This window comes from Lolium perenne, chromosome 3 (genome assembly GCF_019359855.2).
Source record: "Lolium perenne isolate Kyuss_39 chromosome 3, Kyuss_2.0, whole genome shotgun sequence".
Classification (NCBI taxonomy): domain Eukaryota; kingdom Viridiplantae; phylum Streptophyta; class Magnoliopsida; order Poales; family Poaceae; genus Lolium; species Lolium perenne.
Window position 1 is genome coordinate 134,671,997 of NC_067246.2, and position 71,216 is coordinate 134,743,212.

Below are 71,216 nucleotides of genomic sequence, written 5' to 3' on the forward strand. Positions count from 1 at the left end.
GTGGTCACGGGCTCCGACGATCAAATTGATGGGCTCTGGTGGCTAATCAAGGAGGGGAGGTGGTCGAGGAGGTTGAGCGAGATGAGGGGAAGGTGCTAGTGTGGAGAATGAAGCGAGGGGAGCTCGCTATTTATAGCGGCGGAGCGATGCCGAGGTGCTGCGGCAAAGTCGACCTCGACGGCATGGCTACAGCGGCGTAGAGAGGTAGGCGAGGGCGTGGCATTGTGCTGCGTGTCCAGGCGGTCCTCCTGGCGGTAATGGCGTGGCCGGGCGGTGCCTAACCTGGTCGGGAGCAAGCGAAGTGCTGCGCATCCGTGGCGGAAGGGTTTGTCTCCTCCGGCGACGGCGGGCGCGGGTCGGGGCAATGGAGGTGTCTGCGAGGTTCCGGGTGCAGTGGCGCGTCGCTGGGCGAGAGAGGGGGTCCAGGGGTGGTCGGCATCGTCGTGGCGACGCGTGCCCGTGGCATGTCCGTGGGCGGCGCCCACGCCAGCGTCGGCATGTCCTGGACGTCGTGGGCACGATCTGTTCGGGTCAAGGTGATGCGTTTCTCCGACAATGGCTAGCTCAAGTGTGTTCAGTAGAGTGAGGTGGAGGTGTTTGGCAAGGTGGCCAGGGTTGGAGAGGAGGAGAGTGAGAGAGGGCCGGTGCCATCGTGAGCATGGCCGCCATGGCAATGGCTAGGCCATGTCTTGCCATGGCTAGGGTTCCTATGCAGGGGTTTTGGTGAGAGGGGACCAGGGAACATGTGTGAAGCAAGTGGTAACTAGAAATTGGGCAAACACTATTTGAAATAGTGAAATTGGATTTGGTTGGATTTTGCTCACAAAGTGTTTGATGTAATGGCCGCATGAAATGTAATTTGAAAATTTTGAATGAAACTTGGTGGTGTTGAGTCATGTGATCAAGTGCACACCATGGTGGTGGTGGTTTTCAAAATTAACAAGTTTTGTGAAATTTGAATCTTGACACTAAATACAATCTGTTAAAAAGTTCCAACTTTGCTTGAGCATAACTTTTGATCTAGGATGAATTTGCAGGGGTGGTCTTTTCCAAAGTTGTTCACCTTGATGTGGTCTTGGATGAGGTGCAAAGAGTTAGATTGGTTTGGTTTGAGAATCTCTTAATACAGAGGCTCAAAGTAGGCATCAGGCTAAAATTGGCAGATTTGACCATTAGTGCATGTGAGCACAATTTGATTTCAAATTTGATTTGATTTGAGTTTCTTTGATTCCAAAAGTGTTTATAATTGTTTAGTAACATTATCCAACTAATGGCACAAGCCAAAATGGTCTAGGTTGAAGATTTTCAAAAATGGCCTAAACCATATGTGAGGGTTTTGTGAAATTTCTATTTTCTTTATTTTCTTCAAGGATCAAGTTAGGGTTTTAGGTGGTAAGCATAAGCACACAACAAGCATCATGGCATTCACACCATCAAACATGAGTACCATGCATAGCACATGTGTTAATAAAAGTTTTTGTTGGTTCCAAATTTTGAGTAATTGAAATTCTTCTTCTTCATTGATTTGAAATTTGGGATGTTACAAACCCTTCCCCCTTACAAAAGATCTCGTCCGAGATCTTAAAGAAAACTAGGTACTAAAGAGATCTGGGTATTCCTTCTTCATATAGTCTTCTCGCTCCCAAGTGGCTTCGTCTTCGGTATGGTTGCTCCATTGAATCTTCAGGAACTTGATACTCCTGGTACGGGTGGTTCTGAAAGCTTCTTCCAGGATGCGAATAGGAACTTCGCGATACGTCAAGTCCTTGTTGATATCCACCGATTTGTGATCGATGTTCTTGAAAACCTCGGTCTTCTCGGGCACTTCTAGACACTTCCGGAGTAGTGAGATGTGAAACACATCGTGCACGGCCGACATTTCTTCTGGTAGTTCTAGTTGATAATATACTTCTCCTCGGCGGCTCAGAACTTTGAAGGGTCCAACATATCGGGGTGCAAGCTTTCCTGTAAGCTGGAATCTCTGCATTCCTTTAAGGGGGGGTACTTTGAGATAGACAAAATCTCCGATCTCGAAGGTCATCTCTCGGCATCTCTTGTCAGCGTAACTCTTCTGTCTTGATTGCGCAGTCTTGAGGTACTCGCGGATCTTGTGCACCTTCTCTTCAGCTTCTCGGAGAACATCTGGTCCAAAGACTTGGCTCTCTCTGACTTCCGACCAATTCAGACGGGTACGACACTTCCTTCCGTACAGGGCTTCAAAGGGGGTCATTTGTAAGCTGTCTTGGTAACTGGTGTTGTATGAGAATTCTGCGTAAGGCAGGCAGTCTTCCCACTTAGATCCATATTCCAGTACACAGGATCTCAACATGTCTTCGAGTATCTGGTTGACTCTTTCAGTCTGTCCATCGGTCTGCGGGTGATAGGCAGTGCTGAAATTCAGCCGGGTTCCTAGTCCTTCATGCACTTTCTGCCAGAATCTTGAGGTGAATTGAGATCCTCTATCTGACACAATTGACTTCGGGGTTCCGTGCAGTGCGACTATTCTAGAGATGTATAACTCGGCTAGCTTTGGGCCTTGGTATGTGGTCTTGACGGGGATGAAATGGGCTACCTTGGTTAATCTATCAACCACTACCCAAATGGAATCATTTCCTTTGCTAGATTTGGGCAAACCGGTGATAAAGTCCATTCCTACTGAGTCCCACTTCCATTCTGGAATCTGCAGTGGCTACAACAATCCTGCGGGTCACCGATGTTCTGCCTTGACTCTCTGACAGATATCACACTTGGCGATGTAGCTTCCAATTTCTCTCTTCATTCCATGCCACCAGAATTGTTCCTTCAAGTCTTGGTACATATTGGTCCCTCCGGGATGAATGGAGTAAAGGGTGTCGTGGGCTTCCTTCAGGATGACTTGCTTCAACTCAGAATCTTCTGGCACACATAAGCGTCCGTTGAACCAAAGAACTCCTACTTCATCTTCGGTGAATCCAGGTGCTTTCCCTGCAGCTATTTGGCCCTTGATTCCATCGATACTAGTATTTTCCTTCTAGGCTTCTTTGATCTGGCTAAACAAGGTAGGCTGAAGCTCTATGCTGGATAGGAATCCTTCACTAACTAGCTCAAATTCATGATACAGGCTAGGTTGTTCTACTGCGATCATGGTTGTTCCTCTTTGATTTGCTTTGTGATCTTCAAAGGATCAAGTTAGGGTTTTAGGTGGTAAGCATAAGCACACAACAAGCATCATGGCATTCACACCAAAAATCAAACATGATTACCATGCTTAGCACATGTGTTAATAAAAGTTTTTGTTGGTTCTAAATTTTGAGTAATTGAAATTCTTCTTCTTCATTGATTTGAAATTTGGGATGTTACACCTGGAGAAGCCATGTTCGGGTTGGACTCGATGGCCGCCAGCCGTGAGGTGAGGTCTTCGGCCCGTTGGTTGGTGGCCATCACCATTGATGACGTCTCCACGAGCGAGCCTTGGATCTCATCGATTTTCGTTTGCATCCCTTGCAGCGAATCGAGAACTTCCTTCATGTATCCCTCCATGGCGAGGTTCTATGATGCCAACTCCCACATGGAATTCTAAAACTCTGCTTCAACTTGCTAAAGTCCTCGGCCTGGTGCAAACTTTCCCGCTGACCAAATCTACCACAACCGTACGCGGGTACGGTGTCTCCGAGGAGAACTTTGCGCTGCGATTCCAAAGAAATCGAGCACCCAAACACACAGAATCATGTGGATTGTGTGGAGATACAGATCGAACGAGGAGTGTGATACCAATTGTAATGAACACACTCACATGGATACAAGGAATTGGGGGTTAGGGAGAGGAAATCTAGGATTTTTGGGAAGAGACGAAAGCAACAAGGGTTGGGGATTTGAATTTTGTTTCCAGGTAGAAACATGATTAGGATCAGCCGGAGGCTATGCGCGTCCGTGACCTCCTCCTCCTACGCCTGCCACGTGTGCCAATATCTGGCCCAAAACACATCTCTCACCGGGTCATCCTCCTCCACTTCTTTCTCCCATCCTCGTATAACAACCAACCGCGTACAACAACTAGCCGTTGCCGCTTGGACCAACGCCCTGGCCGCCGGCGGCCGCATCTGCACGCCACCGCTGTGTGGCGCCACCCTCTGCAGCCGCATCTACGCGCTGCCACCCTGCGCTTGCCGCCGCCCACAACGGGGTTCTCTCTCCACTCGACGAGCCCTCGCCTCGCGCTCACCGTCCAAGCCCTGGTGTCGACGCCGACCTTCCGGGATGTCACCGTCGGTCGTGCTCCCACATCCGGCCGGCCCAGCATGCTCCTCCACCGTGCCTTGGCTTCACGCTGACCTGGTCCTCCTCACGGGCCCCCCTGCGGCGCCCACTGTCGTCAGAGATGGAGGCCATGACGGGTGCTCACGCGGGAGGAGGTGTGCGTCGCTGTTGTCCTATAACTCCAGCCCAACGGTGGAGCACCTCTGTCGGTTGTCCTCTCGCAACAGCATCGTGGCCGCTTGGATGGTCAGGGACGACTGCGAGATCCATGGCTGGCGCGGCCCCCGGGAACCACCTCTTCGGAACTCCCAGGCGGAGGCAGTGTTGGTGCTACAAGCACCTTCATGCGCCGGCACCGCGTGTCTCCGAGAGTTTGCTACTTTAGGTCTCCGATGTTGCTACCGATGGAGGCTGGTTTTGCTAACTTAGGCCTCCAATGTTGGTACCGGTGGAGGACAAATTTTTGCTACCGGTGGATGACTGCGTTAGGTGTTGCTACTGGCGGTTCCAGGTGTTGCTGCCTTGGGCGGATGGAGCGGCTTCAACCTTAGACGGCGTTGATGCCGGCTTTGCAACATATGAATTTTTTTTGCTACAATATTTTTACGGTTTGCTACAATTGCAAAATATGTTTGCTATTGGGGTCTCCAGCGAGGTCTCCGGTGAGTTCCCCGTTGATATCTCCGACGATATTCATTTTTGCTACAATAGCACAATTTTTTTCTACACGCTCTCCGGTGAGGTCTCCGACGAGTCTCCGTTAGTCTATCCGGCGAGCTCAGTCTATTTCTTTTATTTCGTAGATGAACCTTTTTTGCTACACAGAAGCAAAAGGAGATTTTTTTCACCGTTCCTATTTTTCAGCTAGATGAAATTCCAATTCGCTTCAAGTCAGATCTTTGACCGTCCTTTTCATTTTCGTGGCGTGAATCTCAACGCATCATTTTCCTCTCCTCCACCGTTAAGTGTGGTTTTATTGTCCGGTTTCTTTCCGGTTTTTTTGTCTGGTTTTTTGTCGGTTTGAATTTCGGGGTCCGTGCCATCTGAGTCCCCGCATCAGTTTCCCTTCTCTTTTCACTTTCCCCTTCCACTCTTTCTTTGTTCGGCGGAGAAAGGCGGAGATGAGGAGGGACGGTGGCGGTGCTTTCTCGTGTGGCCTCTGGTGTTCTTGGCGGCGGTGCTTGAATCGGCGGTGACCGCGGCTTCCAGTGGTCCGGAGGCGGAGAAAGGCGGAGACGAGGAGGGACGGTGGCGGTGCTTCTCGTGTTGGCTTGTGGTGTTCTCGGCGGCGGCGCTTGAATCGGCGGCGGCGGTGGCTTCCAGTGGTAGGTTTCTGTAGGTATTGAGCGAATCTGCCCTCTTCTCCTCCGTTTTTCTCTGGATTTTGGTGGATACAAAGTTGGGGACGATGAGGGATTTGAGGGCGGTGCTTTGGTCAGTCGCGCGTCTGGTTTTTGTGTGTCCATTTCTGCAGCTGTGGAGTTGATTCGAAGGATTTGCAGAGGGAAGCGTCGGGAGTAGTCCCGGTTTGTTTCTCGTTCTGATCATGGCTCGCCGTGGAGCCAGAGGAGATGGTTTCCTCCATGGTGAAGCTCCCAGCAAGCGACCTGCGTTTCGAGGATGCCGTGGAGGCCGTCGGGATCGGTATGGTTTCCATCATTTCCTGCTCATTTCTGTAGCAAGACGAGTATGATTTTCTGTGTACGGATCTGTCTGTATTTAAGTGGTTCTTAGTTGATTTGAGTCGAATCTCGTCTGCGTGTCCTCTAGATCCATCTCTGAATTAGTCATTGGAGGAGGTACGACAGGTTTGGTTGCTTGCTTCTAATTTAGGATTCAAGGTACAAGCATACGCACAGAGCACCACTAGCAAAGCATCTCGTATGTGTGTTTAGGCAGCCCATTGTTTTTAATTTTCAACTGAATTTCATATAGGGTTTGAATAGTCTGAGTCGTTTCAGTGTGTTCCTTTTTTATTGCTGCTGTTAGTCGTAAGGATCTCAGTGTCAGGTTGATGTACTAGACAGAAGGAGAGCATATTCACTATTACTGAGTTTTGGTTGCTGCTGTTGCTGTATAAGTGAGTCGACCACGAGTTTATTTCAGATTTTCTGGACCTCTGAAATCACTTGTTATCTGTGCTCAAGTGCATGTGCTTGCGTTTTCGTTATTTTCAGGCTTTTTTGTCACTCCACAAATATGTGAATGAAAGCTAGTAGTATATATATGTGTTTTTTCTGTCAATCAAAGCTACTAATATATACATGGTTTTTGGCGTATCTGAAAGTAATATTTTGTTTCATTCTTATTGCAACATAAGATTCATGATTTTTTTGACTATGTAACATGGGCGTCTACTCTTATGAACTGATGGGGTGTATATCATAACTAGCCCCTGTTCTCAGTTTCCCTTCTTTTATCATTTTAGTCTAAGTTTTGTGTTCCTGATGTAGTTTAAAGGAACCATAATTTGTAAGTTAAACTCCATAATTACTCTGCATGTGTTTAGCCTCTTATAGTCTATGCAGGTATATTAATTTTACTCTGGAATTGATTTTCATCTTTGTTCTAAATAGTAAATCGTGGCCAGCTGGTGGTCATTCCACCTTAAGCACATCATGTGACTGCCTGGTGTCACAAACGGGCCAAATAGTTTTTCTCGTAGACCCAACATGCTAAAGTGTTTTTCTTAGATCAGAATCTCCTAGGCCCAACATGCCATCGTGTATGGTAAAGTTTTCTAGATCGATCGGTAATACAGTCTCGCTCAAACCCGAACTTAACATGGCAGTAGAGTCTGGCTAGAATACGTCATATGCAATCCAATCCTCAAAAAACTATCGTCGGCGGCCAAGTTCAGACACCAAGGTACACGACGACGGGACGGGTACAACCTAGACAGCGAACGGAGGAAGCCAACCGTGTTTTCCCTGCCCATCTGCTTCCAGCGCCCTAGCCATGCCGTCGGCGGCAGCAGCCTCTAGAGGGCCCTCCATGACGACTGCGCCGCTCGCCGGCGGTCGTGTCGGGGCTGCTGCGTAGCGCCTCACTATGCTGAGATGAAAATCCTGACCACACCTCAGGCTGCTGACACCACGTCGGCGCCACAAATCGAGAGCCCCAAGAGTCAAGACCTGGACCTGGGTGACGGCGGTAGCGGAAATTGAGTGCCTCGGTAGGGACCTAGGCATCTGCAGTAGCAAAAATCGAGGGTTTGGAGCGGCGGCAACGTGGACCGGGGCGGAAGCGGCGTCCGACATCAAGGGCCACGCCAAACAGGCTGGTGGGGCGGTCCGTCCATGGATGTGAACCTCAGTGAGATGCTGGTTCTTTTTGCACGGTGAAGTTGGGCAAGCTGCTATAGGAAAATTTCTGCTTGCAGAGGACAATCTCTGGTTTGTCTTGCAACTAGACGAACGGTGCTGGTCAGCGGCCGAACGCGAGGACGAGCAGATGGTGTGCAGTCGGGAGCTCCCGAGAGGTTGACAGATGAGTGAATTATTGCATATTTGGCCCCTGCCACTGTTCTGCTCTAAGAGACATTGGAAAAATTAGAGATTTTAGGGGATTGAGCTATATTTGGTGGGGATTAAGAGAGGTGGTGTTGGACAATTGAGACGATCTGCTGCTTTTTATGCTGCTTCTTATAGAGTGTGAAGAAAGTTACAGTTGATGCTACTTTTTTTTTGCGGGGGACAGTTGATGCTACTTTGCATACATAGTGTTTTGTTTGATAGCTGAGAGATATCATTAGCTTGCACGCGTGCTGCTGCTTGAGGAAAAGATAGAATCGAGTGGAGCTGCAACATTATTTTGCTTGGCTGTATTTGCTGCATCAAAGAGCAGAGAAGGATTCAAAGTGTTTTTTTGTTGTGTGCTGCTACTTGTTTAAGAGCGGAGAGGATTCAGAGTATTTTTTAATCGTGTGCTACTACTTGTTTGAAAGCAGAGAGAATTAAAAGAAGATACGGACTCATCTTTCTGATAATTGTCCAGGTTCTTCACTACAACAGGATGAGCCATCCACCTACTTGAGCTACTGAGTTCTAAAATCATCACCCCGGTTATGTTCTTCATAATCGGAATATTCGTCTCAGTAGAGAAGTCGGGCACTAGGCAATTCAACAATTACTATTTAGAACATTCTTGCATATCTAGATTATTGTTCTGTATCCAAATACGGTTTGATTTATGTTATCATTTTATTTAATGTGTCTATGTCTATAGTTTACAATTCAAGGAAATTGGAATACATAATAGAGCGGGCACCGCTATTTATTCGAATTTAAACATGCATGCTTCTTTCGCTAATCTTTGTTACATTAATTTCCTTTTATCTTCTAATGTTTGTCCCTCCATTAGAATTCCAAAATGATAATCGATCACTCCCATTCCAAATATGGGTAAGTTTAGGAACATGTAATTATTCCCAGTGGTAGTTATTGGGAATTCACTAGCAAAATATTTAATGTTTCTTTGCTCTTGTTCATCCTTTCGGTGCTTCAGATAAATATGAAGCGTGAAGCGCACCAAAATTATGAGATCAGCATAAGAGCATCTCCACTCGTCTCCCCGACGAACCCCCCGAACGACGTTTTTTCCATCCGAACAGCGTAATTCGGCCCAGTCGCGCCCCCGGTTCCTCGTTTTCGTCCGGATTTGGGCCTAAATTCATCCGGCGATCCCACGCCATCCCCGGCCCCCCGGGGAGCTTTCGGGGACTCCGGACGAAACAAAAGCGCGCGTGGCCCCAACTTGTCTGCGACAATGGCCTGGGTTTATACGGCAATACCCTCGTCTTCCCGATCTACGGCAATACCCTCGTCTTCCCGATCTACGGTAATACCCTCGTCGAACGAAAGTTTTGAACTCTCAAGTGGTGCAACATAGATAGATTATATATATTTCGAATATAATTCGAATAAACATAAAAATTACATATAAAAACTTTAAAACAAACTTAAACTACTTCTTCTTCCTACATGGCCCCGCCTCATCGTCGTGGCGGCGACGCTTCCGGCTCGTCACCTCCTTGTCGGAGGAAGTTGAGTCCTCCTCCTCCTCAGTGTCCTCAGCCTCTTCATCGTCCTTCTCCTGCTGCTCCTCCTCCTCTTCCCCAGCCTCTTCCTCGGCCTCTTCCTCGGCCTGCTCCTTGGCCTCTTCGTCCTCCTCCTCGTCGTCATCCCATTCGTCCTCGCTGACCGGCGGGGGGGAATCGTCGCTGCTGGACGATGCAGCTTTATCCCACCAATGGCGCCATCCAGGCGGCTTCCCCTCGCTGTCGGTGTCCGATGGCCAAGAGAGATCGCTCATGGTTGACGGAGGATGGTGAGGAGAGAACAGATGAATGGCGTCGGCCGTCGGAAACCGTATATGTAGGTCTCTCGACGAAGAGAGCGGCGGTTGCTCTTCCGCGGAGTTCGTGCTCCATTACGGCGGTTCTCGCATCGAGGCCACTTCGACCGTTCCCGACGAGTCGTTTCGGCTCTCTAGACCACTTCGCGATGGTTCAATGCGTCGAGGGCACTCCGACGATTGCCCTTCCCGGTGACTGCACCGTCGTTATGCATGCGGTGGGTGCGCGTCAGAAGGCGACCATGGGCTCGCGGCTGGAAAAATGGGCCTCCCCAGGCCACAAAATACATCCATCCCGCGCTAAATAACGCCGGATTTCGGCCTGGGGAGCCCAAACGGCTGGGGATGCTCTAAGAGAGGGACACGAGATACAAGAATGGAGGGGAGAAGCGGATCACCAAACATGGTAGGAGCACGTAAAATTGAGAGGGTATTACATGAAATAAACTGCATGCAAATTACACTCTTTGCTTTTAAACTAGATTATATAATTTTAATTTTACTCACTAATTCTAATGTGTTCTCCGTAGCAACGCACGGGTATTCAACTAGTGTGTGTGTGTGTGTGTGTGTGTGTGTATATATATATATATATATATATATATATATATATATATATATATATATATATATATATATATATATATATACACACACACACACACTAGTTGAATACCCGTGTGCATAATAAGTTATTCTGCACCCAGGGTATCTAATAGAGTTTCTATAGTCGATATACCGAGCCGGACTAGCCATGCTCCACCGAACCTGCTGCGCCTCCCTAGCGTTCAACCATGATTAACATAATAAATTTATTTTCCTTTTACCTCGACGGTTTCTTTTCTGGGTTATGACTTACGAGCTTGCCAACCATCCCAAATCGTGTGTGCTGCGGTTCTGTAATTTTGACGGTGGGTGGAAGCGGGGTGCGGGCGGCGAGCAACTCCGCTGGGCGTTCTGGCCGGCGGCGAGCAACTCCGCTTGGCGTTCTGGCCAGCGACGAGCGCTGCAGAAGGAATTGTGGCGGTCGGCGAGGGCTGCAGCTGGGGATTGCGGCGATTGGCGAGCGATCTCGCCCCCGTGTTCGTCTCCTCCGCCCTACCGCGACATCCTCCTCGCCGGCGCCTACTTCCGCACCCGAGTGCGGCATCCTCCGCCCCAGTGCCGGCAGCACCATCTCCTCCACCTCGTTCTTCACCACCTGACGCCACCCGCCGTCCTCTACGGATCCATTCGCCACCTCTTACCAGCGCCGCTGTCAGTGCCCTGCCGTGGAGCTCCTGCCGCTGGGCTCCAACTCTCCTTGCCTCGAACCGCCGAGATCCAACCAGCCGCGACCAGGTCGTGTCGCCGCCGAGCTCCAGTCAACCGGGATGAGGTCATGTCGCCACCGTCCTCGCCTCGTGCCCAAAGTTCCTGCCGTTGGCTGCTAGCGCCAGTCGCCGCCGTCCTCCTCGTCTGCAACCTCTCCTGCCATCCTAGTCGGCTCCAATTGCTCCTGTTGTATTCTTCTTTTCCGAGCAGGAACAAGATCCTCCTTCCTTTAGTCAACGAGCCATGACCCAGTATGTCCAAGCATCGTCACCAGACCACACAATGTTGGGCGGTTATTGGTGAGTTCTTTGTTCCACTGGTTATCTCTTTTCGTATTGAGAATTGTTGTGTGTTCTGCTCTCGGATGTATTGCTTCCTTGTAGAATCATTGTTTTGCATATACCCTATTAAGCAAATACCACAAGTAACTGTATGTGTATCGTGAAAATAGTGGAAAATGGAGTTTACCGAGTAATTATGGGTCCTCTACTGAAATTATTCTTGAATATAAGATGGAGGTATCTGAACTTGAATATGCGTGAATAGTTTTCAATGTATACTTAACTGAGAATAATCTGCTGCTCTCTGTGTATGTATGGATGAACCGATAAGTCTTGGTCATTTTTCGCAGTTAAATATGGTCTGAGTATTAGCCCTTTGTTTACTCTAGCAGTAAGTTTTTTTGAGGTAAGTAAATAGTTTGCGTTCAATTTATAGTATTTAAGACTGCAAAATTAATTATTGCGTATAAGGCACATTCCAAATTTTCATACGTGAAGTTAGACTCTCGCAAGAGCTTAGCACTGTGTAGGTTACTGTGGTTCTGTATCTTACCTTTGGTGTCCGTGCTGTATTGTTTTTCTGTCCAAGAGCATGTGTGAGGTGGTCAATTTCATAGATCCTTATAAGTTGTTTCCCCAAATGTATCTATCTGCAGTGCTCTGTTTATCAGCTACCCATGGCATATATCTCCCTTAACTGGCGAGTGACGGAATAAGGATCTAACTTTCCACTTGTACTATTTTTCTGATGTCAGAGGCTAATCGGGGGCAGGAGATTCAATCCTTCTTTTGATGCCGGCCAACAGGGAGCACAGTGGTGCATTAGAAATTCTTGCAACATGAGCTATTCCTCCCATTGAATGAGCTGAGCTTACTGGTGGCCTACAACATGTAGTACTTTTGTTCTTATCCGTGTTTATATTCCTCCCAAAGATTATCTTGAACCTTGTCCCTGCAATGGATCTACGATATGATGCTATTTTGTGGAAACATTTTCTTAATTAAGGTATGCTTTGCACATAGATTGATCACCAATTCCTATGTGAAGTAACCGATTAACATAAGATTGGATTATTGATTAGTTTTTTACGCAATTAAAAAATACTGTGAGTAGTGGTGATCTTGATTCAATCTCGTATGTTCTTCTATCCGTTGGAAGCTTTGAGTCCTATTTATTTTACTCCCTCTGATCCATAATAAGTGTCGTGGTCAAATTTAAACTAAGACCACAACACTTATTATTGATCGGAGGGAGTACATCTTTTCTCATTGTAGTTCATATGCTGCTCTGGGTTTTTTTTAATAGCTCAAGTGTTGTTTGTCACTATCTAGTTTCTAAAGGTATAAAAAATGCTGCTAGCTGTGAAGTTATGTGTCCCTTGCTTGTGTGGTTTTGCTAGCCGGTGATACTTCTTATCATGTGATGCGTTTTAGTTGCTCCAAAAACATAGGGCTTGCAGATTTAACTTCTGTTGTGGCATATTCTTGTGGCTGCAGGTGGCATCAGCATCGTGCTTACCAGCAGGCAGCCTCAGCACTGATGTGGGTCCTTTCAAGGCTGTGAAGAGCTTGTACCAGGCCAGGTGTACGAGAGTTCCATGGCTGTCAAATACTTGTCTGAGCATCTAAATGGTGTTGACCCTAAACAGATTAAGCTGGTTAGTACTCCTAATATTATGAATTCATGGCTCTCTTCCATCATCAAGAACAAGTAAAATTTGAGAGAATCTCTGCAAGTGAATTCGCTCCTTGTTTAAGACTGAAAATTCCTGTTGATATACTTACAAGTTACTGTGATTGACATCTTGTAGGTTCCTCAACTAAAGTCCAGTTTTGCTGGAGATAAAAAAAACACACACAATGCAACTAGTTTCCATGATTGCTGGTCACCGTGTTTTTCTTTGTCTTTTTGCTTAGCAACTGGTGTTAATCAACCGCACCTCGCATGCTTGTCAACGTTGATGTGGTTAGCTTTTATTTAGAGAGAAAGAGACACAGCCCAATCTTGCCAGTGTGAATCATCTAAAGATTGTTGTCACAAACTCTGTCTGTCCTTTAGTTACACGCTAACAAGGGTTGGGTAATTAAATTATTGTGTTCTACACATTTCTTGTCTATATTTACAAAAGCTAGTTGATGGCACACTGTGATCTTTTTATTTATTCTTGGTATGCTCCTTGAGAGAGGGGCTTCCATGTGTGTTGACAACTTTTACCATTTTTTCTCTTCTGTTTCGTGCTTACCCAATTCTATATGCACACGTTAAGGCTTTAGTATGCCAATCTTCACTGATTTATGGTACTTGATATGGCGATTGCCGTAGGTTGGGCCATATCAAGTCGTCAAAAGGTCAAACTTTTCTCCGTGTCATTTCTTAAGCAGTATGTTTCTCTATTTGTTCTATTTTTCAGCGTTTTAATTCAATTATGCAACAAATTCTGTGTCAATGAATTTATTTACCAATAATTTTGAAATATATTATCATTCCTGGCGACATATAGTGTGCTAATCATCTATGGCAGAAGATACCAACAAGAAAACCAAGCACTAAATAATTGAACATCCTTAACATATTCGGCTGTGCAATCTTGTAGAACACATCTCATATTCGGCTGTGCAATCTTGCAGAACACATCTTTCAGTGTATTTAACCCTGATTCATTAGATCAGAATCCTGTGTTTTTCTATACCCTATGTTGACAATCCTGCGAATAAATTTATTTTTCCCTTGCAAAGTCCCCTACTAATGCAAAATCAACCTAGGTGTAGCTGACTAATGCCCAGATCCCACTATAACAGGCATAACCAAAAAGTGTTCTACCAATCATGTTCATGACTCCTGGATGCTCTACATATACTATGTATATGGCAGATTTTTTTTGTTTTAATTTTTGTGTTTGTTAAATTCTTGGTAGGCAGGGTATATATACTTATATAGTTATCCTAAATCCGAATTTGGGCTTACAAGGTCTGACTAGCTTCTAAATCTTCTTATATATACTGGTGATGGTGTGACAATGGACATTCCTTTTGTCTTCACTGATTCAATTTTGTCAAAGGATTTTTTGGTTCCAAATTATTTCCAGCTTCTTGATTCTTATGGTAATTCTCTGCCCATTTTTCAGGATAGACGGTGATGTTCAAAAAATTAAGTGGAACTGGGGATGTGTCCTGCTCCTGGGTTCACAATGAAATGTAGAGCTGCATGGAAATACAACATCAAAGCGTCGTCTAGTGGAGCTGTTGTAACTAAATAATTTGCACCGACTCATGTAATTTATTACATGTTCACATATTAATTCCTTTATTTTTGATATGCACGCTATGCCTGAAATATGTAGACACATCTGTGCATGGGCACATATATATATATATGTTTATTCGCATGGAATTCTTACTCAAGTCGTATGTGTAAAACTTGTATTGTGTAATCATGCCATCCTTGATATTCTTATGGGCATCAAACTTTTCTGTCACCTCTGAAATATCTTCCTCCATCGTGTAATCGTGTAAAACTTGCACGGAGTAGCTATATTAAGTTGTAGTCGTGTTTTTATCAAGTTTTTACATCGCCTCTGAGATTTCCTAGGTGAGTGCTTGGCCCAAAATTTCTTTCGATGGCGGACAAATTGAATTAGTTGCCCTTGGATTCTAGCAGTATTTCTCTGCTCTTGGTGCTCTAACAGATTTTCTTAGTAGGTTAATTTTTCTTGCCTACTCCGTAGATGCTTTTCTTTTGTAATAAGTCAGCGAGACACACATGGATTCCCTTGGTTAATTATCTTACGTCGCATGCAAGGAAGGTTACGCTGCGGAGAATCAGCCAAATTGGAAAAGTAGAGGCCGGGAACCTACGGACGGGGACCGAGGACGCAAGGTAATTTTACGTTGCCTGCCGCGTGGTTGAGTCCGTGCTGCGCGCGGGGCTGGTGCGGACCTGCAGGCTGGCGCGTGTGGTGCGGTGGGGTGCAGAATAATATTCTGCCCCCAGGGAGTCAAATAGCGCGTCTCTATATATATATATATATATATATATATATATATATATCGACGCGGATTTCCTACCTAGGTGGCTAGCTGTGCATGGCCTCACGTTATGATTAACAGCAACCTTGACGGCCGGCCAGCAGTGGATAGTGATTCAGCTCCGCACGTGTATGTGTATCCAGTAGCAAACGAGAAAAAGGCATAGAAAAAGGCTGTCATGCCATTGATTTTTTAATGCACGGCAGGACGAGGCCGATCCATTTGAAGTTTGAACTATTCCGCAGCGTGCGACATGGTTTAAATTTTTGACGAGCCAATTCTTTAATACTTTCTCCGCTCCTTCCTCCGCTTCGATTTGGATTTTTTTTGAAAAACTTTGGTGAGGCTTTTCTAGTTGTTCAGATATTGATCTAAAAAAGTTGTTCAAATATTTTGAGGGCAGAGAATATTTTAGAAGAATAAAAATGGCTCACCGCTCTTTAATTAGGGAGAGAAAAAGGCCCTCGTAATTAGGGAGAGAAACATGCTTCCCAAAGAGGCAGGAAAATTAAGAGTAAATTAAGGGGAGAAATTAGCCGTGAAGTTGAGACTTCAGTGTCCATGTAAAAACCAAAGACTTTCTAGTGTTGCCTTGATCTCACATCCACCGAAAAAATGTTTAATGAAAAAACTGGAATTAAACCTGGGAACAAAAGAAAAATAAATGTTCAATAACAAATCTAGAATTAAATCTCGAACTAAACCTGGAATCAAATCTAAAACATCATACACCAATTCGAATGTATTTTTCCAAAATAGCACGTCAAACAAATATGTCAATGCTAGACATTCAAACGGAAAGGACGACCCTTCCTCTGAATTGGGAACTCATTTGCACCACAAAATCCCCACAGATTAACAAAATAGATCTGGATCAGGAACACACCGTGCAGAAAATGGACCTGATTCCTTCCCTAAGTTAATCCATCTCGAAAAAAAGTTGAAACAAATTCAGAACGACAAAAAAAGGACAAACTCAAATGCTCACGAAGCTGCCCACGCTCACTAGCGGGGTGCATTGTCACGGTCCGTGCGGGGATAGACAGAGCACAGAGCTGGCCCGCGCGGCTCTGTCAATGGCGGAGGAGAATGTCGGAGTGGGGCTTGGGCAGTGGCGGCAGATTCGCTTCGGAGTGCTGGAGATTTCCTCGTCGGCGAGGTAGCCACAGGAGCGGCCGACGGCGAGCCTAGCCGCCTGCTGGAGTCGTCTGCAGCCGAGTGCAATTACCTCCGGATGGAGCGCGAGGTCGACCTTCGCGGGTTGGATTGCCATGGCGGCCAGATGGAGGCCCCAATCATCGTGTCGCCCATCGGCCGCATCCCGTGCGTGTCCAGGCTACGCTGTCACCGAAGAACCGTGTCGCGCGGCCCCAACCACCGCCGTCCGCCGCGCCGACGAACCATGCCCGTCGTCCTTCCTAACCAGCACGGACGGCCACCTCTGTCTTCAGAAACTTCACGCCTGGAACAGATAAAGCGCATCGAGATCAGGAGACAGATCAAATCAAAAACACCTGAAAAAAGGAAAACGATGTGAATCCATGATGCCAGGTCCCTACCGCCAGTCCGGCTCCCGCGCGCTGAGACTCCGCCTCCCACCCGTCGACCACCACGTGATGTGCTGGAACTTAGTTCCAGACCAGGGTGGGGACGGTCAGTCAAAGTTTTGAGGTAGTCGTCGATGTCGTCGACCATTTCTTCTCTTCTTTGCATGGTTAAACGCGTCTAGTTCATATCTATCTAATGCGTCTGGTCTCGCCTCATGCAGTTCTTTGTGGACGTCGATCTCATCTCGGCACCCCGCAGGCCACCTCCTCCGTGCCATCGCTGTAGAGCTCCGTTTAAAAATCTATTCCTACCCATGTATTGCCCCTTGTATCAGCGCAATGGCCCACTTGTCATTCGATATACCGAAGCCCCACTCGTGCGTGTTTTGGTCAGGGATACAGCGATGCTTACGGTCAAACAAAGATAGATGGTCTGACGTGTCTTTGCGGGCTCTACGTGGCCCCACTAGTCAAAAGATAACGGTCAACCATCGGGCAACCGGCTGTTACAGCATCTGTGATGGTTTCAGACAAGGTCTTGGGGAAAACTGAGGAAAAACTAAGGAGCTGGGGAAAACTGAGCATAACTAAGGAACCGAGGGCACGAAAATAGAAATCCCTTAAATGTAATCACCTGGTCTAGCTCCAAGTTGTCGAACATGGTTAGATTCCATGGATCATCATCTTGTTGGAGAAGCAATGTAGATGATGTGTTTGCGTCGTTTTCCTGAGTCAGTTCTGATTTTGTGTCTCTGCTCTTTGAATCCTGGTAATCAATAATTGTTATTACATATGCAACAAGCAGAAGGTGTTCTTTTTAATAGTTGTTTTTGTATTAACCATTATTTTAGCAAATACCTGAGCATAAGGTTCTTGATTATTTGCAGACCCCGTCATAGCACCAAGAAGGAATCCCGTGTATGTGAATCCTTCCTGTCACAAAGATTATATGAATTATGGATTTTTCTTGTTGCATCCTTATGTATGAGAATATAATTATAATGTATTGTTATTTGTATGCATACCTGACTGAAGAATTCATCCTGGACATCAATATGTTGTGAGTACATCCCTGAATCCTGCAGTAGAAAATGAGTATCTTTAAAATCAGCAATTGTACAAGAAATATTTGAACTTAGATGAAACAGGTATTCATTAATCTCAGTTTGCATCATTATTCATTTCTCAGATTTAATATTTGATCAGTGTTATTCTTCAGTTTTCCGTCCCTCATTACTTGTCGCTTATTTCTCTAATTATTCGATTTTCTCAGTTCATAGTCTTAGTTTTATTCTTCAGTTTATCGCTCATTGTCCATCCCTCATTCTCTGTCATTTTGTCCTCAGTTATTTGCTTTTGTCAGTTTTAGTCTCAGTTCTTATCATTTTTCTGTCACTCATTGTACATCTCCTTCTCCGTCACTCATTCTCCGCCATGTCAGTATTCAGTTATCTCTGTCTTTCAAGCTTTAGTCATTATTCTTCAGTTAATCGCTCTTTCTCCGTCCCTCAGTTTTGTAGTGTCATTCTTCAGTCCTCAATGCTCTCATATCAAGCTCAATTCATCTTCAGTTTTTCAGCGCTAGTACCTCATTATTCCTTTCTTCAGCCTCTGTCAGTTAAATATCTCAGTTTTCTTTTTTTTCTCAGTCTTTCATTCTTTATTTTCCAGATTTTTCATTGTTATTTTCTCAGTCTTTCGGTGCTCGATAGGGTTTGCAGCCTAGTTGTGTATGTTTCTGATTAACAATGCTTATATCCATGTCAATATGCCACTGTCTCCATTTGTACTGAATAGCTCTTGTGTTTCCCTCATTTCAAAAGGCTTGCCGCGGAAATTTTTCACGACCTGCATGAAGATGTGATGGCCGCTGCTTCTAGAGGGCATGGTTTGATGCTTAGGTTGCAGCAGCTGGAGGCAGAGTTTCCCGCAGTTGAGAAGGCGATTATAATATCCCAGACTGACCATTTAAACTACCTACACGATGACGGTTAGTAAAGCTGGAAAAAGACCGCACATGATCTGATTATATTATTTTGCGTTGTTCTGGTTCTTACTTCAGGTGTTCTCGGTACATTCTCGTGTAGGTATCGAGTGGCATGCGAATCTTCAGCTTAATCAGAATTTGATCACGATAGGAGATATGCCTCGTTTCATTTTGGATTCCTATGAAGAATGCCGTGGCCCACCGCATCTATTCACGCTGGATAAGTATGTGGATGCTTCGTATTCTGTTTGTGTAGATTTGCTATTATCAACAATCACACACCAGGTTTGCTCTTCAGGTTCGATGTTGCTGGTGCTGGGGCTTCATTAAAACGATATTCAGACCCCTCTTTCTTTAAGATGGGACAGACCTCTAGCATGATTGAAATAGATTACTTCAGAGAAAAGAATCCCCGTAAAGTAAAGGCAAGTAACACATTCTCAATTCTTGCCAACACTTCTCATATTTTTGCCAAAAAATCTTTACTTTGTGCTAGCTACTTTACCAAGTGCCTATATGCAAAATGTGCTGGTAATTGCTATTTCCTTTATAAACTTATATAGTAACTTTTAGTTGAGAAATGCTGGTATAGCACTCAGCAAAATACTATCATATCAAGCTCAATTCATCTTCAGTTTTTCAGCGCTAGTACCTCATTATTTCTTTCTTCAGCCTCTGTCAGTTAAATATCTCAGTTTTCTTTTTTTCTCAGTCTTTCATTCTTTATTTTCCAGATTTTTCATTAAATCAGTGGTCATGTTATTGTTATGTGTATTTTCTGCAGCCTCTGGATAGAATGAGAGATGAACTCAAGGCTTATGTTGCCCGGCATAAACTTACCACAGAACTGGAGGCACCTGTAAAGGATGTTCTTCAGGTTTATGATATCTCTGAAGATTTTGAGAAGCTGAAGATCTCTGCAGAGACCTCACAAGAAGCAAAGAAGGCTGACAACATAAGGTTATGCCGGGTCACTGACAACATAAGGCAGCCGTTTCCTTTCCAGGAGCATTTTTGGTTGGATTCCGGTTGTAGGAACCTCTGACCTTGGCATCAGGCTTCTCCTTCTGAATGATAATGGAAAACTAAGAAACAGGCCAAGGAGCAGCAGGAAGATGTCAATGGTGGTAGCGATGCTTTGTCAGTTGGTTCAGAGCAGGCATCTGGTAAGTGCCATTTTGTTTTGCTTAGTTACTACGATAAATTTCACCTGTTTCTGCAATGTACGGACCTTGATAATGGAAACTTTTTTTTCAGTTGATGTGGTGAAGGAGATCACATATGAAGATAAGGAGAACATGGTAAGATTAGCCTGTCACTCTGTGTGCAGTACAAAACATTATTACATATGTACCAGATTACTGTTTCGTACTAATTGCTAACCGAAACATTTATGCTTGCAGAGGGATACTGAGATGGCAATAGATGCTGGCAATGGCATAGCCCAAGAAGTTTAGAAAAGACGGACCAATTTCAGATTCAAACCTTCCGTTTGCTGAATATGCAGTATGAGTGTGCGGTGCTTGTTTTCATTCTTTATTTTCCAGAATTTTCATTGTTATTTTCTCAGTCTTTCGGTGCTCGATAGGGTTTGCTTATTTATTGACAAAGATTCCCATGATTGGGCCTTGATTCTCAACCCCATGCGCGAGTCATTTGTTTCCCAACCATTTCAACTACTGCTTGATTTGTTGCAGCGGAGCATTAACACATTCAGTAAAGCCTGAAGCTCACAGATCACTTGAACTGCAGTGACGGAAAGCCGGAGAAGCAGTGGCATAGAAGTTGGAGAAGCAGAACAGGTTCTCAGTTTCTGTAGAGTAGTTTGTCTATAATTTGTCATTTAACTTAGAAGGAATGGTGGATTTGATGAATTAGACTATATGATCTGATTTTTTTTTCTGAAACATGCTGCTGGAAACGTAATAAGCTAGAACCATCTACAATTTCTTTTGTAGATCAAGACATTGTTGTTGGAGAGGTACTATCTCATCAAGGAAGAAATAGACAGTGGTGAGGAAGTATCGCGAATCAACACAAAATCGACAGTGGAGAGGTACTATCTCATCAAGAAATAGACAGTGGAGAGGAAGTATGGATGAGGAGTGGTCACGTACCTGTGGTGAGACGGATGGAGGTGCCAAATCTTGCCTAGCTTCATTGGCCTTCATTTTGAGGTAGGGTTCCTCATTACCATCCATCGGTTTTTGTGAATCTTTCTCTTCCCGGTTCCTGATCTGTGTTCTCTTCTCCCCCTCTGTTCCCGTCGCTAGTCCAGCCTGTTTTGCGTGAGGAGGAAGAAGAGATGGGATGGTGACGTGGAGGGAGTTGTTAGACAAGGCCTAGAAGGCTTTTTTTTGTTTTATTTGTAAGGCCCAAGAAGAGTTTTACATGAGCTGACAGGAGCCCAGCTAAAACCGGACTGAAAGCTGACAGGAGCCCAGCTGAACCGGACTGAAATAATGAGATGGTTTTTTAGTCGGTTTTTTTTTTGGGGACTGACGTGGCTGACAAAACTGACGAGGGGGGAGGGGAAACTGAATTAATGAGTGGGCGTGGGATTGAATTGGGTTGGGGGAAATCTGACTTGAGCCCAATTCTATTTTCAGCTAGATGATGATTAGACACTCTTTTTCACCGGCAGCAAAAAGGATATGTGTCACCACGAGGACCGGGCTGGAAAATCAAATCCCGGAAATTCCTAGCACTGTCCTTCCAGGTATTACTTCATCGACACCATACCCTCAGACTCTCTGCCTTATTTTTTCTGCAGGTACACAACAAGGCCTCACACTCTCAAAGCCCAACAACAAGTAGCCCAGCACATTTTATCGGGCCGACACGCAGCGAATACGCCGGATATGACAAGTTATCGGGCCGACACCCACACAAGCAGTAAAACGAATCCAAAGCAGCAGCGCAGCCCGGCAACAGAGCGCGCCCTCCTCTGCTCTGAAGTCTGAACCCTACCACGAGCAGTAAAACCGGAGCGGCTCCGGCGCCGGCGACCACGACGCGTCTTCCACTGCGCAGACCTAATCTTACCTCAACGCCGGCGGCCTGGGTCCTCGGCGTTCGGAGGAGACCGGAGTGCGAAGACGCAGCGTCCGGCGGGGCGGGGCGAGCCGTGGGCGATTCAGGCTCCACTTCGGTTGCCCAATTGGTATGTGTTTGAGCGAATGCATCCACTGTATTTTACTTCTCTGAAAGAAGAAATGGCAAGAGGTCTAAATGTTAGTCTACTTCCTGTTGATCATTACAGTAGATACAAAATGGTATTCCACAGTAGCGTTACTAAACTATGCCTTCTCTATTGCTGCGGGCACAGTTAAATCATTCACATCCAAGCTTGGCATGCAATCGTAATCCGCTGAAGTTGATGATCGTATCCAAACATGCTGGAGGAGACGCTGCAGGGTCAGTAATGCACACACAGTCTGCTTGTAATGTGCATATAGCTGAGACCAATGTGTAAATCTTCCATCATGATAAACATAACTGACTAAAGACATCTGTTTCCCATCCCCAGGTGCGGATTTAGCTGTTCATGCTGCTAGGCATTTTCAAAGGCAGGCCTCACCCGACTTCTGCCGTCTGCTGGTGGATTTACCCATGGATAGCTTCAGTCATGCACAAACACAGCCATCTCCTCTGGTACCGTTTCAGCAACCATTTACCATCATTTTCATTGGTCCATCTATGTATGGAAAATTTCGGCACGCACTTACCACGCAAGAGATCAAAAAAGCAAGGGGGTCGCGACACCTGCGATGCACTGAGAGTTTTGCATCTCGTGCCAGGGAAGGGATATGATGGCAAAGAGGAAGGTCCGTCCCATCACCGCATTATCAGCGACTGTATGCATGACATCTTGGGAGTTCAATCAGAAAATCATGGTATGAAGAATGGAAAAATACAATTTGTTAACTCAAGCAGTAATCCAGCACAAATTTTACCCAATACCATTGATTCCCACGATATCTCCGCTTGCCCTTTCATGAATAAACACTCAAAGGGAAACAAGTTTATGCTACTTGTGGAGTTGCATAGGAGAGGAATAAGTGCGGATGTATCTATTTTAACATCTGCCGTGAGTTTTTGTGCTGTTAAGCAATCCATTAGGGGAGGTGCTCAGCTCCATGCCCTACTGATGAAAGTTGGCTGTGACTTGTCTGTCTTTTCTGGTACCTCTCTGATCAGCTTATATGCAAGGTGTTGTCAATTGGAGAATGCTTATCATATTTTTCAGAGCATGCCAGTTAAAAATACTGTGTCGTGGACAGCACTCATTTCTGGTTATGCCCAGGATAATCAGATCGAGCCATGCCTCCAGGTATTTCAGTTGATGAGGCAGTCAGCATGCAGTCCTAATGACGTCACATTTGCCACTATCTTCAGTGTGTGCACTAACCACGCACTTCTGGCACTTGGTAGAAGTGTTCATGGTTTAGAACTGAGAATGGGTTTTGATTTGTGTGTGCATGTCTCGAATGCACTCATATCAATGTATGCAAAGTGTGGGAGTATAGATGAGGCCCAATCCATATTTCAGAGGATTGCTTGCAAGGACCTGGTTTCTTGGAATTCCATGATCTTTGGATATTCACAGTATGGCCTTGCTGAGTGTTGCCTAAGCTTGCTAAAAGAGATGTAGGCGGAGCACATAGTGCCAGATGTAATCTCTTTCCTTGGCATCCTCTCATCGTGCCGGCATGCATGCCTTGTAGAAGAAGGCCGGCTCTGTTTCAAGGCGATGATCCAACTTCGAATAAAACCTGAGCTAGATCACTACTCGTGTATGGTAGACCTCCTCGGCCGGGCAGGATTGCTTGATGAAGCATGGAATTTGATCCAGGCAATGTCCATGTCCCCCAATGCAGTCATATGGGGTTCTCTGCTGGCTGCCTGTAGGATGCATGGAAACATTCCGATTGGCATCCATGCTGCGGAACACCGCCTTAAGCTGGAGCCAGGTTGTGCTGCAACTCATATACAGCTAGCAAATCTATACGCCAGCATTGATTGCTGGAGTGATGTGGCCAGAGTGAGGAAGATGATGAAGGAGAAAGGACTGAAGACGAACACCGGTTGCAGCTGGATAGAAATTGGTAGTAAGGTTTATTCTTTCACTGCAGAAAACAGATCAAAGAACCACAAAGTAAACAATGTGTTGGCTGCTCTTGACTGCCTACATTCTCATATGGTATACAAGTACGATGTGCTGATGGATGGTCTTGAGCTTGATGACTCTCAACATTTCAAGTAAGTTTGAACACTGAATAAATGTTGGTAGATCATACATCGCCTAAGTGATTTTGACATGAAGATTGAAGTCAATTTTATAGCAAAGATATGAATCACACCTCTATCTGAGAGATGATTCTGCCTCAAAGAGCTCATTATGGTGTTGGATATCAGTGTAGCCTTTCTTTCGTTTTTAGGAACTCAGTGTAACCTTTCTTATACACACTCAAACTTGAATCATATATGACTAGATAGGGTCCAAAGGTTGTTTACTCCTGCTGCTATCTTTGCTGTTATCTTAATTACATTCTTATGGATCATGATTTGAATGGTTTGTATGAGAAGTAATAATAAACAATTGGTTAACCATTATATTTTACTTATATTTCCTACAAATATTTGGATTTGTTAGTTGAAGTAAATTAAAAATATAATCATATAAGATATTTGTTGTGTGCCCGAGCCCAATACTTTGTGCATAATTATACTGTGCATAACTATTTTTATAGTCAATGTTATAAGCTTTGATCATCAAGTATTGATTGTGCACACTAATTAATACCAGATGACTCCCCGTGCGTTGCAGCGGGAATTTATGGATACAAAATAATTGAGACAACTATTTCACATTTTCACGTAAAGAAAAATATTATATGAGACGGACCTCAAGATGCATTCAATTCTTAGTTAGTTGACGTTTTGAAACTTTGTTATGCAAAGCTGCAAAGTTCTTTAGTCTACATTCATGCGCATTATTTGTTATATTCTAGTCAAAGTGAATAACTGCAAGCGCAGTTGGATACAAACTATCTCAGTTATATATCAAGCTTCGATCGAGAGTAACAAAGGGCGATAAGAGAAACATAAAAACATGGGATCATCCCAACACTCTCTTGCATGGTGCTTATCATACATGTTTACTGAAAGTTAAATCTTGTGAAGACTCTGCAGCAATTTATTTTGCATGGCATTGAACTCTGGAATGCACACTTTAGGCCTTCACACATGTCGACCACTTCCACACATATAGTCTACGGTGATAGTAGCTAAGAAAAATGGGACTAAACTTTCTTGTGCGAGAAGCTGTAATAAACTAAATTAAATTTGGTAAAGACATATCGCCATGAAATAAAGCTCTTAGATATGAAAAAAAAAACTAAAATTTGTGAAATACATAGATATAGTGGCAACAACTATAACATAAGGCTTCTGTGTGTAGATTAGTGCCCTTGATCCCTGAAGGACCACAGTGATCAAGTACAAAGCTGGTTGTCAGAAGATACTAAACAAAACAAAACCATACCACAAGGGAGGAAACGACAGGGGAATCTGAGGGCCTGAGGCTCGTGGAAGACTCCTATTAGGATATTTCCAGGAGCATCGGGTGCTGCAGAAACCGTTGGACGACGGTAGCACTCTGGTCTTCAAAGATGAGCATAGAGATAGGAAGAGACAACGTGACGTTTGCAGCCGAAGGGATGGAAATGGGGAAGACTGAACGGAAACAGAATCGGTAGAAAAAGTAACTGGGAAGATATACGGTTTGCAATCAAAGCACTACGCGAAGAAATAAAGGGAAGCCTTTGGAGGATCTGTTGTTAAAAAATGCAGCGGATGATGTCGGAGGCTTACATGACTTCGCATGCTATGGTTGATGAGTGATGCTCAATGACGTAGATACTGGATCGCTTGCATGTTGAGAGAAATACCCTTAGTGGAGATGATCTTCTTAGTTATATAGGATTCTTTATATAATTATACTGTGGCATATTACAAGCAAAAAATTATTGTCAAATTTGTGGATTGAAAGCTGTAATTCTCTGAAAAGTCAAACATTCCTTGAGTTTCTGGTTGGACGTGGTACATATCTTGTTTACACTGAACCTTTATCGTTTGACAAATTGCTGGCAACATTTATAAACTGACAATTAGAATATGTTGGCACATAGAAATATGCACAAGATTCAATCATATTCTGATGATACCGAACAGGAGCCATTGCACAGCCTTTGACTGAAACATTTATAAACTTAAGACAAACAAAAGTTTAGATATGGAAAGTCCAACTTATTATTGGCGATGATCTCAGCTAGAAGTACCATGATAGCAACCAAAGGCTGTTCGTTTGATATGAGCAGCCAAATCCAAAATCATAGTTCAGTTCTTAGGCATGAACACCACACCGATTTTAAATAGCATTTGATTCAAAAGTTTCAGTAACTTCCAGTGATGAGCTAACTTCTTGTCCTTAGCAGAAGAACATTGATGATGCTACGTCGGGATGTAGACGAGGCAGCTCTGGCACCGGGGCAGGTTCAGCCTGGCTAGCATGGCTCGACGATGTCTCTGACATGTCATCCAGCCTGGTGAACTTCGCCACCTGCGCCGCTGCATGGTGTGCGTAGTAGATGGGGGCAACTGAGAGGGAAAATCAGGTGATCAGCAACACCCTGCTGTCATATCTTGCGAAATCAGGTAGTGGCAAATCTTGCTTACCTATTGAGATGGCTGTGGTGCTCCTCTGATACCTGAAACGCAAGCATTGAAATGTCAGAACGGAGGCGGCGATGACCAACGGAGGCAACGAACAACTGAATCTTTTGTAACTGCTTCAGTACACATACACGTAGGAGAGGTTGTGCACGAGCTCCTGCAGGTCATCTGGAGAGAACCCTATATCATCATGGAGCACATGGTAGTGGGTTGGCCTTGTAGTCCCCTGGAACGCTCAAGTCACATGGCTTAAATTCAAATAAAGTGCATTACAATCAAAACGAAATGTAGAGAGAACATACAATCATGCCAGCATGAGCACACATGTAGAAATCATAGTTCCTGGGATGGCAGATTCCCTTATCTACAACAGTGCCTACACAGGCACAAGATACAAGGAATATTTGTGCAAAAGCAGAAGAAATGAGCTCGCTTGATTCATAGGATTGTAAAAAAGCAGGACGAAACAAAATATGAAACATGTAGGTTACCAGGTTGGACATTATTCACTTCGTTACGATTACGTTCATTGGGCAGGAAAAATCTAGTGTGATGATTCTTCTGCGCTATTATCACCGTAAACTTGGGGAACCATTTGCCACCAAAATGCTTACTACCAAAAAACTTGCATGCCTGCAACAATTAGAAAGATGTTACTAGCCAGAACTGGCTCAAGAGAAATCGCATATCCTTTATGTTTACCTCAGTGATCTTAGTTAGCTCATCAGTCAGAACCATATTAAACTGGCCCTCGCTGACACCATCCCTAAAATCAAGACAAGATAATTAATTAGACACAATCAGAGGAGTAGGGAATTCTGGCTCCTGATCTCCAGTGCCCTCTTTATCTTAAAAAATAGAAAATCATTTTTATGAGTTCAAAAAATTGTAAAATAAATATGGATGTACCCAATGATGTATTCTGCAGGAGTCCAAAACCTCAAGTTGAACTACTTTGTATTTTCAGCTACACAAAAATTGGAGAATGTATGGATCTGAATATAGTGAACAATGCATTTTCAAAACTCCAAAATCTATCAGATTTGTCATTTTTGTGTAGCTTAGAGTTTATAGAATTTAGTGTTGCAATTTTTCATGCTTGTAGGATACATCATTGAATACATCTAGAATTGTTTTTCAGAATTTTTTGAAACCTACAAATATTATTTTCGAATTTTGTAAACAAAGGGAGCATGGAGCTGGGAAGCCCAAGGGATTTTTCGCAATCAGGGCAGCTAAGTAAATTAGAGTGGTTGTTGGGTATTAGAGTAAGTCTGCAATCTTAGCACTGATAAATAAAGGGTGTGAGTATGCTGAGGGGCAACAAAAAATTAATTCACTTATTTGTACAGAAAAATATGGTGCTTAGGAGCAAAGTCCACTAGCATTTGCACACATTAATCTCAGGAGGAACTAACCTGAAAATGATAATTTGTTCTGGTGGCTGGCCTTTGCTGTTATTGAGGAAGTCAATCAGTGATTCCCTGAAACATTACAATTCCAGTAAGCAACAAATGAAAGGCATATGATTAGGAAGCACTGTTATTAAAATGTGAAAGTTGTCTCAAAGCCAAATAGAAGCATCTGACTTAATGAGGCCCTGATCGTCATCTCCAACTTGCTTAAACAAGTAATCAATAATTTCCTTCCTGGGTGCCTGAGTGCGTACAGAAGCTCTGTATTTTGAGATGAGTGGCCACCCCAATGAACTAACCACCTAGGTAACAACCAAAAACATCCGGGTGCATCAGAAAATTGTCGTTTTCAAAATTTGTCTAGGACCATCCGCTGACACCCATAATATGGAAACATGAGCAAAACTATTTACTTACTGCAGCAACCGATGGTACGTTAGATCCCGGTGAACCATGCGAGACATCCATACCAAAGATGATTGTTTGAGCTTTCGACACAAGAGGAATGGCACGTGTTGTTTCATTTTTCAGCAATGAATTCAACCCGCCAAGCTGATAGGAAAAACAAACAAAAACAACGAAGAGTTCAGGTTGTCAGCTAATAAATCCAAGTTATATGGTACATTGAGGATGGCAACGCAGATCATGACGCAAACCTTGGCATTTATCTTTAGCAACACATTGGTGAGGTACTGATCTTTGATGTTGGCAGGAGGAACCACGCATTGGGTAACAATACCATGTTCTGCAAGGCATTTGCGCTTCCAAAGTCCTGATAAAACAAGAAAGGTATGGATGCTAGAAAGAGGCATAAGAAATCTTGTTTGCAAGTCTTGAGGTAGAAAAACAAACCATAGATATCAGAGTTTTTCTCTGGAAGAACACACAGGAGAAACCCTGGTTTCTGTTGTTTGAAACTTGATTTTATTTGCTGAAACACATCCTCCACCCTTTTTGCCGGAGTTTCCCATTTCATTTGATGCATCTCTTCAATTACATCAGCAGCACAATCTTCCATTTGCTGCAAATCAAACTGGTTGAGTGATACCATGATTCCCTCAAAGAAAAATTCAATATTAGGTGAAGTGATGAACTTACAATTCCCTTCATGATACCAGCTTGGATAAGGCGCTTGACAAGATCCCTAACATTGCATCTTGCAGAAAAATTAACAGCTCCCCAGGTCTTCACTTTAATGGGCTGAATGAACCTCTGAGAATAGAATCAGAAATGTCATTCGCAACTGACGCGACAAAAAAGTTTACAGTAAATTGTGTATAGTGCAATCAAGAGGTATGCTCAGTCGCTCACGTCCTTATTGAAGTTCCACCTCCCATTAGGTGTATAAAGTTCTCTATCACGTGCAGCGCTTAACTGCACATTAAGAGATTCAGTTAGACGTATAGCAAGAAAGGGCCTGCACAGCATGCAATAAAAAACATTCTGTGAAGACTCTACCGACCTGTGGTGCCTGAAGAACTCTACCCTCAACCTGCATAAACTCTCGAGCTATCGAAATGCCACATTCCCTCAGCATTGGCTCAGAATCATAGTTGTTGTCACGCAACGCCTAGCATGAATGGTAAACAAAAAATTAGGCTTTTAGTCTTTTCGATATTTTTCAGACCTTGTGAGCATATCTACTGCAGTTTGGATTCATGGTATCAGAGAATTTAGAACTTACACGAGACAAGCTCAACTTCCTGTCAAGCGGCTTCTGCCTGGATCCCTCGACGAGTTTTGACCTTTGCATCGTGGACAGAGACTTCTTGTACCTCTGCAATGGCACCAGCTGGCAAACCTGGTTGAAAATATGAAATGAGCACCAAGAACACAGAATTTAAGCATAAAAATGATTTACTACAAGAGTACACACACAGACCTCCAGCGGGAGGTATGTTGGGCGATCTGGCTTCCCAACATTTAGACAGCGCAAGTGTGGTGACCCTGCATACCACTGCATGTTGTAGTATGCCAGTCGTTGATATAACATTCGCGAAGTACCATTCCGCAAATATCACATCCCTCAGAGTAGTACAACAGAACATAGCAAGGTCCATAACTCATTCACATATTATTACAATACACATACACAAGTCGTCTTGGAGTTCCTCTTGGGTCCTAAGAGGATAACTCCTGGGTTCGAGGCGAACCCAACTTAACTTACAATACCATTGTCTCATTAAACTAAACATTTATTTAATCGAGCAGCTCTGTAGTAAGAGTTTGTGCTGCTCGGCTACTACTACTACTCCTCAGAGATCTCTAGGCTTGTTCTCCTCCGGAAGCCTCCCCGGATCCGTAGACGATGATGTAGTCTACGCCTTCCACTCCTCCTGAGAGGTCTGGTTCCTCGTAGCCGATGATCTCGGCTCCATCATTGCTGTCGTAGTCCTCCTCCTCCAGACGGTTCAGACAATCTAAGCATGGGGTTTAAGAGTGGTATGAGTACGAGCGTACTCAACAAGTTCATTATAGATAAGAGGTGTTTAATGCACTAGCTACGATATTAGACCAGAAAGTCTAATACCAATGCAAGTTTTGATAAACATTTCTTCAATAGATTGCTTTTATTTCAAAGAGCTATGTCCGTCAGCCTTCACCGGTTTACTAGAACTTCATGGAGCTCCTTTCCGGCCGCGTTCGCAGTTCCTCAATCCCGGAACAGGGAGTGACAGGTCACAGTTCTTTACACTCTGCAGAGGTGTGTTGCTTTACCCATAAGAGATCTTAACCTTGGTGCCAACCGGGCAGCTTTCCCGTCCACACTTCCTTAGGTGTGAGGCCCGGTATAAGGTCTAGCCAATCATGTTCCTCCGCTACCTCGAACACCCACCCTTTGTTGCATACCCCGACCCTGGGTCCTCGTCGGTCCTCTTATACCACTTAAGGATGGACCCCGACCACGACAACAGTTTGGGACTCGTTAACCAAACTCCTTCGCCGGTAGCTGCAACCCATCATAGACCGCAATACCGTGGGGACTTTAGGCTTCCCCAGCCCACCGCTTGCACTTCGAGCGACAAGTGTCTACGGACTATGCCGTGGGGACTTAAGGCTTCCCCAGCCCACCGCTTGCCCTGACAGATACAAGTGTCTACGGTAAAGCGCATCCGTTGATGAACGAGAGGTGGAAACACTTTTGACTACTCCGTCCCACTCCGGATCTTATGGTTAACACGGATATTACGGCACAAGAATCACTGGCGACATTTGTTGTTTAATCCTAGATGGATATAAGCCCGTGCAATGGAACCTCCACCATATCAACACAATCCATGGTTCCATTGCCCACCACATAGTCATATTCATAGTTATGAAAGTAGTGGTTTTGATTTTTGTGCAATAGTGATAACCATAATACTTTGCAAGTAATTTGATAAAAATACTCAAATGACATGAGCAAGTGATGAACTTGCCTGAACACTGCAAAGTTCTGCAGTTGGAAGGTATGGACTGACCCTTGTCCTCTTGTTCTAAAAAATAGCATCATTGTCCGATAAGGGCAATGGTTAAAGAAGCAATTTATGCATGATTCCATTTTTAGGGTTTGTTCCCCCCTTCCGACATCGTTATTAATTCATGTAAGAGGTTAATACTAAGAATGATTTGGGAATACTTGATTTAGGGTAAAATGCAACCTTGAAATGTTGTCAAGGTGTTTTTGAAGTCCAAATGCATTAATGGACTTATTTTCATTATTGAAAATAATATGTGTGATTTAAATTATTATTTAAATCATCAAATTAAGATTCATTCTTAATTGTCTTCAAAAATTCTCTTTGACATTTTATTTAATTAGAGAATTTTATGCTGATCTATTTTCATATTTTTAATTATTTTTTTAGAGCTATTCAACATTTCTTACAAAATTTCAAAGTTTCTGTATTTCTTGGAATTAGGAAATGACCTAAATGCCCTTGGGCCCCACTGTCAGGGTGGCCCAACGGGTTAGGTCGCACCCGAGCCACCCTTTGGGCTCGGTCGGCCCATTTGTTTTCTCCCCTCTCCTCGCGCAGAAACCCTAATTCCCCTCTTTCTCTCGCGACACCGTGGTCGCCTCGCCGTCGCCGGATTATTCCGACCGTCACCGGCCGTCCCCGCCGGCGAGATCGGACGCAGTCGAACGGCCGCACGACGGCGCATCGATTGGTCCGCGCCGATCTGCGTTTCGCCGCTTCTTCGTCGCGCCCCCTTCACCTCTGCTCGTCTACCGTGGAGTTCCGCGGCGATTCGTCGCCGCCGACGTCCCTGGCGTCACGGCGCTGCCGTGGGTTCGCCCCTGTGGCCGCGAACTGCCGTGGCACCACCATGGCCCGGCTTGGCCAGGCGCCGCCGTGCTCCGGCGCGTGCCGCCGTAGCCGCCATGGCCGAGCCCTGTACTTCCTTTCCCTGGTGAGTAACCGTAGCCTCTTTCTCTCCCTCTCTGCTCTGCTTCCTATTCCCCTCATCTACTTTGTCTTGCTCAGCTACTGACCTGCATCTCCATATTGAGATGCTTGCCGTGACTATGCGCTACTGCTGTGTTGTTCTTGCTCAGTTGCTCACTGTGGCGATTCATGAATTAGTGCTTATGAGCATGCTGTGATGCCCTGTGTAATTTGGTAGCTCCTGCTGTTGCTTGATGCTCTGCTGTGCTTAGCTTACTGCTGTGCTTAGCTTACTGCTGTGCTTAATCTTGTCCCTGACTTGATTGTGGTGGGTAATTCTTGTATGTTAACAAGTGCCAGTGCCTCTGAGCTAGTTCCTTTAGTTCAGATTCATTATTATGCTCCATTGAGCTGTACTGTTGGCTTAGCAGTGTGATTCAGTGATGAATTTACATGTGCTTTTCTTGTATATTGTGATCCTTTGGTTCATCAAGCCTTTGATGTGCTTCTGGATACAATTATAAAGCCTGATGCTCTTATCTGTGATGCAATTGTTCAGTTATTTAATTATCTGTTCATGGGTGAATTTCTTGGAATGAGTTCGAGCATGCAGTGGCATGCTCTAGCAAGCTTCTGGTGATCATATGATCTCCAGTTGCTTGTAAAAGCTGTTCTTTGGTATCTGTGGCTCACTGTTGCTCACTCTGTGCTGTGTGTGTATCAAACAGACTTAACCTGGTGTGTATTGTTGTTGGCTTAAGCAACTGCTGTTGCTTGCACTGATCCATTGGATCACTGCAAAGCCCTGATGCTTTGATTTATTTGCTTTGTTCACTTATCTGTGTTGCCTGAAATTTTCTGACGTGGCTAAGTGATGTGAGCTACTCTGCAGGTGTGATCATCTAATTAATTGTGTCGGGGTTAGATGGATGCCAACCTTCAGTTGTGTACCCTAGCCCTCATCTGAATCCAAATGGATAATGAGGTATAGGTTCTTGTGCTTTGGCTTAGGGTTGAGGTGGCCCTGGCAGCACTTGTGTTCTTGTCCTGGTTGCTCCCCTATCTGTGATTTGCCATAGTTTGTGTTGGCTGGCTGGAATGGAGTATTTGTTCTACGGCTTGATCCAATCTTGGACTTCCAGTGACCTTTTAGTGTTGACAAAACATATAGACAGGTAATTGTCTATAGTCTGATGGCCTAGCTAGCTGTAGGTGCTTAGTGAGTGGTTTAGGCTAACTATGGTTTCATTCTTGGCTGGATTCCTCTAGTTATGCATGGATTTGCATAACTGTTGTTCCCAAAGGATGTTAACCTATTGGTCTTACCCATCTGTGCTTGCACCAAATGGCTTGGTAGCCAAATGATGACACACACAGGGTAATCTACCCTTCTGTGCTCCAGTGATGCTTTGTATGCTTAATTATGAGCAAGATATGATCTTGCTCAGGCTTTTGTGTGGTATACCTCACTCCAGCTCCTAGATTGTTTGTTGGTGTAGAGGTTTTTCTTCAGTGTTGATCTGATGGTTGAGTTGCTTGCCACTGCTCCTCCTGGCTAGCTGATGCTTGATCTATTCCATGATTTGTTGCTCAGCAGCAAGCAGTTCTTGGTGGAACTGTCTCTGGTGGGTTTTGGCTAGCTATGTGTTCTTCCTGTTCTTGAGTTCTTACCCTGGGAGATTCTGCCGATGATCAGCTAGGGTTTGCTGGTGAAAAAGCTTTTATACCATCCAGTACCCTGCTTCATTGGTCGACAGCACAACCATGTCACTTAGGTGACTCTCCCCTGGTCTGTGTGTGTTGTGAGACATGCAGCTATCCCTGTGAGCTGCCTGTGTGCTTCATAGGTTGGGACTTGGTCCTTTGGCTTGACACCCCGGCAGTGTTTGAGTTATCCTCTCAATTTGATCATATTTGCTAACCTGCCAAGTGGTTTTACCACTTGGCATAATCCCTATTTTCTTGTCTTTGTTGTCTTCCTATGCAGGTTTAAGGAAATGATCAAGAAGTTCAATCAAGTGATGTCCAAGAAAATCATGAAGATTTTCTTATATAGTTTAGCCATTTACAATATCTTTGTAATTTTCATTTTCTATTTTCTATTTATTCAATTCTTGTAATGTGTTGTAATATTTTATATTTCAATTCTGGATATTGTAAAGACAATGTATCTTGTGTGATTATTAATAAAGCTCAAAGTTTCCTTAATGAGCTTTACTAAATAAATGTAATGTTTATATTCTTGATTATTAATATTTGTTTAATGAATTACCTCAATTTTGAATTATGAGATATTCATATGATGTTTAAATTTGAAATTCAAATTCAACCTTGGTTTGAATTCAACCATGTCATATCATTTGGAATTCAATCAAGCAACTCTCCTCTCTCTTCTCAAAACCCTAAACTAGTGAAGTGAGAAGCAAGTTTATCGCACTCTCGAAACCCTAACCCTGTAAGGTGTCGAGAGAGAAACTTGTCCCCCTTCGATGCAGTTTTTGTTTAAAAGCGCGAAATTTCCCCAGAATTTACTATGCAATGCACATCCCTTTCTAAAATCTACCCCTCGATCGTCTCTAAACCTGGGACATTACAGCCTTTCCCCCTTAAAGAAAACTTCGTCCCGAAGTTGTGGTTGTAATACCTGAACAGTTCGGGGTATGTTTTCCTTAGGTCTTCCTCTTTTTCCCAGGTGGCTTCCCTCTCGGGATGATGCTTCCTTGTATCTTGCGGTACTTGATAGCCTTGTTTACTGAGTTGTTTCCAGCTCTCCTCGAGAATCTTGGCTGGCTTCTCGATGTACGTCAGTCTGGTTGTAACTCAAGCTCCTCATGTGATATTGGTTCATCTGGGGTCTTCAAACATTTCCGAAGTTGTGACACATGGAATACATTATGAACTTGAGCTAACCTTCCCGGTAGATCCAACTCAAAGGCTAAACCTCAATTCTGACTCAGTATGTTGAAAGGTCCTATATATCTAGGACTGAGTTTCCCTTTTACTCCAAACCTCTGGAGTCCTTTCATCGGGCTTACCTTAAGATAAACCATGTCTCCAACTTGTGGCTCCCATGTCCTTCTCTTCTGATCGGCGTAACTCTTTTGCCGACTCTGGGCTATCTTGAGCCTTGTCTCGATAATGTCAATGATTTGTTGTTTTTCCTTGACATAATCAGGGTTGAACTCTTTGCTTGCTCCGGCTTCATACCAACATATGGGTGATCTACACTTTCTTCCATACAGAGCTTCAAATGGTGCCATCTTGATGCTGCTTTGGTAACTATTGTTGTATGAAAACTCTGCTAAAGGTAGATGCTCCTCCCATGATCCTCCGAAGTCTAGGGCACAAGCCCTAAGCATATCTTCTAAGATCTGATTGGTTCTCTCAGTTTGTCCGCCTGTTTGTGGGTGATACGCGGTACTATAATCCAACTTGGATCCTAAAGCTTCGTGAAGCTGCTTCCAGAATGCTGATGTGAACACGGATCCTCGATCCGACACTATCTTCTTAGGCACTCCATGTTTACTCACGATCTCTTTGATGTAAAGATCAATAAGTTTCTCTCCTTTATCCTGTTGGTTTACCGCTAAGAAGTGTGCACTTTTCGTCAACCGGTCCACGATTACCCATATCATGTCCTTCTTTTTATTAGTCATGGGTAGTCCGGTGATGAAATCCATCCCTATCTCCTCCCATTTCCACTCTGGAATAGGTAGAGGTTGTAACTTCCCTGCGGGACTCTGATGTTCAGCTTTCACTCTCTGACAGGTATGGCATTCTGCCACATATTGTGCTATCTCCCTCTTCATGTTATTCCACCAAAATAGTTCCTTTAAATCCATGTACATCTTTGTACTTCCCGGATGTATGGAATAGGGTGTTTGATGAGCTTCCCGGAGTATTACTTCCTTAATTTCAGCAATATCCGGAACGCAAATCCTCTTCTGGAACCACAAAGATCCAGATTCTCCACGGTGAAATTCTGATGGTCTTCCCTCATCTATTCTCCTCATCTCTTCTACAATGAATGGATCGTCCAACTGACCCATCATTATCTCATTCTTCAGGTTGACATTCAACTCATCGACTACTTGCAACGCCGATAATCCTTCATGGGCTTCCTTCTCCCAAAGTTGTATTTGGGCTTGGCTTATTTCCTTCCTCAATTCCGGTGATATTTCTTGTTCCACTCCCCCAGTACTCTTCCTACTCAGGGCATCTGCTACTACATTAGCCTTCCCTGGTGTGTAATTGATTGTCAGATCATAATCCTTGATCAATTCTAGCCATCTTTTCTGCCTCATGTTGAGTTCCTTCTGAGTGAAGAAATATTTGAGGCTTTTATGGTCTGTATAGAGCTCACACTTAGCTCCATAGAGAAAATGTCTCCATGTTTTAAGTGCGAATACGACCGCTGCTAATTCCAAGTCATGCGTTGGATAGTTCACTTCATGAGGTCTGAGTTGCCTCGATCCATAAGATATCACTTTCCGATCTTGCATGAGTACGCAACCCAATCCATGTTTGGATGCGTCACAGTACACGGTGTAATCCTTGCCAACTTCCGGAACTGCTAACACCGGTGCCGTGGTGAGTTTCTCTTTCAGAGTTTGAAAACTCTTCTCACACTCCTCTGACCACACGAATGGTGTGTTCTTTCTTAACAGCTTAGTCATTGGTCCTGCTATCTTGGAGAATCCTTCAATGAATCTCCGATAATATCCTGCCATTCCAAGGAATCCTCGGATCTCCTTGACAGTCTTGGGTGCTTCCCATTCTAAAACTGCTGCTACCTTGCTCGGGTTGACAGCGATTCCATCTTTGCTAATGACATGACCAAGAAATTCCACTTGATCTAGCCAAAATTCACACTTACTGAGTTTGGCATAAAGTTGGTGTTCCCTTAGTGTTTGCAATACTAACCTCAAATGATCGGCATGTTCCGCCTTGTTCTTGGAATATATCAAGATATCATCGATGAATACGATGACAAACTTGTCTAGATATGGCATGAAAATCTTATTCATGAGATTCATGAATATTGCTGGGGCATTGGTCAATCCAAAAGGTACTACAAGGTATTCATGGTGTCCATACCTTGAGACAAAAGCAGTTTTCGGAACGTCCTCCTTCTTGATCTTTATCTGGTGATAACCGGATCTTAGATCAATCTTGGAAAAGACTCCCGCTCCTCTAACCTGATCAAATAGATCTTGTATTCTTGGAAGTGGATACTTGTTCTTGATTGTGACGTTGTTCAGATTTCTGTAGTCTCCGCACATCCTTCTTCCTCCATCCCTTTTATCCACGAAGATCACAGGTGATCCCCATGGTGAAACACTCTCCTGAATGAATCCCTTCTGTTCCAAGTCATCCAGTTGTTCCTTGAGTTCTTTCAATTCCTTAGGCCCCATCTTATATGGTGCTTTGGCAATCGGAGCTGTTCATGGGATTAGGTCGATAGTGAATTCTATCTCCCTATCTGGTGGCATACCAGGTAATTCCGCAGGAAACACATCCTGGAATTCATTTACTACAGGTATATCTTCTAACTTAACCTCCTTCATGCTATTCAGCTGTAGCTCCACTTCAATTTGTGTATGTTTGTCGCCTTGGTAGATCATTCTACTTCCATCGGGACTTTTTAGTGACACCGTCTTGTTTACACAGTCGATCAATGCTCCATTAGCTTCTAACCAGTTCATACCAAGAATGACATCAATGTCCTTCATCGGTAAAATGAACAGGTCCGCGTCAAACGCGCACTTATTGATCATAATGACTTGTTTTTGTTTGGCATGGGTTACTAATATCGTTCCCCCCGCAGAAAGTATGGTTATGGGTGTATCTAACTTAGTGCAACTAATCCCATGTTTGATGATGAATTGTTGAGAAATGAATGATGTAGTTGCACCAGTATCAAAAAGTACTTTGCCAGGATGAGTGAGTATACGGAGCGTACCTATCACCGCACAGTCAGAGTTGACCACCTCCTCCAGACTGGTACAATTCAGCTTGCCGAAGGGCTTCTTATTCTTCCAATTCCCTCCGGTGTTTCCTCGATTTCCTCCTCCTCCACTATTCTTCTTGGGGCAGTCCTTCAGCATGTGCCCCTCCTGACGACACCCAAAGCATATGATCTTGGGTTTCCTACAATCCTTCATGACATGTCCTTTTAAACCACAGGAATGGCATATAATCTGATTTGCAGACTGATATCCTTGGTTCCTCCTCTGATTGCTGTTGTTGTTGTTGTTGTTATACCGTGGCTTGAAACTCAAGCTGGTATTGGGCTTGTTACTAACAAACCTCTTAGGCTCATACTTGGCCTTCTTCCTCTTCTCTTCTTGCAGTTGTTTAAAGTCATCTTCAAGAGTGATGGCTGCATCCACCAACTCTTGGAATTCCGTTGCTCTCATCATCCGTAGCTGCACCTTAAACTGGGGACTTAACCCCCTCAGAAATCTCTTCTTCTTCTTGTCCTCGGTATTGACTTCCTCAACCGCATACCGGGACAGCTTTGAAAACTCCCTGACATAGGTCAGGATTGCCTTATCCTTCTGCTCGAGACTCTCAAACTCTCGACGCTTCAGTTCCACGATACTTTCAGGGACATTGGATTCCCTGAACTTCCTTGCAAACTCCTCCCAGGTGAATACCTTTCCTGCCGGATACACGGCTACAATGTTGTCCCACCATGATGCGGCAGGTCCACATAGCAGATGGGTAGCATAACGGACCTTCTCTTGGTCATTGCATCCAACAGTGTTGAGCTTGCGCTCAGTATCCATCAACCAATCTTCCGCGTCCATCGGTTCTGGCGCGTATGCGAAAGATATCGGCTTGGTGTTTTGGAAGTCTGCTAATGTGACTCCCTGGTTCTCAGGTCTCTCCACCCTATTCTCGCATCAGATCCTGAAGGAATTTGTTCTGCAGCTCCGGTGTTACCCGCTGCCTCTCTTCCGCCGATTGCATGTCTTGGATAAAGTTCTCGCTGAGTCATGGGTGGTGGTGGTGGTAGAAACCGATCTCTCGGCTGCACCCTCAGCCTCTTCCTTTTCCTTTGCTTCGCGCTCCATGCGCTGTGCTTCGGTCTCGTTTCCTAACGTTCCCGACATAATCCCTAGTTCTGCAACACAAGATGATACTCATAATTACTCCATGCGCAAGTTTTCTGAGCTCAACTTTGTGTACAGAACTAGTCACGCAATGGAAATCAAGAAGCAAATCCAAATCATACAAAACATATACCCTGTATATACATACATAAGTGGTCTTATTACAATACTCGAGTCGATGTGAGTATGCAAACTCACTTATTAAAGTATATGTACAAATTTATACAGATATTACAAACTATAATACACGTGGTACTTGTGTATTATAGCCACGCCTCCCTTGGTGGACTTCTAATCGGTCTTCACTCCCGGTACATTCCAGGCTTCCATCCGGTCGAACGTGTCGTCCTCCTGATAGACCCTGGAACATAAGGTCTCCCCGATGGCTTGTAGTCCGAATCCGATGATGACCCTAAGGAGAAATCAGTGTTCACACACTGATCGTTGAGTGCATCATAGTCCACCCATCGGGTGTACTCTCTGTAGCCCCACCATAAGGGTTACCAAAACCCATACCCGACTCAACTTTGTGTCGGATATCCTCCATCCACTCCTTCATTACTAGGATAGCTCTGGTTCTGGGTTGTTGCATCATCGTTCATCTCTCCATCATAATACTCAGTAGTACTATGGGTTCCAGTATCACTACCCCAACGCCAACCCCTAGAATTCTCGATTGGAGTCTCGGAACACTGGTTGTTTCCGGATTCCGCTCCGCCTTCGTATCCCCCATAGGAACTATTCAGGTAGTTCCCAGGTGTAACAGGTGTAGGTTCACGTGCAAGTGGATCAAAGCTGATGTAGTCACCAGCTGAATAAACTGGTGTGTGCACTACATTCTCCATAGGTTCTTTCCCCCTACTCTCCTCCTTGGGTTCGGTAAATTCCTCTAGCATCGTATCAATAGCTCCTATCAGATGATGGTTCAGCTGAAAGAGTAGTGATATGAAGTTACGGCTATTATCCATATATTTTGCCGCTGCTATGGGTTTGCGTTTGGCGTATTTGTAGTGGTTGAGCATGGGATCTTCTTCCTCCTGATTATGAGGAATATGGGAGAACTCGGAATCCATAAGCTCTTTTGTCTTATGTTCCCGTATGTCGGTTATGGCTCTCATAACAGCTATATGGTAGGCTGTGTTGGTTGTCCTAGCTTCTCCAGCTGGCATGACTACGCTCATTCCCAAAGATTCGGGAAGTCGCAGTCCTACTCGCACTTGGCCAACACCGGTCCATCATAGAACATGTACTTCTTTACTGGAATCTGGGGATCACACCCAAATTCCAGCAACATGGCTCGTAGGATATCAGCAAGTCCTCCTTGGTATTCGTTCAGTGTGGAGTCCATAACTTTCACGTTTCTTCCCGGTCGTGAACTTGCCATGTTGGCTGTAGAAATAGAAAGATTATAAGATTAGTAATAATGCATCATAATAGAGATAATAAAGAATTATCGCACTAAAAGATATGATTGTTGTATTCTCAATTGAATATACACCATAGTTTTAGAGAATTCTTTACTAATCCTATTTGACTCCTAACGTTTAGTCCCATTTACTAGGTTCCAACCTAAGGTCAAAGCTTTTGCTCTGATACCAACTGTGGTGACCCTGCATACCACTGCATGTTGTAGTATGCCAGTCGTTGATATAACATTCGCGAAGTACCATTCCGCAAATATCACATCCCTCAGAGTAGTACAACAGAACATAGCAAGGTCCATAACTCATTCACATATTATTACAATACACATACACAAGTCGTCTTGGAGTTCCTCTTGGGTCCTAAGAGGATAACTCCTGGGTTCGAGGCGAACCCAACTTAACTTACAATACCATTGTCTCATTAAACTAAACATTTATTTAATCGAGCAGCTCTGTAGTAAGAGTTTGTGCTGCTCGGCTACTACTACTACTCCTCAGAGATCTCTAGGCTTGTTCTCCTCCGGAAGCCTCCCCGGATCCGTAGACGATGATGTAGTCTACGCCTTCCACTCCTCCTGAGAGGTCTGGTTCCTCGTAGCCGATGATCTCGGCTCCATCATTGCTGTCGTAGTCCTCCTCCTCCAGACGGTTCAGACAATCTAAGCATGGGGTTTAAGAGTGGTATGAGTACGAGCGTACTCAACAAGTTCATTATAGATAAGAGGTGTTTAATGCACTAGCTACGATATTAGACCAGAAAGTCTAATACCAATGCAAGTTTTGATAAACATTTCTTCAATAGATTGCTTTTATTTCAAAGAGCTATGTCCGTCAGCCTTCACCGGTTTACTAGAACTTCATGGAGCTCCTTTCTGGCCGCGTTCGCAGTTCCTCAATCCCGGAACAGGGAGTGACAGGTCACAGTTCTTTACACTCTGCAGAGGTGTGTTGCTTTACCCATAAGAGATCTTAACCTTGGTGCCAACCGGGCAGCTTTCCCGTCCACACTTCCTTAGGTGTGAGGCCCGGTATAAGGTCTAGCCAATCATGTTCCTCCGCTACCTCGAACACCCACCCTTTGTTGCATACCCCGACCCTGGGTCCTCGTCGGTCCTCTTATACCACTTAAGGATGGACCCCGACCACGACAACAGTTTGGGACTCGTTAACCAAACTCCTTCGCCGGTAGCTGCAACCCATCATAGACCGCAATACCGTGGGGACTTTAGGCTTCCCCAGCCCACCGCTTGCACTTCGAGCGACAAGTGTCTACGGACTATGCCGTGGGGACTTAAGGCTTCCCCAGCCCACCGCTTGGCCTGACAGACACAAGTGTCTACGGTAAAGCGCATCCGTTGATGAACGAGAGGTGGAAACACTTTTGACTACTCCGTCCCACTCTGGATCTTATGGTTAACACGGATATTACGGCACAAGAATCACTGGCGACATTTGTTGTTTAATCCTAGATGGATATAAGCCCGTGCAATGGAACCTCCACCATATCAACACAATCCATGGTTCCATTGCCCACCACATAGTCATATTCATAGTTATGAAAGTAGTGGTTTTGATTTTTGTGCAATAGTGATAACCATAATACTTTGCAAGTAATTTGATAAAAATACTCAAATGACATGAGCAAGTGATGAACTTGCCTGAACACTGCAAAGTTCTGCAGTTGGAAGGTATGGACTGACCCTTGTCCTCTTGTTCTGAAAAATAGCATCATTGTCCGATAAGGGCAATGGTTAAAGAAGCAATTTATGCATGATTCCATTTTTAGGGTTTGTTCCCCCCTTCCGACATCGTTATTAATTCATGTAAGAGGTTAATACTAAGAATGATTTGGGAATACTTGATTTAGGGTAAAATGCAACCTTGAAATGTTGTCAAGGTGTTTTTGAAGTCCAAATGCATTAATGGACTTATTTTCATTATTGAAAATAATATGTGTGATTTAAATTATTATTTAAATCATCAAATTAAGATTCATTCTTAATTGTCTTCAAAAATTCTCTTTGACATTTTATTTAATTAGAGAATTTTATGCTGATCTATTTTCATATTTTTAATTATTTTTTAGAGCTATTCAACATTTCTTACAAAATTTCAAAGTTTCTGTATTTCTTGGAATTAGGAAATGACCTAAATGCCCTTGGGCCCCACCTGTCAGGGTGGCCCAACGGGTTAGGTCGCACCCGAGCCACCCTTTGGGCTCGGTCGGCCCATTTGTTTTCTCCCCTCTCCTCGCGCAGAAACCCTAATTCCCCTCTTTCTCTCGCGACACCGTGGTCGCCTCGCCGTCGCCGGATTATTTCGACCGTCACCGGCCGTCCCCGCCGGCGAGATCGGACGCAATCGAACGGCCGCACGACGGCGCATCGATTGGTCCGCGCCGATCTGCGTTTCGCCGCTTCTTCGTCGCGCCCCCTTCACCTCTGCTCGTCTACCGTGGAGTTCCGCGGCGATTCGTCGCCGCCGACGTCCCTGGCGTCACGGCGCTGCCGTGGGTTCGCCCCTGTGGCCGCGAACTGCCGTGGCACCACCATGGCCCGGCTTGGCCAGGCGCCGCCGTGCTCCGGCGCGTGCCGCCGTAGCCGCCATGGCCGAGCCCTGTACTTCCTTTCCCTGGTGAGTAACCGTAGCCTCTTTCTCTCCCTCTCTGCTCTGCTTCCTATTCCCCTCATCTACTTTGTCTTGCTCAGCTACTGGCCTGCATCTCCATATTGAGATGCTTGCCGTGACTATGCGCTGCTGCTGTGTTGTTCTTGCTCAGTTGCTCACTGTGGCGATTCATGAATTAGTGCTTATGAGCATGCTGTGATGCCCTGTGTAATTTGGTAGCTCCTGCTGTTGCTTGATGCTCTGCTGTGCTTAGCTTACTGCTGTGCTTAGCTTACTGCTGTGCTTAATCTTGTCCCTGACTTGATTGTGGTGGGTAATTCTTGTATGTTAACAAGTGCCAGTGCCTACGAGCTAGTTCCTTTAGTTCAGATTCATTATTATGCTCCATTGAGCTGTACTGTTGGCTTAGCAGTGTGATTCAGTGATGAATTTACATGTGCTTTTCTTGTATATTGTGATCCTTTGGTTCATCAAGCCTTTGATGTGCTTCTGGATACAATTATAAAGCCTGATGCTCTTATCTGTGATGCAATTGTTCAGTTATTTAATTATCTGTTCATGTGTTAATTACTTGGAATGAGTTCTAGCATGCAGTAGCATGCTCTAGCAAGCTTCTGGTGATCATATGATCTCCAGTTGCTTGTAAAAGCTGTTCTTTGGTATCTGTGGCTCACTGTTGCTCACTCTGTGCTGTGTGTGTATCAAACAGACTTAACCTGGTGTGTATTGTTGTTGGCTTAAGCAACTGCTGTTGCTTGCACTGATCCATTGGATCACTGCAAAGCCCTGATGCTTTGATTTATTTGCTTTGTTCACTTATCTGTGTTGCCTGAATTTTTCTGAAGTGGATAAGTGATGTGAGCTGCTCTGCAGTTGTGATCATCTAATTAATTGTGTCAGGGTTAGATGGATGCCAACCTTCAGTTGTGTACCCTAGCCCTCTACTGAATCCAAATGGATAATGAGGTATAGGTTCTTGTGCTGGCTTAGGGTTGAGGTGGCCCTGGCAGCACTTGTGTTGCTGTCCTGGTTGCTCCCCTATCTGTGATTTGCCATAGTTTGTGTTGGCTGGCTGGAATGGAGTAATTGTTCTCTGGCTTGATCCAATCTTGGACTTCCAGTGACCTTTTGGTGTTGACAAAATATATAGACAGGTAATTGTCTATAGTCTGATGGCCTAGCTAGCTGTAGGTGCTTAGTGAGTGGTTTAGGCTAACTATGGTTTCATTCTTGGCTGGATTCCTCTAGTTATGCATGGATTTGCATAACTGTTGTTCCCAAAGGATGTTAACCTATTGGTCTTACCCATCTGTGCTTGCACCAAATGGCTTGGTAGCCAAATGATGACACACACAGGGTAATCTACCCTTCTGTGCTCCAGTGATGCTTTGTATGCTTAATTATGAGCAAGATATGATCTTGCTCAGGCTTTTGTGTGGTATACCTCACTCCAGCTCCTAGATTGTTTGTTGGTGTAGAGGTTTTTCTTCAGTGTTGATCTGATGGTTGAGTTGCTTGCCCTGCTCCTCCTGGCTAGCTGATGCTTGATCTATTCCATGATTTGTTGCTCAGCAGCAAGCAGTTCTTGGTGGAACTGTCTCTGGTGGGTTTTGGCTAGCTATGTGTTCTTCCTATTCTTGAGTTCTTACCCTGGGAGATTCTGCCGATGATCAGCTAGGGTTTGCTGGTGAAAAAGCTTTTATACCATCCAGTACCCTGCTTCATTGGTCGACAGCACAACCATGTCACTTAGGTGACTCTCCCCTGGTCTGTGTGTGTTGTGAGACATGCAGCTATCCCTGTGAGCTGCCTGTGTGCTTCATAGGTTGGGACTTGGTCCTTTGGCTTGACACCCCGGCAGTGTTTGAGTTATCCTCTCAATTTGATCATATTTGCTAACCTGCCAAGTGGTTTTACCACTTGGCATAATCCCTATTTTCTTGTCTTTGTTGTCTTCCTATGCAGGTTTAAGGAAATGATCAAGAAGTTCAATCAAGTGATGTCCAAGAAAATCATGAAGATTTTCTTATATAGTTTAGCCATTTACAATATCTTTGTAATTTTCATTTTCTATTTTCTATTTATTCAATTCTTGTAATGTGTTGTAATATTTTATATTTCAATTCTGGATATTGTAAAAACAATGTATCTTGTGTGATTATTAATAAAGCTCAAAGTTTCCTTAATGAGCTTTACTAAATAAATGTAATGTTTATATTCTTGATTATTAATATTTGTTTAATGAATTACCTCAATTTTGAATTATGAGATATTCATATGATGTTTAAATTTGAAATTCAAATTCAACCTTGGTTTGAATTCAACCATGTCATATCATTTGGAATTCAATCAAGCAACTCTCCTCTCTCTTCTCAAAACCCTAAACTAGTGAAGTGAGAAGCAAGTTTATCGCACTCTCGAAACCCTAACCCTGTAAGGTGTCGAGAGAGAAACTTGTCCCCCTTCGATGCAGTTTTTGTTTAAAAGCGCGAAATTTCCCCAGAATTTACTATGCAATGCACATCCCTTTCTAAAATCTACCCCTCGATCGTCTCTAAACCTGGGACATTACAGCAAGTGAGCCGACTTTTCCAGCCTCATAGACCAACGGTCCATGAAGTAATCATAGACAGTTATATCCACAGTACCGTTGCCATCTCGCTTCAGTGGGAACCTAAATCAAGTGAAATTTCATTGAAAAAAGATCGCTTGAGATGAATATACCCTGTAGGCCTAAACTCACATATCACGATTCAAGAGTAATGTCTTACGTCTGCTCATTGCAATTTTTCTCGGACAATCCGACAATCTTCAATTCCATTTTTGTGTGAACGGTACTGATCCTTAATTTGTTCAGTGCACGCTTTGCCTAATATTATGCCCAAAGTTAAAACACACAGAGAGTCTAAAAATGTTTGAAGTCACTAGATTTTAACTTACTTTGACCCAGTCAATTCTGTAAGGGTCCTTGATATTCTGGTTGAAGAGCAGGAAATCAATCACAGGGCCAGGTTTCACTACCATTGTGGTGGATAAATCTGCACAAATGAACGATCAATAATGCATGCAAGTATTCACCGTCAATCTTGTGACAAACTAATTTAACAATAAGCTCATGCAAATTGGATTCTATGTTATAAACGTACCAACGTTGAGTGAAAGCCCATTTTGAGTGGGTCGAAAGCTAGAATGGAAACCCCGACAACCGAGCACGCCGCCACCCAAGTCTATGGAACCGAATTCGCCACGGAAAAAAGACTGTTTGACTAAGAGACAACCCCTGTACAGGACAAGAACAACATTGAAACTGACTACATGAACATGAAAAGGCTGGTTATAAAAAACTAGGGACAAGTGTCATCAAATGCTTAGCAACATTTGGTAAAAGATCGGGAGGTTGTTCGAAAAGTTAAACAACATACTGTCTTGCGGAATGCTGCCTCAGTATGATGTCGAGAACCCGAATAGCTTCCTGCGAGTTCTCAGATTCCTGACCACCACGCAGGACCTGGGCAATGGCACTCATCGGAATCCTTGCCGTGGAGGTGGAGGCTATGGCTATCTCCACCTTGAATCTTTTCGCATACACTGCTCGTTTCATTCTCTTCTTGTCACTTGGTCCTGGACTGCCATCTCCTCCGGGGCTCCGGCTTGTTCCAGTCCTGCAGGTTTATCATCAAGACAAGTCCCAAAAACAGCAATAGATCGATTAGCTCAATGGATTCGAACAGATCAACTTCATACTTTCCTGATGAAGCGTCGCACAGAACTACGTCGAACTCATTGTTCTTAAATGGGAGAGGCCCAACGGTGAAGAGACCCTTCTCGCCATCATAGGCGAATACTTTGTGCGCGAGATGTGAGGCATAGGTCTCGAACAGCTGCTTCATCACCTTTCTGCCCATGCCTTCTCCGAGAGCTAGTTTGCCGTCCTCATACTTCAGAGTCACCTGTGCTCAACATGACGAGAAATTCAAAACAAATTGTGAAAAAGTCGCCATCAAAAGTAAACCATAGGATGAGATATGCGGTTGCCGTGGGTACATCATAGTGATAGAGTATCTGATCTGTTCTGGTGAGAGAGACTTTGAAATGGTTCGTGAGTAGCATTACAGGCCTCCCTTTTCTGGCATGCTGGGGTGGCCTTTTGATGGGAAGCCTCTGAGTCTTGGCCGTCATGCTGGAACCACCCTTGCCACCGTCAGATATTGTTGACTTGCTGGGATCGCCCTTGCCACCGTCAGACGCCGGTGACTTGCTGGGATCGCCCTTACCACCGGCAGACACCTGTGACTTGCTGGGATCTCCCTTGCCACTTTGAGACTCCATCTACAAAGAAGAACACAGCAAAGTAATTTGATCAACAAGTATATATTCGGTATGGAACTAACCAGACATTGTTCCGTTCTTTTATCGAGCACAGCCACTACTTGTGTGCTGTAAAATTAATACAACAGAATGTTCCCCTCAAAAAAAAACATGCAGTTTATGTCAGCATGGAAAAACTCTGATGGAATATGGGGTTCAGTCACAAGTCGAGGTGACTGTAGATCAACCAAAAAGAAGATCTGAGAACCAATAATAATCAGGAAACAATTAAACGAATAACTAGTACAGCGCCACCATACTACAGTGAAAACCCTCATTTTCTTTTCGCGATGAACAGTGGAAACCCTCGTGCATACGAATCCAAGAATCAAACGTTAGAGCAGCAGACCCTGAATCCTAACTTTGAGAGACTGACCCGTGGGGAAGGAGAACTCGTGCGGGCTAAAACCTCAAAACCGCCGATCTAGCGACTACCGTGCTACAGATCTGTCCTCGATCGGAGAAAAACGAAGAGAAATGCACAGAGAAACAACTTCGGAAACTACTGCTAGCTCGGAAGCACAAAGAAGAGATACAGTAGAAATCCAAGAAGAAAAATGCAGGGAGGGGATCGATCGAGCTAGGTCGTCACCTGGTCGGCGTGGATCTTCGCAGTGCGATCAGGAATCTGGAGGAGAAGATCACCCGGCTGCTTCCTCTGTCTCCTCCTGGAGCGGGAGATGAAAACCCTCGTCTCTTCGCCTGGCTCTGGCTAGCAAGCTTCTCACACACACCTCAGTGCAAAAACCCCCACGGTCCCCCACCACCCCCCTGCCTGCTAATTTATTGGCAGCCTCCGAGCAAAAACCCCCTCTTTGCCTTTCCCAGACTGTCTGACAAGAGAGTGTGCTCGTCTGCCCAACGACTGTCTGACAAGAGAGTGAGCTCGTCTTGCTGGCTTGTGGGCTCCGGAACAAGAGGGTCATCCTTGGTCGATCGTAACTCACCATGAGAAGAGATTGTACAGTGAGTGGGAGGAGACGCACCGCCGCGCTTGCGAAGGCAGTTGCCGCCATCTGGACACGTCAAAACACAAGTGGTTCCGTGATATATTTATTTCCAATCCTCCACTACTTATTTTTCTGATTTGGAAAACTGATCATAGATTCATAGTTAAGTTAGTAACGCTAGCTCCTGCCACGATCCACCGCAGCGACCCAAACCGGACGCGTTGGCCCGTCCAGACGGGGTCGTTTGGGTGGTTGCGCGAACACGCGGACCTGGCCGACGTTCTGTTTGGATCACGCACTGCGTCCAACGCGCGAACGCACCGCAAAAGTCAAAGAAACTAGAAAAAAGAAAAAAATAATTAAAACTAAAACATAGTTCATTAAACATATGCCCTATTTTGGGCAAATTTATACATATGCCCTATTTTGGAAAAATTTAAACTACAAAAGAAAGCTCTCTATATGGGCTTTAAACTAAAAAAAATATATAACCCTAGCCTAGGGTTTGAGGAGGACGAGGTGGCCACCGGTGCGTCGCCTAGTCCCTGTGGACCTCGTCGCCGTGGGCGTCGATGACGTCCCGGGGCGGCGATGTGCTGTTGTGGCTCGAGCGCGCTGAGGACTCCGGCCACGGCGGCCACTGGGCCTCTTCCCAAGCCGAGTGGGGGTCCGGAGCTGCCCGCAGCTGAGCCTCCTCCCTGAGGCGGAGCTGCCCCTCCTGCTCCGCCAGGCGCCTAGCCTCCTGGTGCTTGTCCTCCTCGCGTCGGCGCATGTCCTTGTTGCGCCGGCGCCTAGCCTCATGGCGCCTCGCCTCCTCCTTTCGGAGCCTGGCCTCGTCGCGCCGGCGCAAGGCCTCCTCCTCCCGGCGGCCCTGGACGAACAATGCCTAGGCCTCGGCGTCTTTGACCACCTGTTGGGCCTCCTCCTCCATCGTGGAAGTGCGGATCACCGCCGCGAGCTACGGCCACTTGGCCTCCTCCTCCGCGATGGACAACGCCACAGCGGCGCGCATGTCCGGGTCGTCCTCCTCCTCCGGCTTCGGCTACAGCGGCGCGGGTTGCGCCAATGCGGCCCGCATCCCCGATGTAGAGACCGCCACGGTGGCCGGCAGCCCTCAACGCCGGCGCGATCCGCCGGCTGCTGCCGGCCTCGTCATCGTTGGCGCCGGGAGCGAACGCTCTCTTCGGGGCCATGGCGGCGAAGTGGGGCGCATGGGGGTGGAATGTGTTGTGGGGAAGTGGACTGGACAGGGATCCTCCCATTCCACATTTAATAATAATCATGCCCCCCACCGATAGCTGCGCCCAGGAGGCGAGCAGGCGGACGCGCGAGGACGTCGCGTCCCATCCGCTGCCACGCAAATCTGGCCCAGATTTGAGCCGGGTTTGGGTCGTTCCGGACACCGCGGACATCCGCATTTGGGATGCGTGGCCACGTTGGGCCGCGATTTTTTCCGTCGCAACCCATCCGGCCGCGCGGCCGCGGGATGGGTTGCCGCGTTGGAGATGGCCGGTCATCTCAACGGGCCGACGCATTTCAGACGTCCAAAATGTATGTGTGTGTCCGTTTGCGTCGGCTCGCGAATGCCATGCGGCCCAGGACGACTGTTTACGTCGGGGGTATCCCCAGCGGTGCGGACACATTTTTTAGCACAGACAACGTCAAGGTTGTTAATGGTGGTTTAACGTCCCGTCGAGGCCTACCGCCGGCGATTGCCGATTCCCGCGCGGCGACGGTCGTTCCTGATGGGTTCGTTGCATGGAAAAAAAAATTCTACCGCAAACAAACAAAACCAAGATCCAATCTAGGAAAAAAGCTAGATCTAATCTACTAGATTGAAGGAACGAGACGGATTGGATCTACATACCCTTGTAGATCGCTAAGCGGAAACGAGATTGAATCTTATGGTTGATGTAGTCGTACACTTGCCGATCTCAAGATCGCGATGATGATCCCTCCGGCGCTGCAAACGGGCAGCACCTCCGTACTCGGTCACACGTACAGCTCGATGAAGACACCTCCTCCTCGTTCCAGCAAGCGGGGAGATGTGGTAGATGGGATCTAGTCCAGTAGCACGACGGTGTGGTGGTGGTGAAGAGTTTGCGCGAACAGGACCTGTTTGCGTTGGGTGGAAGAAACTAGACAAAAGAAGGAGCAAACGGAGCAAACGGGCTGCGACACAAAAATCTACTTTTGTGCCGTGCGGCGTCCTCCTTTTATAGTCGCGTCCACGGCCGGCCAATGCCGTACGAACCAAGCAAACTTGTTTGCTGATTTTCCAAGTCATTGAACCGATCGGCCGGCCGTACAGCAAGGCAACTCATGCCTTGGCCTGCCCTTGCGTGCGTGCGCGTGGAGGGCCAAAGGCTTGCTCAAAGCGTGGCTTGCTGGCCTGGTTTGCTCGTGTGAGCATCGGCCGGCTCAGCCCGGCCACTCCTTTTTTTTTTTTTGCCTTTCTATTTGACAGTTTGTTCAAATGAGCTATTTAGTTGGCCCATTAGTAAAACTTTGTATAGACTACTTTTAGCCTCATATTTATTTCTACTAAATAAATATATATTAATAATTAGTAATTCAACTAATTAATAAATTATTAATACTCTTCCCGGAACAATTCCGTAACTCTCCAAAACTATTTCTTTAGTCCCGAAACTACCCCTAGCAACATCGCAACCTTAAGTGTGTCACCCTACGGTTCGAGAATGTGCAGACATGACCGAGACGCCTCTCCGATCAATAATCATCAGCGAGACCTGGAGATCCGTAATGACTCCTACATATTCAGCGATGAACATAGTGATCGATTGAACCATTTACATACGATACCGATTCCCTTTGTCACGCGATACTTTACTTGTCCGGGGTTTGATCGTCGGTATCTCCATACCTTGTTCAACCTCGTTACCAATAAGTACTCTTTACTCGTACCGTGGTATGTCATCTCTTGTGATCTTAATCACATGCTTGCAAGCTATTCAGACGACGTGCCACCGAGAGGGCCCAGAGTGTATCTATCATTGATCCATATGCCTCAACTCACACTTTCCGAATACTTAATCACATCTTTATAACCACCCATTTACGCAATGGCGTTTGATGTAATCAAAGTACCCTTCCGATGTAAGTGATTTACATGATCTCATGGTCGAAGGACTTAGGCAACTATGTATCGAAAGCTTATAGCAAATTGAACTTAATGACTTGATCTTATGCTACGCTTATTTGGGTGTGTGTCCATTATATCATTCAACTAATGACACAACCTTGTTATTAATAACATCCAATGTTCATGATCACGAAACCATGATCATCCATTAATCAACAAGCTAGTTATACAAGAGGCTTACTAGGGACTTCTTGTTGTTTACATAACACACATGTATCAATGTTTCGGTTAATACAATTATAGCATGCTATGCAAATATTTATCATAAACACAAAGATATTATAATAACCACTTTATTATTGCCTCTTGGGCATATCTTCAATAGTCTCCCACTTGCACTAGAGTCAATAATCTAGATTACATTGTAAGGTACCTAACACCCGGATGCTTAGTGAAAAGGTCTTCCCAATATAATGGGACAAGATGCATTGCATTCAATATCCAAGACAACAAAATCAACGGGGATAAGGTTATTGTTAACCATAATGCGAACATTATCAATCCTCCCCAAAGGTTTCTTTGTAGCATTATCAGCTAGATTAACATCCAAATAGCAATTTTTCAATGGTGGCAAGTCAAGCATATCATAGATTTTCTTAGGCATAACAGAAATACTTGCACCAAGATCACATAAAGCATTACAATTAAAATCATTGACCTTTGTTGCGGCGCCTAAGGTGATGGACGTAAAAGTACCTCCAGCAGCTGAATCCAATAGGTTCCGCGAAGAAAAATTCAGTCCTGCATAAAAGGTTTGGATGATCATCCATGTAGTCAGTCCATGGGTAGGGCAATTCTTTACCAAAGATTTCATTCTTTCCCATTCTTGGGCAACATGCTCATTATCCAATTGCTTAAAATTTATTATGCTACTTCTCAAAGATATAATATTAGCAGGAGGATAATATCTACCAATGAAAGCATCTTTACATTTAGTCCATGAATCAATACTATTTTTAGGCAAAGATAGCAACCAATCTTTAGCTCTTCCTCTTAAGGAGAAAGGAAACAATTTTAATTTTATAATGTCACCATCTACATCCTTATACTTTTGCATTTCACAAAGTTCAACAAAATTATTAAGATGGTGATGACCCACAAGTATAGGGGGTGTATCGTAGTATCTTCGATAAGTAAGAATGTCGATCCCAACGAGGAGCAGAAGGTGTTGACAAGCAGTTTCGATGAAGGATTCACTGTAAATGCTCACAGACAAGTATTCAGGGGGGTTTGATGTAACAGTTGAATAAAGTACGAGTATGTAAAGTGCGAGAGTAATAATTGCAGCGAGTGGCCCAATCCTTTTTAGCACAAAGGACAAGCCGGTTTGTTTACTTATAATGACCAAACGTTCTCGAGGACACACGGGATTTTAGTCTAGTGCTTTCGCTACATACGGCTAAATAATCTTCATTGTTGTGATAAGTGTTGTGTGGGTGAACCTATGCTAATGTACCGCCCTTCCTAGGACTAATACATACTTGTGATTATACCCCTTGCAAGCATCCGCAACTACAAGAAAGTAATTAAGAATTAAATCTAACCACAGCCTTAAACTCTGAGATCCTGCGATCCCTCCTGCATCGATATACCAACGGGGGTTTAGGTTTCTGTCACTCCGGCAACCCCGCAATTGGCAAACGAGTACAAGATGCATTCCCCTAGGCCCATAAATGGTGAAGTGTCATGTAGTCGACGTTCACATGACACCACTAGAAGAATAACACCACAACTTAAATATCACACCATTGAATATTACTCAACCATAATTCACTACTAACATTTAGACTTCACCCATGTCCTCAAGAACTAAACGAACTACTCACGAGACATCATACGGAACATGATCAGAGGTGATATGATGATGAATAACAATCTGAACATAAACTTGGTTCAATGGTTTCACTCAATAGCATCAACAACAAGTAGGAATCGATACCGGGAGAGTTTCCCCTATCAAACAATCAAGATCAAACCCAAATTGCTACGGCGGTGACGGTGTCCAGCGGTGATGACGGCGGTGATGATGGTGGAGATGATGATGATGGTGATGGCGATGATGTCCAGCTCGATGACGGTGACGATGGCGTCGATTTCCCCCTCCCGGAGGGAATTTCCCCGGCGGATTCCTGCCCGCCGGAGAGCTCTTTTCTCTCTGGTGTTCTCCGCCCCGCAGAGGCGGCTGTAACTCTTCGCGAGGTACCCTCTGTGGCTTAGGTCTTCGGGACGAAGGGTTTGGCGAAGAAAAGGAGGCGAAAAGGGTCGTGGGCCCCAGGACCATAGGCCGGCGCGGCCAGGGCACAGGCCGCGCCGCCCTAGTGTGTGGGCCCACCCTAGCTCCTCCTGGCTCCTCCTTCGGCTTCCTTCGTCATCTTGAAAAATAGGATTTTTGGTATAATTTCCTTCGAGTTGATCTTCCGAAATATTGCGTTCGACGGTGCTTTTTCCAGCGGAATCCTCGGCTCCCGGTGTTCGATCCTCCAATAATGATGAAACATGCAAAATAGATGAAATAACATAAGTATTGTGTCCCAATATGAAATATATCAATGAATAACAGCAAATTATGATATAAAATAGTGATGCAAATTGGACGTATCAACTCCCCCCAAGCTTAGACTTCGCTTGTCCCCAAGCGAAACCGAGCTCGATAGACATGACCACATGTTTATGGAGTGAAGAGTCGATGAATAAAATACGGACAAGAAGCATCATATTCATTCACACAGGACATTATAGTAAACAATCTCTTATAACTCATATTGAAACAAGTATAAGGTAATCACAAGTAAAGGTGCATAAGAAATCATAATTGGTGATGGCAAACTTCGTTCTTGGTCAGAGAACAATTAACAGATTATATCTCATTGAGCAGCGCTCCCATGTTAAAGTTTATAAGGCACAACTTGCATACTCAATCATAATGGTTTTCTCATGATCATTGATAACTTGCAAAGCTATATTCATTCAGATAAAACTTGTACTAAACAAAGAAGAATAAAAGACATGATGTAGCAAATCACAATATAATGGTTTGATCACAACTACTCAAATGCTTGCTTGAGATGGAGGGAAATAGGTTTACTGACTCAACATAAAGTAAAAGACAGGCCCTTCGCAGAGGGAAGCAGGGATTAAATCATGTGCTAGAGCTTTTTCAATTTTTGCAATCATATAAAGAGAATAAAAGTAACATTTTGAGAGGTGTTTGTTGTTGTCAACGACTGGTAGCGGGTACTCTAACCCCCTTGCCAGACAACCTCCTAAGAGCGGCTCCCATATTATTTTCATTTTGTGTGGCACTCCTTCCAACCTTTCTTTCACAAACCATGGCTAACCGAATCCTCGGGTGCCTGCCAACAATCTCATACCATGAAGGAGTGCCTTTTTATTTTAGCTTTATTATGATGATGACACTCCCCCCAACCTTTGCTTACACAAGCCATGGCTAACCGAATCCTTCGGGTGCCGTCCATCAATCACATACCATGGAGGAGTGTCTATTTAGTTTAATCAATTTGGGACTGGGAATCCCATTGCCAGCTCTTTTTGCAAAATTATTGGATAAGCGGGTGAAGCCACTAGTCCATTGGTGGAAGTTGCCCAACAAGATTGAAAGATAAAACACCACATACTTCCTCATGAGCTATGAAATATTGACACAAATAAGAGATACTAAGTTTTGAATTGTTTAAAGGTAGCACATGAAGTATTTACTTGGAATGGCAGAAAATACCATGTAGTAGGTAGGTATGGTGGACACAAATGGCATAGGTTTTGGTTAAGGTTTGGATGCACGAGAAGTATTCCCTCTCAGTACAGGTCTTTGGCTAGCAAGGTTAATTAGCAAGCATAAGAGTCGAGGGAAACAAACAAATATACATGTGATAGAAACAATCATGCATCTTCCTTGTAAGTACAAACAATTTTAACTTCAGAATAATAAGCTATGAGCTAACAAGAAAGACAATGAAACATTGATACGTCCAATTTGCATCACTATTTTATATCATAATTTGCTGTTATTCATTGATATATTTCATATTGGGACACAATACTTATGTTATTTCATCTATTTTGCATGTTTCATCATTATTGGAGGATCGAACACCGGAGCCAGGATTCTGCTGGAAAAAGCACCGTCAGAACGCAATATTTCGGAAGATCAACTCTGGAAGGAAATTATACCAAAAATCCTATTTTTCAAGATGACGAAGGAAGCCAGAAGGAGGAGCCAGGAGCAGCCAGGGTGGGCCCACACCCTAGGGCGGCGCGGCCCAGGCCCTGGCCGCGCCGGCCTATGGTCTGGGGGGCCCACGACCCTTTTCGCCTCCTTTTCTTCGCCAAACCCTTCGTCCCGAAGACCGAAGCCACAGAGGGTACCTCGCGAAGAGTTACAGCCGCCTGCGCGGGGCGGAGAACACCAGAGAGAAAGAGCTCTCCGGCGGGCAGGAATCCGCCGGGAAATTCCCTCGGGAGGGGAAATCGACGCCATCGTCACCGTCATCGAGCTGGACATCATCGCCATCACCATCATCATCATCTCCACCATCATCACCGCCGTCATCACCGCTGGACACCGTCACCGCCGTAGCAATTTGGGTTTGATCTTGATTGTTTGATAGGGGAAACTCTCCCGGTATCGATTCCTACTTGTTGTTGATGCTATTGAGTGAAACCATTGAACCAAGTTTATGTTCAGATTGTTATTCATCATCATATCACCTCTGATCATGTTCCGTATGATGTCTTGTGAGTAGTTCGTTTAGTTCTTGAGGACATGGGTGAAGTCTAAATGTTAGTAGTGAATTATGGTTGAGTAATATTCAATGGTGTGATATTTAAGTTGTGGTGTTATTCTTCTAGTGGTGTCATGTGAACGTCGACTACATGACACTTCACCATTTATGGGCCTAGGGGAATGCATCTTGTACTCGTTTGCCAATTGCGGGGTTGCCGGAGTGACAGAAACCTAAACCCCGTTGGTATATCGATGCGGGAGGGATCGCAGGATCTCGTAGTTTAAGGCTGTGGTTAGATTTAATTCTTAATTACTTTCTTGTAGTTGCGGATGCTTGCAAGGGGTATAATCACAAGTATGTATTAGTCCTAGGAAGGGCGGTACATTAGCATAGGTTCACCCACACAACACTTATCACAACAATGAAGATTATTTAGCCGTATGTAGCGAAAGCACTAGACTAAAATCCCGTGTGTCCTCGAGAACGTTTGGTCATTATAAGTAAACAAACCGGCTTGTCCTTTGTGCTAAAAAGGATTGGGCCACTCGCTGCAATTATTACTCTCGCACTTTACATACTCGTACTTTATTCAAGCTGTTACATCAAACCCCACCGAATACTTGTCTGTGAGCATTTACAAGTGAATCCTTCATCGAAACTGCTTGTCAACACCTTCTCGCTCCTCGTTGGGATCGACATTCTTACTTATCGAAGATACTACGATACACCCCCTATACTTGTGGGTCATCAAGACTATTTTCTAAGCGCCGTTGCCGGGAGTGAAGCGCTATTGGTAAGTGGAATTGGTAAGGAAAACCTTTACTGTTGTGCTGATTTTATTTCTGCCTGCTGCTATAAGTCATTATGGAGAGATCTTCTCTTCAATTTCTATTTGGGAAATCTACTACTACTGCAACGGTAGTGGATGAGGCGCCAGGTGAGGAAGTGATACCATATAAAATACCTATGAAAATTATTGAACGTGTTATGGATAACCGCTATGAAGGGGATGGAACTGTCCATCCTGGTGATCATTTACTGTTTTTGCATGAATTATGCGGGTTATTCAAATGTGCAGGTATTGCTATGGATGAAGTGAGGAAGAAACTATTCTCTTTGTCGCTGTCCGGTAAGGCGGCGCATTGGTATAAATTACTGGATAATGGGGATTCTCTTGAATGGAATGATATTGTGCCCCGGTTTTATTCTAAGTTCTATCCTCCAAGTGAAATTCATAAGGATCGGAATCACATATATAATTTTTGGCCTCATGATGGAGAGAGTATTGCCCAAGCTTGGGGGAGATTGAAGTCTTTAATGCTCAAATGCCCCATTCATGAGCTTCCTGGTAATGTTATTATTGATAATTTCTATGCAAGACTTTCTTTTCAAGACAAGACCTTGCTGGATACTTCTTGTTCTGGATCATTTACACGCAACAAAGAAGAGTTTAAAAGGGACCTTCTTGATCGGATCCAAGAAAATACTGAAGGTTGGGAGAACGACAAGGATAGAGAATCAGGTATAATTTATGATTATAAATGCATTGAAGCTTTTATGGATACTGATAAATTTCGTAATATGAGTGCTATATATGGTCTTGATTCTCAAGTTGCTGTAAATCTTTATAAAGCTTTTGCCTCTCATTATGAATTGCCAAAGAAGAATTTTGATAAGTATCATGAACCGTATAAAGATAAAATTGATTCATCTATTAATAAATGCGTTGTAGTTGAAACTGCTGATCGTGTTATTCCTGAAGCTTATATTGAAAAAACTCCTTTCCCTGCTAAAATGAAAGAGTACTCTGTTATAAATAGTGTGGTTCATAAAAGTGAAAAAGAAACCTGTAGAACACGAAGAACAAATAAAAGTTGAACCTGCTGTTGCAATAGTTAAAGATCTTGTGACTGAAAATGTGGAGGATGGTCATATTATTTTCTGTGAAGATGCTTCTAATATTGTCTCACATCCTAATAAACCCAAACAAGCTAGTGTTCCTATGCTATCTGTTAAAATTGGTGATCATTGTTATTATGGATTATGTGATATTGGTGCAAGTGTTAGTGCTATTCCGTATGAGCTTTACACGGAGATTATGCACGAAATTGATTCTTGTGAACTTGAAGATATTGATGTGGTTATTCAGCTGGCTAATAGAGAAACTATTTCTCCAATTGGTATTGTTCGAGATGTGGAAGTTTTATGCGGTAAGATTAAATATCCTGCTGACTTTTTGGTACTTGGTTCTGCTGCTAGTGATTATTGTCCTATTATTTTTGGTAGACCTTTTCTAAATACTTGTGGAGCTATTATAGATTGCAAGAAAGAGAAAATTTTGACTAAATTTGCTGGTGAATCTTATGAGTTTAACTTCTCTAAATTTACTAAAACTCCTTATAAAGCTGATTTGCCTAGTAATGATTTTAAAATGGAGCAATGTGCATCTATTGTTCTTGTTCCTAATAATCCTTTGCAGCAACATTTGGAGGATAGCGAGAGCGAAATTTTTAGGAAAGAAAGAGATGAGCTTGAGGAAATTTTTCTTCGCCAACCTATTCTCAAGCATGATTTACCGGTGGAAGATTTGGGTACAACACCGCCACCAAAGGAAGATCCTGTTTTTGATTTAAAGCCTTTACCTGATAATCTTAAATATGCTCATATTGATGATAAGAAAATACATCCTGTTATTATTAGTTCTAAGCTTTCAGAGATTGAGGAAGAAAGGTTATTGGAAATATTGAAGAAGCATCGAGGGGCTATTGGCTACACTCTTGATGATTTGAAGGGGATTTCTCCGTCTATATGCCAACATGCTATTAATATGGAAGATGATGCAAAGCCTGTTGTTGAACCTCAGCGTCGTCTAATTCCGAAGATGAAGGAAGTGGTAAGGAATGAGGTATTACGACTTCTTGAAGCTGGTATTATATATCCTATTGCTGATAGTAGATGGGTTAGTCCTGTGCAGTGTGTTCCCTAGAAAGGAGGTATGACTGTTGTGCCTAATGATAATGATGAGCTCATTCCTCAAAGAGTAGTTGTAGGGTATAGAATGTGCATTGATTTTCGAAAAGTTAATAAAGTTACTAAGAAAGATCATTACCCTTTACCATTTATTGATCAAATGCTAGAAAGATTGTCTAAAAATACTCATTTTTGCTTTCTTGATGGTTATTCTGGGTTTTCACAAATTGCTGTTAAAGCTAAAGATCAAGAGAAAACCACCTTTACTTGTCCTTATGGAACTTATGCTTATAGACGCATGCCTTTTGGTTTATGTAATGCTCCTGCTACTTTTCAAAGATGCATGTCTGCTATTTTTCATGGTTTTTGTGAAAGTATTGTAGAGGTATTCATGGATGATTTTTCCGTCTATGGGAATTCTTTTGATAGTTGCTTGCGAAACCTTGATAAAGTTTTGCAGAGATGTGAAGAAACTAACCTTGTTCTTAATTGGGAGAAATGCCACTTTATGGTTAATGAAGGAATTGTATTGGGACATAAAATTTCTGAGAGAGGTATTGAAGTTGATAGAGCTAAAGTTGAAGCAATTGAGAAGATGCCCTATCCGAGGGATGTTAAAGGTATTCGTAGTGTTCTTGGTCATGCTGGGTTTTATAGGAGATTTATTAAAGATTTCTCCAAGATTTCAAAGCCTCTTACTAATCTTCTTCAAAAAGATGTACCATTTGTTTTTGATGATGATTGTAAGGAAGCTTTTGAAACTCTTAAGAAAGCCTTAACAACTGCTCCTATAGTTGAACCTCCTGATTGGAACTTACCATTTGAAATTATGTGTGATGCTAGTGATTTTCTTTGTGGTATTTGTTCTTGGACGAGTAGATAAAAAACTGAATGTTATTCATTATGCTAGTAAAACTCTTGATGCTGCTCAAAGAAATTATGCTACAACTGAAAAAGAATTATTAGCTGTAGTCTTTGCTTGTGATAAATTTAGATCTTATATTGTTGATTCAAAAGTTACTATTCATACTGATCATGCTGCAATTAGATACCTAATGACAAAGAAAGATGCTAAGCCGAGGCTTATTAGATGGGTACTTCTTTTGCAAGAATTTGATTTACATATTGTAGATAGGAAAGGTCTTGATAATCCTGTTGCCGATAATTTGTCTAGATTGGAAAATATTGCTTATGATCCTGTTCCTGTTAATGATAGTTTTCCAAATGAACAATTGGCTGTAATAAAGGTGAGCTCGCGAGACAGTCCTTGGTATGCTGATTATGCTAACTTTATTGTTTCCAAGTACTTGCCTCCAACCTTTTCAGCTCAGCAAAGGAGGAAATTCTTTTATGACTTGAGGCATTATTTCTGGGATGACCCACACTTATATAAAGAAGGAGTGGATGGTATTATGCGAAGATGTGTTCCTGAGTATGAACAACAAGAAATATTGAGTAAATGTCATGGTAGTGCTTATGGAGGACATCACATTTGGAGAAAGAACCGCGCAAAAGGTTTTACAATCAGGTTTTTATTGGCCAACTCTCTTCAAGGATGCGAGAAAGTTTATTTTATCTTGTGATGAATGCCAAAGGGTTGGTAATATCTCCAGACGCAATGAAATGCCTATGAATTATACTCTTGTTATTGAACCGTTTGATTGTTGGGGATTTGACTTCATGGGACCTTTTCCGTCTTCGGAAGGTAACACTCATATACTTGTTGCTGTTGATTATGTTACTAAATGGGTGGAAGCTATACCTACAAAAAGTGCTGATGGTGAGACCTCTTTAAGAATGCTTTTAGATATTATTTTTCCTAGATTTGGAGTACCTAGATATATTATGACCGATGGAGGTTCTCATTTTATTCATGGAGGTTTTAGAAAAACTCTTGCTAAGTATGGTATTAATCATAGAATTGCTTCCGCTTATCATCCTCAAACTAGTGGTCAAGTAGAATTATCAAATAGAGAGATTAAATCTATCTTGCAAAAGACTGTTAATAAAACTAGAAAGAATTGGGCTAGTAAATTGAAGGATGCACTATGGGCTTATAGAACTGCTTATAAAAATCCCATGGGAATGTCACCTTATAAAATGGTTTATGGGAAAGCTTGTCATTTACCTCTAGAACTAGAGCACAAAGCTTATTGGGCTGTTAGAGAATTAAATAAAGATCCTAAACTTGCCGGTGATAAGAGGTTGTTGCAATTGAGTTCTCTAGATGAATGGAGAAGTGAAGCATATGAAAATGCTAAACTCTTTAAAGAGAAAGTTAAAAAATGGCATGATAGGAGGATTATCAAAAGAGAATTTAATATTGGGGATAAAGTCCTATTGTATCGGTCTCGTCTCAGATTCTTTGCAGGGAAATTACTCTCGAAATGGGAAGGACCATATGTTGTCGAGGAGGTGTATCGTTCAGGAGCAATCAAAATTAGCTCTCTCCAAGGCAATGCTACGCAAGTGGTGAATGGACAAAGACTCAAGCATTATATCTCGGGTGATTCTTATAATGTTGATGTTGATATTATTCAAGTGGAAACACCGGAGGCCTACATCAAAGGGCAAATTGACGATCCGCCGAACTCGACTTCGAATAGGTAACAGTACTGGTAATGAAAAGTACGCAATTTACTTTCCGAACTATATTTTTGCTGTTTTTGGAAAATATGAGAAATTACGAGTTCGAAACGGAGTGGAAAGGACGCACGAGGGGGTGCCACCATAGGGCGGCGCGGCCTGACCTGGGCCCGCGCCGGCCTATGGTTTGGCCGCCTCGTCGCCCCTTTCCGACTCTGGTTCGATCTGGTGCTTTCCTTTTGACGAGAAAAATTTTGCTATATAATCCCCCGGACCCCTGGAGGTCCGTATATCGTTTTCTCGACGTGTTTTGTTTCAAGCTGTTTCTGCCAGGATCTGTTTTCGGTTTAGAAGCACCATGGCCTCCAACAACAAGGGCAAGGGGCTTTTGGAGGAAGAGAAGGAGGTGCCATCAAGACAAGAGCAGCAAGCCGGAGGAAGCAAGCAAATCTTGGTGGGATACGTTGACACTCGACGTTCTTTTTCTCATAACCTGCAGGGACCTTTACCACCCGCTCTTAGCCTCGACTCTTTCCCCATGATGGAAGAAGTCATACGGATTACCGATGAGTTTTGTGATCAATATCGGGCTCTACGAAGAGAAGTGGAGATACTCCAGGAGGAGAATTGCCGTCTCCGAAGAATGATTGAATACCACTCGATTCGCGTCACAAGGTCGTCATCGCCAACTTCGGATAACAATGAATCTCTTCGAATCTTAGTGCAGAATTGTCAAGCTGAGAAACTGAAGACGAAGGAGCTTATTAAGAAGCTCGGGAGGAGTTCATCACCATCATCGCCAAAGGAGTAATTCATCATCGGTATTGGCATCCCCTTGGTTTGTTCCAAGCTTGGGGGAGTGCCGCGGTATCACATTATCACTACCTTTTACTTTTATTGTCAAGTAGTATCATATCATGAGTAGGGAAGTTATCATATAAGATGGGTTGCGTTTGGAAGTATCTCTCCTTTATTTGGTTATCTATGTATCCCTTGGTGTGAGTTATCGTTATGGAATATTAATGAGAAGTCTTATCATTTACATATTGCACATCTTATTTTAGTTTGCAATCTCTACTATATGATTCACCTTGTTGTTAGTATTGGTATCACTTTGGGAGCATTGAATAAATCTATTTGGTTTTGGCAAACTTAGCATTGGTCAATAGCAACAACACTTTGAGGTTTAAATAGAAAAGAGAAATACATGTAGATGTTTCATTGTCTTTCTTGTTAGCTCATAGCTTATTATTCTGAAGTTAAAATTGTTTGTACTTACAAGGAAGATGCATGATTGTTTCTATCACATGTATATTTGTTTGTTTCCCTCGACTCTTATGCTTGCTAATTAACCTTGCTAGCCAAAGACCTGTCTTGAGAGGGAATACTTCTCGTGCATCCAAACCTTAACCCAAACCTATGCCATTTGTGTCCACCATACCTACCTACTAGATGGTATTTTCTGCCATTCCAAGTAAATACTTCATGTGCTACCTTTAAACAATTCAAAACTTAGTATCTCTTATTTGTGTCAATGTTTCATAGCTCATGAGGAAGTATGTGGTGTTTTATCTTTCAATCTTGTTGGGCAACTTCCACCAATGGACTAGTGGCTTCACCCGCTTATCCAATAATTTTGCAAAAAGAGCCGGCAATGGGATTCCCAGTCCCAAATTGATTAAACTAAATAGACACTCCTCCATGGTATGTGATTGATGGACGGCACCCGAAGGATTCGGTTAGCCATGGCTTGTGTAAGCAAAGGTTGGGGAGTGTCATCATCATAATAAAGCTAATATAAAAAGGCACTCCGTCATGGTATGAGATTGTTGGCAGGCACCCGAGGATTCGGTTAGCCATGGTTTGTGAAAGAAAGGTTGGAAGGAGTGCCACACAAAATGAAAATAAAATGGGAGCCGCTCTTAGGAGGTTGTCTGGCAAGGGGGTTAGAGTACCCGCTACCAGTCGTTGACAACAACAAACACCTCTCAAAATGTTACTTTTATTCTCTTTATATGATTGCAAAAATTGAAAAAGCTCTAGCACATGATTTAATCCCTGCTTCCCTCTGCGAAGGGCCTGTCTTTTACTTTATGTTGAGTCAGTAAACCTATTTCCCTCCATCTCAAGCAAGCATTTGAGTAGTTGTGATCAAACCATTATATTGTGATTTGCTACATCATGTCTTTTATTCTTCTTTGTTTAGTACAAGTTTTATTTGAATGAATATAGCTTTGCAAGTTATCAATGATTATGAGTAGACCATTACGATTGAGTATGCAAGTTGTGCCTTATAAACTCTAACATGAGAGCGCTGCTCAATGAGATAAATATAATCTGTTAATTGTTCTCTGACCAAGAACGAAGTTTGCCATCACCAATCATGATTTCTCATGCACCTTTACTTGTGATTACCTTATACTTGTTTCAATATGAGTTATAAGAGGTTGTTTACTATAATGTCCTGTGTGAATGAATATGATGCTTCTTGTCCGTATTTTATTTATCGACTCTTCACTCCATAAACATGTGGTCATGTCTATCGAGCTCAGTTTCGCTTGGGGACAAGCGAAGTCTAAGCTTGGGGGGAGTTGATACGTCCAATTTGCATCACTATTTTATATCATAATTTGCTGTTATTCATTGATATATTTCATATTGGGACACAATACTTATGTTATTTCATCTATTTTGCATGTTTCATCATTATTGGAGGATCGAACACCGGAGCCAGGATTCTGCTGGAAAAAGCACCGTCAGAACGCAATATTTCGGAAGATCAACTCTGGAAGGAAATTATACCAAAAATCCTATTTTTCAAGATGACGAAGGAAGCCAGAAGGAGGAGCCAGGAGCAGCCAGGGTGGGCCCACACCCTAGGGCGGCGCGGCCCAGGCCCTGGCCGCGCCGGCCTATGGTCTGGGGGGCCCACGACCCTTTTCGCCTCCTTTTCTTCGCCAAACCCTTCGTCCCGAAGACCTAAGCCACAGAGGGTACCTCGCGAAGAGTTACAGCCGCCTCTGCGGGGCGGAGAACACCAGAGAGAAAAGAGCTCTCCGGCGGGCAGGAATCCGCCGGGGAAATTCCCTCCGGGAGGGGGAAATCGACGCCATCGTCACCGTCATCGAGCTGGACATCATCGCCATCACCATCATCATCATCTCCACCATCATCACCGCCGTCATCACCGCTGGACACCGTCACCGCCGTAGCAATTTGGGTTTGATCTTGATTGTTTGATAGGGGAAACTCTCCCGGTATCGATTCCTACTTGTTGTTGATGCTATTGAGTGAAACCATTGAACCAAGTTTATGTTCAGATTGTTATTCATCATCATATCACCTCTGATCATGTTCCGTATGATGTCTTGTGAGTAGTTCGTTTAGTTCTTGAGGACATGGGTGAAGTCTAAATGTTAGTAGTGAACTATGGTTGAGTAATATTCAATGGTGTGATATTTAAGTTGTGGTGTTATTCTTCTAGTGGTGTCATGTGAACGTCGACTACATGACACTTCACCATTTATGGGCCTAGGGGAATGCATCTTGTACTCGTTTGCCAATTGCGGGGTTGCCGGAGTGACAGAAACCTAAACCCCCGTTGGTATATCGATGCAGGAGGGATCGCAGGATCTCAGAGTTTAAGGCTGTGGTTAGATTTAATTCTTAATTACTTTCTTGTAGTTGCGGATGCTTGCAAGGGGTATAATCACAAGTATGTATTAGTCCTAGGAAGGGCGGTACATTAGCATAGGTTCACCCACACAACACTTATCACAACAATGAAGATTATTTAGCCGTATGTAGCGAAAGCACTAGACTAAAATCCCGTGTGTCCTCGAGAACGTTTGGTCATTATAAGTAAACAAACCGGCTTGTCCTTTGTGCTAAAAAGGATTGGGCCACTCGCTGCAATTATTACTCTCGCACTTTACATACTCGTACTTTATTCAACTGTTACATCAAACCCCACTGAATACTTGTCTGTGAGCATTTACAGTGAATCCTTCATCGAAACTGCTTGTCAACACCTTCTGCTCCTCGTTGGGATCGACATTCTTACTTATCGAAGATACTACGATACACCCCTATACTTGTGGGTCATCAAACATCTACATGTATTTCTCTTTTCTATTTAAACCTCAAAGTGTTGTTGCTATTCACCAATGCTAAGTTTGCCAAAACCAAATAGATTTATTCAATGCTCCCAAAGTGATACCAATACTAACAACAAGGTGAATCATATAGTAGAGATTGCAAACTAAAATAAGATGTGCAATATGTAAATGATAAGACTTCGCATTAATATTCCATAACGATAACTCACACCAAGGGATACATAGATAACCAAATAAAGGAGAGATACTTCCAAACGCAACCCATCTTATATGATAACTTCCCTACTCATGATATGATACTACTTGACAATAAAAGTAAAAGGTAGTGATAATGTGATACCGCGGCACTCCCCCAAGCTTGGAACAAACCAAGGGGATGCCAATACCGATGATGAATTACTCCTTTAGCGATGATGGTGATGAACTCCCGTCATCAAACTTCCAAGGAAGAGGCTCTCCATCAAGAAACGACATCTTGGTCTCGGGGATCCTGAAACTAGCAGCACGGCTTATGTATTTAAACCTGTTTTCATACTCACAGTTCTGATTCTGAAAATCATAGAGTTGTGCTTGGAGCTTGTTGGTGGTGTCGTGAAGTGAGAAGATATCGCTCCAAGGCTTTGCAGTTTCCTTCTCATGTTCAGCAATGAGTTCAGACACAATCCTGTGGAAAATATTGTAATGTCCCAGGTTTAGAAACGATCGAGGGGTAGATTTTAGAAAGGGATGTGCATTGCATAGTAAATTCTGGGGAAATTTCGCGCTTTTAAACAAAAACTGCATCGAAGGGGGACAAGTTTCTCTCTCGACACCTTACAGGGTTAGGGTTTCGAGAGTGCGATAAACTTGCTTCTCACTTCACTAGTTTAGGGTTTTGAGAAGAGAGAGGAGAGTTGCTTGATTGAATTCCAAATGATATGACATGGTTGAATTCAAACCAAGGTTGAATTTGAATTTCAAATTTAAACATCATATGAATATCTCATAATTCAAAATTGAGGTAATTCATTAAACAAATATTAATAATCAAGAATATAAACATTACATTTATTTAGTAAAGCTCATTAAGGAAACTTTGAGCTTTATTAATAATCACACAAGATACATTGTCTTTACAATATCCAGAATTGAAATATAAAATATTACAACACATTACAAGAATTGAATAAATAGAAAATAGAAAATGAAAATTACAAAGATATTGTAAATGGCTAAACTATATAAGAAAATCTTCATGATTTTCTTGGACATCACTTGATTGAACTTCTTGATCATTTCCTTAAACCTGCATAGGAAGACAACAAAGACAAGAAAATAGGGATTATGCCAAGTGGTAAAACCACTTGGCAGGTTAGCAAATATGATCAAATTGAGAGGATAACTCAAACACTGCCGGGGTGTCAAGCCAAAGGACCAAGTCCCAACCTATGAAGCACACAGGCAGCTCACAGGGATAGCTGCATGTCTCACAACACACACAGACCAGGGGAGAGTCACCTAAGTGACATGGTTGTGCTGTCGACCAATGAAGCGTGGTCTTGGATGGTATACAAGCTTTTTCACCAGCAAACCCTAGCTGATCATCGGCAGAATCTCCCAGGGTAAGAACTCAAGAATAGGAAGAACACATAGCTAGCCAAAACCCACCAGAGACAGTTCCACCAAGAACTGCTTGCTGCTGAGCAACAAATCATGGAATAGATCAAGCATCAGCTAGCCAGGAGGAGCAGGGCAAGCAACTCAACCATCAGATCAACACTGAAGAAAAACCTCTACACCAACAAACAATCTAGGAGCTGGAGTGAGGTATACCACACAAAAGCCTGAGCAAGATCATATCTTGCTCATAATTAAGCATACAAAGCATCACCGGAGCACGAATGGGTAGATTACCCTGTGTGTGTCATCATTTGGCTACCAAGCCATTTGGTGCAAGCACAGATGGGTAAGACCAATAGGTTAACATCCTTTGGGAACAACAGTTATGCAAATCCATGCATAACTAGAGGAATCCAGCCAAGAATGAAACCATAGTTAGCCTAAACCACTCACTAAGCACCTACAGCTAGCTAGGCCATCAGACTATAGACAATTACCTGTCTATATATTTTGTCAACACCAAAAGGTCACTGGAAGTCCAAGATTGGATCAAGCCAGAGAACAAATACTCCATTCCAGCCAGCCAACACAAACTATGGCAAATCACAGATAGGGGAGCAACCAGGACAGCAACACAAGTGCTGCCAGGGCCACCTCAACCCTAAGCCAGCACAAGAACCTATACCTCATTATCCATTTGGATTCAGTAGAGGGCTAGGGTACACAACTGAAGGTTGGCATCCATCTAACCCTGACACAATTAATTAGATGATCACAACTGCAGAGCAGCTCACATCACTTATCCACTTCGAAAAATTCAGGCAACACAGATAATCGAACAAAGCAAATAAATCAAAGCATCAGGGCTTTGCAGTGATCCAATGGATCAGTGCAAGCAACAGCAGTTGCTTAAGCCAACAACAATACACACCAGGTTAAGTCTGTTTGATACACACACAGCACAGAGTGAGCAACAGTGAGCCACAGATACCAAAGAACAGCTTTTACAAGCAACTGGAGATCATATGATCACCAGAAGCTTGCTAGAGCATGCTACTGCATGCTAGAACTCATTCCAAGTAATTAACACATGAACAAATAATTAAATAACTGAACAATTGCATCACAGATAAGAGCATCAGGCTTTATAATTGTATCCAGAAGCACATCAAAGGCTTGCTGTACCATAGGATCCCAATATACGAGACAAGCACATGTAAATTCATCACCGAATCACTGCTTGCTAAGCCAACAGTACAGCTCAATGGAGCATAATAATGAATCTGAACTAAAGGAACTAGCTCAGAGGCACTGGCACTTGTTAACATACAAGAATTACCCACCACAATCAAGTCAGGGACAAGATAAAGCACAGCAGTAAGCTAAGCACAGCAGTAAGCTAAGCACAGCAGAGCATCAAGCAACAGCAGGAGCTACCAAATTACACAGGGCATCACAGCATGCTCATAAGCACTAATTCATGAATCGCCACAGTGAGCAACTGAGCAAGAACAACACAAAGAAGAAATAAGATAGTCACGGCAAGCATCTCAATATGGAGATGCAGGCGTAGCTGAGCAAGACAAAGTAGATGAGGGGAATAGGAAGCGAGCGAGAGAGGGAGAGAAAGAGGCTACGGGTACTCACCAGGGAACAGAAGTACAGGGCTCGGCCATAGCGGCTACGGCGGCACGCGCCGGAGCACGGCGGCGCTCGGCCAAGCCGGGCCATGGTGGTGCCACGGCAGTTCGCGGCCACGAGGGCGAACCCACGGCAGCGCCGTGACGCCAGGGACGTCGGCGGCGACGAATCGCCGCGGAACTCCACGGTAGACGAGCAGAGGTGAAGGGGGCGCGACCAAGAAGCGGCGAAACGCAGATCGGCGCGGACCAATCGATGCGCCGTCGTGCGGCCGTTCGACTGCGTCCGATCTCGCCGGCGGGGACGGCCGGTGACGGTCGGAATAATCCGGCGACGGCGAGGCGACCACGGTGTCGCGAGAGAAAGAGGGGAATTAGGGTTTCTGCGCGAGGAGAGGGGAGAAAACAAATGGGCCGACCGAGCCCAAAGGGTGGCTCGGGTGCGACCTAACCCGTTGGGCCACCCTGACAGGTGGGGCCCAAGGGCATTTAGGTCATTTCCTAATTCCAAGAAATACAGAAACTTTGAAATTTTGTAAGAAATGTTGAATAGCTCTAAAAAAATAATTAAAAATATGAAAATAGATCAGCATAAAATTCTCTAATTAAATAAAATGTCAAAGAGAATTTTTGAAGACAATTAAGAATGAACCTTAATTTGATGATTTAAATAATAATTTAAATCACACATATTATTTTCAATAATGAAAATAAGTCCATTAATGCATTTGGACTTCAAAAACACCTTGACAACATTTCAAGGTTGCATTTTACCCTAAATCAAGTATTCCCAAATCATTCTTAGTATTAACCTCTTACATGAATTAATAACGATGTCGGAAGGGGGGAACAAACCCTAAAAATGGAATCATGCATAAATTGCTTCTTTAACCATTGCCCTTATCGGACAATGATGCTATTTTTCAGAACAAGAGGACAAGGGTCAGTCCATACCTTCCAACTGCAGAACTTTGCAGTGTTCAGGCAAGTTCATCACTTGCTCATGTCATTTGAGTATTTTTATCAAATTACTTGCAAAGTATTATGGTTATCACTATTGCACAAAAATCAAAACCACTACTTTCATAACTATGAATATGACTATGTGGTGGGCAATGGAACCATGGATTGTGTTGATATGGTGGAGGTTCCATTGCACGGGCTTATATCCATCTAGGATTAAACAACAAATGTCGCCAGTGATTCTTGTGCCGTAATATCCGTGTTAACCATAAGATCCGGAGTGGGACGGAGTAGTCAAAAGTGTTTCCACCTCTCGTTCATCAACGGATGCGCTTTACCGTAGACACTTGTATCTGTCAGGGCAAGCGGTGGGCTGGGGAAGCCTTAAGTCCCCACGGCATAGTCCGTAGACACTTGTCGCTCGAAGTGCAAGCGGTGGGCTGGGGAAGCCTAAAGTCCCCACGGTATTGCGGTCTATGATGGGTTGCAGCTACCGGCGAAGGAGTTTGGTTAACGAGTCCCAAACTGTTGTCGTGGTCGGGGTCCATCCTTAAGTGGTATAAGAGGACCGACGAGGACCCAGGGTCGGGGTATGCAACAAAGGGTGGGTGTTCGAGGTAGCGGAGGAACATGATTGGCTAGACCTTATACCGGGCCTCACACCTAAGGAAGTGTG

At 43.9% G+C, this 71,216-nt stretch overlaps 2 protein-coding genes, 3 long non-coding RNA genes and 1 pseudogene across 10 annotated transcripts; 4 read left to right on the top strand and 2 right to left on the bottom strand.

The window, feature by feature from the left end:
- The first annotated feature begins 5,083 nt into the window (after positions 1-5,083).
- LOC139837582 (uncharacterized) lies at positions 5,084-6,641 on the top strand. Its single transcript, XR_011754120.1, has 3 exons — positions 5,084-5,575; positions 5,711-5,962; positions 6,036-6,641. It is a non-coding gene; the product is annotated as an uncharacterized lncRNA (long non-coding RNA).
- A 3,826-nt stretch (positions 6,642-10,467) lies between these two features.
- LOC127342495 (uncharacterized) lies at positions 10,468-14,695 on the top strand. Of its 2 annotated transcripts, none has more exons than XR_007876705.2 (4): positions 10,468-11,204; positions 11,942-12,192; positions 12,684-12,844; positions 14,312-14,695. It is a non-coding gene; the product is annotated as an uncharacterized lncRNA (long non-coding RNA). The 2 variants fall into 2 exon arrangements; XR_007876706.2 differs by having other exon boundaries at positions 11,942-12,077; positions 14,312-14,689.
- Positions 14,696-15,992: 1,297 nt separating this feature from the next.
- On the bottom strand, positions 15,993-16,866 carry LOC127338408 (uncharacterized). Its single transcript, XR_007874354.2, has 2 exons — positions 16,772-16,866; positions 15,993-16,674 (listed from the first exon to the last, which is right to left on the bottom strand). It is a non-coding gene; the product is annotated as an uncharacterized lncRNA (long non-coding RNA).
- A 506-nt stretch (positions 16,867-17,372) lies between these two features.
- On the top strand, positions 17,373-21,673 carry LOC127342498 (SCAR-like protein 1). 5 transcript variants are annotated; one of them, XM_051368454.2, is made up of 10 exons: positions 17,373-17,819; positions 18,583-18,749; positions 18,847-18,970; positions 19,045-19,171; positions 19,531-19,912; positions 20,004-20,047; positions 20,150-20,252; positions 20,444-20,548; positions 20,705-20,923; positions 21,520-21,673. In XM_051368454.2, exons 1-5 carry the CDS (start codon positions 17,716-17,718, stop codon positions 19,789-19,791), a joined length of 783 nt encoding a protein of 260 aa, XP_051224414.1. In that variant the 5' UTR covers positions 17,373-17,715; the 3' UTR covers positions 19,792-19,912; positions 20,004-20,047; positions 20,150-20,252; positions 20,444-20,548; positions 20,705-20,923; positions 21,520-21,673. The 5 variants fall into 5 exon arrangements, with proteins under 5 accessions (XP_051224414.1, XP_071684252.1, XP_071684251.1 ...); XM_071828151.1 differs by lacking the exon at positions 21,520-21,673 and adding an exon at positions 21,356-21,372; XM_071828150.1 differs by lacking the exon at positions 21,520-21,673 and adding an exon at positions 21,020-21,227.
- A 55-nt stretch (positions 21,674-21,728) lies between these two features.
- Positions 21,729-24,386, top strand: LOC127342497 (pentatricopeptide repeat-containing protein At2g37320-like; annotated as a pseudogene).
- A 1,552-nt stretch (positions 24,387-25,938) lies between these two features.
- LOC127342496 (protein argonaute 4A) lies at positions 25,939-48,542 on the bottom strand. Its single transcript, XM_051368450.2, has 24 exons — positions 48,399-48,542; positions 47,483-47,767; positions 47,183-47,388; positions 46,861-47,100; positions 46,585-46,718; positions 46,379-46,476; positions 46,210-46,307; positions 46,021-46,112; positions 29,781-29,839; positions 29,583-29,699; positions 29,361-29,468; positions 29,210-29,272; positions 28,997-29,110; positions 28,751-28,919; positions 28,555-28,670; positions 28,316-28,450; positions 28,073-28,200; positions 27,902-27,967; positions 27,186-27,249; positions 26,975-27,116; positions 26,786-26,859; positions 26,615-26,709; positions 26,487-26,518; positions 25,939-26,408 (listed from the first exon to the last, which is right to left on the bottom strand). The coding sequence occupies exons 2-24, from the start codon at positions 47,765-47,767 to the stop codon at positions 26,239-26,241; spliced, it is 2,805 nt and encodes a 934-aa protein (XP_051224410.1). The 5' UTR covers positions 48,399-48,542; the 3' UTR covers positions 25,939-26,238.
- Between the last annotated feature and the right edge of the window lie 22,674 nt (positions 48,543-71,216).

Excerpts from the sequence above, each read along its gene's own strand:
- LOC127342496 (XM_051368450.2), bottom strand. The coding sequence starts at position 47,767 with ATGGAGTCTCAAAGTGGCAAGGGAGATCCCAGCAAGTCACAGGTGTCT. Across the intron at positions 46,719-46,860 it reads AGGCAGCATTCCGCAAGACA|GGGTTGTCTCTTAGTCAAAC; the intron begins GTATGTTGTTTA and ends TGTCCTGTACAG. Across the intron at positions 29,469-29,582 it reads GGAAGTTGAGCTTGTCTCGT|GCGTTGCGTGACAACAACTA; the intron begins GTAAGTTCTAAA and ends CATTCATGCTAG.
- LOC127342498 (XM_051368454.2), top strand. The coding sequence starts at position 17,716 with ATGGATTTTTCTTGTTGCATCCTTATGTATGAGAATATAATTATAATG. Across the intron at positions 17,820-18,582 it reads ATCCTGGACATCAATATGTT|GCTTGCCGCGGAAATTTTTC; the intron begins GTGAGTACATCC and ends TCATTTCAAAAG. Across the intron at positions 18,971-19,044 it reads CATCTATTCACGCTGGATAA|GTTCGATGTTGCTGGTGCTG; the intron begins GTATGTGGATGC and ends TTTGCTCTTCAG.